At 43.2% G+C, this 72089-nt stretch overlaps 1 pseudogene; it reads right to left on the minus strand.

Moving 5' to 3' along the window:
- Positions 1-37731: 37731 nt before the first annotated feature.
- Positions 37732-39558, minus strand: LOC136148680 (dolichyl-diphosphooligosaccharide--protein glycosyltransferase subunit 1 pseudogene; annotated as a pseudogene).
- Between the last annotated feature and the right edge of the window lie 32531 nt (positions 39559-72089).

Consider the following 72089-nt stretch of genomic DNA (forward strand, 5'->3'; position numbering starts at 1 on the left):
TTATAATTAAACTGTGGTATTGGTATATAAATAGGCCAATAGGAGATAATGGAAAATCTAGAAATAGGCCCAATTTAAAAGAAAATGTATTGTGTGATAAAGCGAATAACAGAGAAAAGATTACCTGGGATAATGGGTAGCCAGAGGGAAAAAGTAAAAATCTGGTCATTCCTTACATTATATACCAGGATAAACTCTAATTGAATCAGAGTTGTAAATGGAGACAGAAAGAAGGGGGGGGGGGGTGGGAGACAGAAAGAGAGTGAGAGAGAAAGAAAGAAAGGGGAGAAAGAAGAGACAACCACAGAAGGCATGGATCAATTCTAAACCAGGAAAGGGAAAAATCTCAACCTGTGTTCAAAGTCTAGAGGCCACAGAAAATGACTGCTATACTTGTCTTCATAAAAGTTCAAAAAATGAAGTTTACACTGCAAAAATACATCAAAATATAGTAAAAGACAAATGACAAGGTGAAAAAACATGAACTTACAACAGGTTACTATTCCTCATATATAAAAAACTATAACAGAAATAAAAAGAGAAATGACCTATAGAAAAATGAGCAAGACTGGCATTGAAAAAATGCTAATGGCTCCTAATCATATGAAAGATGCTTAATAAAGCTTGAAATAAAGGAAACAAATGAAAAGGACATGAAACGCCATTCTAAAAGTTTGTCTATTGATAAGAGTTAGAAAACAGGCATTGTTATACGTTGCTGGCAGGAATGTAAAACGATATTATCTCCATTAAAGAGAATTTGTTAATATTTATAAAAATATGTGTTTATCTTTTGACATAAACATTCCAATTCTAGGGTGCTAACTCAAAGACACACTAGAAAAAAATAAAGGTACAAGGCTGCTTATTGCAATATGATTTATCTTACCCAATGATTAACTGAATAAGCTATGATATATTTACATAAATGAGACTCCAAAAAGAATGAATATACATGTATATCCCTAACAACATGTATGTACATCCCTAAGATGTACATACTCTTTGTCTTAGTCATTCTATTTCTAGGAATTTATCCTATGTGAAAAATTAAAAATATATGAAAACTTGACTACTTGGCTATTCATTCTAGTATTATTAATCATATTGAACAAGTACTTGTCTGACCTCTATCTCAGGGCTGTGACAAGAGTGCAGTAAAATTAAAAGGTCAAGATAAAAAAAATTCTTTAAAGAAATAAACTAAATGTTCAGCCAGGGGGTTGGTTAAGTATATGTACTGAGCACAGAATAACTGGAGAGATCCCTCCTCCAAGAAGTCTTCCCCAACATCCCACATTCACACAGATCACTATGAGGACTTCTCCACGTCACTCTCCACTTCAGGCCTTGCTTTTGGAGAATCTGTGTATGCTCCCTCCCTCAGCTCTAGGTTCCTGGACCGAGGGGACCATGCATTGCTCATCTCTATTTCTATTCCACCCGACTCTCACCTTTGCCTCTGAAGACTGACCTGTATCTTACATACATTAGGCCAAAAATGGCAAATAGGTTTTGTTTGCAGCATTAGCCCTAATCATTTAATAATAGCTTCCTGGAGCACCATGCTGAGAATGGTTCTGAGGCTGAGTGCAGGCTTAGTTAAAAATACTGCTACAATCAATTCTATCTTCCACACACATGGGAAAGAATACAGAACATATACCATGCCTTGCCTAGGAAACTACACATTGGTCACACTGGCCTTGAGTCATAATTTGTCTAACAAATGCATTGATTAATCATGTAATGCCTAGTATGTTTAAAAAAACAGAGACACTCACATATAACCATGGTATATAGCAGACTATGTTAAAGGCAATTAGTAAAAATAAATAAATAAAACATACTGCAGTTTTAGTACCAGAGGAAAAGACATTACAGCTGGCTGGGGAGACGAGTCTTCATGGGAGATGTCGACTGAGTCAAGCTGTGAACGATGGACAAAACACTAAAATCTGAACAAGAAGGATTAGCAAGAAGGGCAATCCAGTCAGGGGAACCCATGTGAACAAGTGCATGAGACGGAAAAGAACACGTCAGTTTGGTGGAGTGGCCATCCAGCATTCCCCTTCTTCCTAAATGAATCTCAAATTTCTTTCAGACATTCACCTTTCTATCACACAGCTCCATGCGTCAGGAAGACTGAGTCCTCTCCCAACTCTAATGGCCCTGACCGGTTGAAGAGTGATGCCACTCAAGATTGCCCACAATTAGCCTGAGAACAGCATGCATTCTGTCTCTGGCCAATGAGAGATGACGGGGAGTTTACTATCCCAAGGAAAAAACCGCAGGAAAGATGTTGTTCCTCTCTCTTCAAGATATCACCATGTGTGGCTATGATCCTAGGAGCTGCTGGAGCCAATTGCTTCTGGTCCGAGGCTGAATCCATTATCAAGAATGGCAGAGCAGAGGGGTGGGGTCCTGGACTGCATCACTGAACTGCTGAATCAGTCATCCCTGTAGCCCACGCAATCTCTGGACTCCCTGTTACATGAGAAAACACACTTCCTTCCTCTAGAAGTCAGGTCGGGTTTCTGATGGTGGCAGCTGAAAGGATTCTGAGCTCTTAGAAAATGGTGAGCAGTCCCGACTGGTTCGAGCAGAAGTTACCTGAAGGGGATGGGAGGGAGAGACAGCGGGGAAAGAAAGCTAGGGGGAGACCTCATAAGACCTTACGTGCCAGGCCAAAGCCTTCACAAATGATGGGGAGCTGATGAAAGTTTTGGTAAGTAGAGGGGAGCAGACTCTCAGAACAGATGGGATAAATATTGGTGCAAATACATGGTGCAGCTAGAGGAAAAAAAAACAATTTGATTCAGACTTTCTCTCCTTAGTGAAATACGCATCTTCTGAGCAGCATCTCAACCAGCCTGGGAACAATATGGGAAGGACGTGGGCGTGAGTGACGATCCGGCTCCCGGGCACTGGTCTCAGTGGTCACGCTCATGCACAAATGCCGCCCTTGGCTGCGTCTCGCCGACATCATGTGTGAAACCAAACAGTTGGTTTCTCCGCTTTCCTTGGCAAATGGCGAAGCCCCAGTTGGAGGCCCATGTTTGTGCTGAACTCCAGGCGGCACAATTCTGATTTATAACTTTTTAAATTATTATAAATGTGATTTCTTTTCATTGTAGGAAAATTGGAAAATACATACAACACAAAAAGGAAATTAAGACACTTTTCAACCTATCCCCAAACGATAAGTTACAGATAATATTTTGTTGTAGCCCTACCAGACTTTCTCTCTATATGCCTGTGCATTTAGTAAATGAAAATTATATCATAATGTATATGTTGTTTCATCTTTTTTTTCACTCAGCAATATATTGTGAATGACTACACATGTCAATAAATATTTTTCTACAAGGTTATTTTTCATGGCTCCATGAACTTCGTTCTAAGGAAATATCATGGTTTATTTGCTCAGTGCCCATTGTTGAATGTTTATATTATCTCCGATGTTTGTTATTATGTACACAGATGCCGCTGCAGTGAACACTATTATGCATGTACACAATTCACATACATTGTTCAGTGATCATCTTAGGATATACTACTGGAAGTAAAATTGCTAAGTAAATGTAGAATAATGTTAAAAAGTAAAAATATCATTTTGAATTCTCTCAACGAAGTATATAAACAAGTGAAAGTGTCCCCTCATATGAGTCCTCCATCCTACATTTTTTCCCAAGCTTTTAGTGTATCTCTTTAATATCTATTTAGACATATATCTAGGTAAACAAGTATCTATCTGTATAATTTATATATTTATGTAACTTACATAATTCAATAAATACATATATATACATAAAAATGTACATATGTATATGTCTGTGTTTGTGTATATGTATATTTAGATGAGGTGGTGGTGGCTTCCGTGGTGGCTCCGACGGTAAAGAATCTCCTTGCAAGGTGGGAGACCTAGGTTTGATCCCTGGGCTGAGAAGATCTCCTGGAGAAGGAAATGGCTACACGCTCCAGTATTCTTGCCTGGAGAATCCCACGGACAAAGGAGCCTGGTGGGCTACAGCACATGGGGTCACAAAGAGTCAGACGTGACTGAGCAACTAACGCTTTCACAAATGTACAGATATATAGGTATGTATGTGTGTGTGTATATATATACTTTGCTTTTCACAAGAACAATAAATCTGTTGTGCTGGTATGACGATTTCTGAGTACTGCATGTCACATTGTCCCAATAACAATATCACCTTTCTATTGAAACTGGACAGGATTATGCTTTCAAAACAGGGCAAGGGACCCAACTGCTGCCAGCAGGCATAGCACCGGGGCACAAAAGGTAATTAAGATTACTGCCAAAGTCAGGTGACTTCAGACTCTCATTTCACTGCAATTCAGTCGTGAACCACACTTTAAAATCTTCAGATTCCTTGTTCTTTCCATCTAAGAACGACTGGGGCTCCACCTCCTCCTTTCTCCTTGTGGCCGTGGTGCACGACATCTCACACAGGGTCTGAAGAGTGGACTGTGTCGTTGCCTTTCTCAGTGCGGTCACGTAACCTCTCTGACTTGACTGTGTGGCCTGTGAAGTGGGGTGGCGAGGTGTGATACGGTGTGGCTGAAGTGAGCACGCAGCACTCTAAGAGGTCAGATCCGAGCAGCAAAGTAACGCCAAAGGCATTTTCTGGAGTCAGGATGGACAGTGCTTGGGGTGGAGCCCCCAAGTACAAGAGTCAATGTCAGTGCAGGGATGGGACAGGGAATGGGTGCTGGAGGATCTGCACGGCGAACTGAACCGTCGCACTGGGCTGTGATTCCCTGGCACGAGGCGTCTTTGCGGGGCCAGGCACACACCTCCCTGACTATTCTGTGAACTGTCTTAAAGATGTCACCCGCCAAGGGCAGAACCAACCATCTGCGAGCCAAAACATGACATCACAATTATTTTGCACAATGGCTGAGACCTAGAAATCAAGGCAGATTCACTATATTTAACCATTCTTCCTGAGCATGGATCATATTGAAGTCCTGAGCCAGGCTCTGAGGATTCAGAGGTGAATAAGGCCTAGTCTCTGTCTTAGTGGGACTGAGACAAACATACACAAGACTATTTCAGTAAACCATGCTGGTCACAAAGACAGGGACCAGAAAAACTGTTCTGGAGTGTTTCTGAGTTGTACAAGGAAGATTACATGGAGGGAGTGGCATTCAGGCAAAGGACTCCAGATATGCAGAAGTGGATCAGATGGAGATACAGCAGCATAAGAGCATTCAGGCAGAAGCCGCAGCTCGTGCAAAAGTGAAAGCTTAATAGACTAGGTCAGGAACTGCTTGGAATTTGTAGTGACCAAAGCACAGAAGACAGGGGAGGTGATGACAGCTAAAACCAGGGCGGTAATCAAGGGCCACGCAGGATCCCCACACCCATGCTAAAGATAATGAGAGTCATTGAAATGGTTAAGCGCAATGATGACCAGATTGGCATTTTAGAAAGATCACTGTGGCAAACGGACTGGAGAAAGCAAGGTGAAGGCAGGGAGACCCTCACCTCTGAAAACTGATGTCAAAATAAATAATTTTCTTTTAAAAATTCTCCTCTGATCTTTATTCATTAACATTTGTGGAGTGTCTAGTAAGTGTCACACCTTGTATGAGGCACCGGAGGTAGAAAGAATAGGACATTCTACTTGTTAGAAAGGGGCTGGTTGCCCGGGGCAGCTATGTGCTTGGAAGATGGGTTTGTTCAAGGGTGCCTGTCATTAGAACTTACGCACACTGAATTCTCTACGAAATGCACCGCAAAACCTTCTGCTTAGCTTCGGCTTCCTTAAGAAGGCAGCCCTCCCATCCCCCTTAATCCAATTAAAGGAGCTCTCCGTCGCTGTGAATGCCAGCCTGGCCATGCAGAAAGCTCCTGGCCGTGGAGGATGTCCTGTCCCTGGAGCTTGGCCTGTGCTGTGTGTTGGGCCCTTGCTCCTCCCCTGAGCTGTTTCCATGGGCTGCTGGCCATACTTTGAAAAAATGCACAGTTTGCCAAACTGTCAGCAAAAGCTTTAATGAATGGTTCTAATTACACTCAAGTAGCAGAGCCCACTGCCATTTTAATCAAATCTGGGCCTGGCAAGCTCTTTGGCGGGAATACAAGAGAAAGCCTCATGAAAATTCTGCCAAAACACTAATCACCTTTTATCCGAAATTTGCCTGATGGAGGCCTGGATGTAAAATGCTTCGGGGGAAAGAAAGAAAAAAACCTAACAATAACAACGTTTGGATATTTTAAGGAGCTTATTTTGGGGCTTGCCATAAATTATTCTATGTGAGGAGGGGAGAAAATTCCAAGTCAGGAGTTGCCAGGTGACCTCCCTTCAGGAACAAATCCTCACGGAGGCAGAGGGGACGAGCCCTTCCAGGGCCCAAGACAGGAATGCTTGGCCAGGTCCAAGAGTAGCTTACATGCTAACAGAGGCAGGACCACGTGGCCTTGCTCGAGGCCTTGTCAGGATCCAGCTTTGGGAGGCAGAGGGGACGAGCCCTTCCAGGGCCCAAGGCAGGAACGCTTGGCCAGGTCCAAGTGTAGCTTACGTGCTAACAGAGGCAGGACCACGTGGCCTTGCTCGAGGCCTTGTCAGGATCCAGCTTCGGGGGCAGAGACCTCCAGCCCTGCTCCCTGTCCTGGAGTCACCTTGAACCTATACCCCGTCACTAACCGGAATTCTTCCACCCTGACGCGGGGTGATAGTAAATAACTTTTTTTTTTGTAAGGGTGGCTTTCATATTAATTACTTCAATTTTCAAAAGCTGAAGGGAGAGGGCTTCCTTTACTGAACTATTCAAGGCGAGGATGCAGAGGCAATAGGGGAACTAAAACCCAGACAACCCTGTTCCAGCCAGAGCGAAACAGAAAGGAAAGGCTTGAGACAAACCAGGTTCCTCTCCCCCGGGGCAGAACAAGAGGAGAAGGATTCAGATTGCAGCAAGAGGGAATTCATTTACAAATAAAAAAGAAGCTTCCTGACAATGAGGATAGACAGTGAATAGGGAACCGAGATAAGGGGTAAAATCTCCTTTACTCGCTGACTCTGCCCTTGGAATACACTGCGGGTGTTTTACACACTGTCCATCTCTAAAAGTTGCTGCCCTCAGGGAACAAAACGAAGGTCTCTACCGTTTAATTCTTATATCTTAAATATCTCAGCCAGTTGTTACCCTTAGCTTGTTGGTTAGATTCAAATTTCCACATATTTTGTATCTTTAGTCTCAGTATGAGGCTTCCAAGAACTCTGGGATATAGAGACTCTCGGGTGCCTGAAAGTGTTTCATGCATGAATTTGGAAGCTGTGTTTATATCTAATCCCTGCTTGCTAAATCGCTTAAGTTGTGTCAGACTCTTTGCGACCCTGCGGACTGTAGTCTGCCAGGCTACTCTCCTCTGTCCGTGGGATTCTCCAGGCAAGAATACTGCGGTGGGTTGCCATGCCGTCCTCCATGGGAACCTTCCGACCCAGGGCTCGAACCCCTGTCTCTGATGTCTCCTGCACTGGCAGGCGAGATTTTTACCGCTAGTGCCTCCTGGGAAAGCCTGAGCCTGAGTTTCTGTCACTCATAAAATGAGGATTAAAATACTTGCTCTGCCTATTCTACAGAACACTTGCAAGGATTAAATAAGATCCTTGCAAGTGTATAAAATATTCTGTATATTTTATATATAGTGTATATAAAATGCACTTTAAACATGACAGCACTTTACAAATATTTGCGCATTTCTTTTTTATATGAATGTAGCTATAAAAGAGCGAGGTTCTGAAGCTGAGTCTTGAATATCACGGTTCACTGACCGGGCAAACCTGCATTTTTGTTTCCTCATCTGTAAAGTGGGTATAGTACTGCCCATAGTGTTGTTGAGAGAACTTGGTAAGACACAATGAAGCTGAAAGCGCTATGAAAGATGAAGTAACAGAAAGGTATGATTACACTAAGGTGTGTTTCCTGTGGGACCTCAGTTACACTGGTTGGATCCTGGAGATGTGCCAGGAAGAGAAAGTTAGTCAAAGCTTGCCGTTTAATTTGGGGAGAACAAACATTTCAACAGACCTGGGGTTCCAACAAAACAAATGTCTATCCAAGCAATAGTTTCTGGGACTCCACTGAGGTGGAGGTGTCCAGCTCATGCTCCCACACAACTAGAAGTTCAAGTTGAGTGTCCACGCCTGCAGGATTAATCTTCCAGAAGATAAAACTCCAACCCCAAGTTGCAACTCCTCCAGAGCTCAGGTGAGGTCATTTGGTAGGTAAGTTGTCAATGGGTTGACAACATTTCTTACCCCTCATCTGAGTCATAGCTAAAATCATGGAATAAACCTTCCTTTTATCTTTGAAAAAACTTGGACTTAAAAGAAAATGTCCATGAGACAGAAGTAGGGTCACATAACCAAAGCTGAATACAACGGTGTGGTGAGGGGGGACACTTAAGGACAGTGTCCACAGGCCTGAGCCCAGGAGCTATAGAGTGCCCTCCAAGAAGGACTGCTAAGGAGGCGTGGGAAGGTAGATGGGGGGGCGGACTTGTAAGAACACAGGGATGCTGAGACCAAAGAAGGTGAGAGACAAAATTTAAAAGGGGAGGAGAGAGAAAAAAGGTTTCAACAAACTCAGAGAAAAAGGGGAAAAAAAAGGTGCAATCCAACGAGAGCAGCATTTCCCAACATGAGTTCCTGAACATTAATTTTGTGAAATGATATTATTAATATAGGATATAGAAAAGAAGAACTCTAGTCAAATAAGTTTCAGAATTGCTGGGTTGTGTAATCAATTAATGAAGTTTCTTTATCGAGGGACTTCCCAGAGAATTTAATGCTAATGTGCACTGAATGTCTCTAAGAAGATATAGCGAGTGTATTTCCCAAACTTATTTGACCACAGTATTTTTTACTTTTTTCCTATAAAGCATCTTGCAGAAATAGAACCCCATACAACAGATTGGCTTAAGAAACGTTGGTTTAGAAGATCCAAAAGAGAATATGATTCCAGACCAAAGGAACCTTTGGAATATTAGAGATTTTGCCATTCTATTAATTCATTTATGTATTCATTCCAGAAATATTTCTCACCATGTACTCTGCACTAGGCCCTACTCCAGGCCCTGGGAACACAGTGGTAAACAAGGCAGATGAGGTCCTTGCTCCCATGGAAGGTCTATTACTGAGGATGGAAAGGAGAGTTAAAAACATAAACAAGTAAATATACGAACAAGACTGTGGTAAACTGGATAGTGGACCCTAAGGAAACCCACATCTTAACGCCCGGAACCTGTGAATGTTACCTTATACGGCAAAAGAGGGGTTCGGGAATGACAGACAGGAGACAGTTGATGTGACAACAGAAGCAGGGAGAGAAAAGGCCAGGAGATGCAGAGACCCAAACCAAGGATGCAAGCAGCCTCTTGCAAAGGCAAGGAATGGATTCTCTGCCAGAGCCTCTACGATGAACCAGCCCTGCCAGCATTCCATAGACTCATTTAAGATTTCTGACCTCCAAAACTTTAAGAGAACAGATGCACTCACAGTCCCCAACTTACAATGGTTCCACTTAACAATTTTTGATTTTCTGATAGCACAAAAGTGGTATGGATTCAGCAGACACTTACTTTGCATCTTGAATTTTGATCTCCCGAGCTGGCGATATGGGGTATGACACTGTCTCATGATTCTGGACAGTGGCAGCCTCACCTCCCAGCCAGTCACGCGGTCGTGAGGGTAAACAACTAATAGACCACTCACAACCATTCTGTACCCAGACAGCAATCCTGCTTTCCACTGTCAGCACAGAATTTCATAAATTCCATAAGATACCAGGCACTTTAAAAAAAATACAACAGGCTTTGTGTTCACTGATTGTGCCCAGCCATAGGATAACTCTAAGTGTTCTGAGCATGTTTAAGAAGAGCTAGGTTAAGCAATGATGTTCTGTAGGTTAGGTGTATTAAATGCGTTTTGATTTGGGGTATTTTCAACTTAATGATGGATTTATCTGGACATAACCTCACTGGAAGTTGAGGAAGACCTGTAAGTGGTTTTAAGCCATTAAGTTTGTAGCAGTTTGTTATGGTAGCAATAGGAAGTTAGTACGAAGATCATATTATCTGACGGTAAGTTCAGTGAGGAAAACACGGGGGGCCTGACAGTGTGGCCAGCCGGGGTGAGGACAGCTTACTGTTTCTAGCTGGGCGGTCAGGGAAGGCTGCTCCGAAGGGTGCAGCTCAGCCCCTCTGCTGCTTGTCCCCTCCAGAAACCAAAAGGGGGTTCACTGGCATTGGACAGTTTGACATCCTTGGTCCAAAGAATAAAGACTCACTCAGGTCACCTTAAAGGATGAGCTATTTATTGAAAGGATAAATGTAGAAGCAAAGAAACCAAGCTTATCACCCTTGACCAAGTCCAAAGGTAATGGAGGGAAAACCTCCCAGCCAGATTCCCAGACAGAAGAGGAACTCCCTTATAGAGATACAATGAGAATTGTTCAGAAATGGACAGATAGTTGCTCAGGATCCAGAGCAGGACCAACACAGTCACCAGTGGAATGGAGGATCCTTAGCCCAAGCCTTCCCAGTTAACTTTTGTCTCTGCCTCTGATTTTCTCCACATGTCTTTTTGCCTTGGCTCCAAATACCAATGGCTATTATGCTAACATCTTCCATTAAGCTCCCCGAGAGAGAAAATCTGATTGGTCTAGTTCTTCACAGTCCTCCCTCTTTTTTCACTGGATAGCCTAAAGATTGGCTGCCTGTCTACAAGTCAAGTGCTCATCCCTGATCCAGTCAGCTATGGCTGGAGTAGCTGGGTTACTCGGCCACTGGTGCAGGAGGAAATGCCCAGGATCACAGCAGAGAGAAATGGGGGTCAGGCCTACCTGTTGCCTCCTGAAGAGGCTCTGGGTGGAGCTGGAACTTAGCACAAAAACTCATCTCAGTAAATCCAAATTCCTGGAGAGGAAAGCTGTTTGCCTGATATCTTTCCTCAAGAGTGTCTTAGTGCTGTTCTTAAACAAAGAAGTCTATATAAAAATAATGGTACTAACATGTGTACAAGTCTCTTTATCGTGTGAGTAATTCAAGGAGACACTCTCTCAAGATGATACAAAAGGATTTCTTCACCTTAGTGTCTGACCCGAAAGGTTTTCTTAGAAGGCACCTGCATCTCCTGAGCTCCCAGATACATGGAAGGATATAACCTGAGTGAGCAGAAAGTAGATGTAAGGGTGGCTGGTCCAGACTCTGGGTTGTAACCCTGGCTGAAAGGAACAGAAAGCAAGAAGGAGCCAGAGGTCAAGAAAAATTATAGAGTCCAGTTCCTCTTTCTTCACCAAATTCCAGACGTGAACTCAGGCGGGTGTGTCATGGGATCGGGGAGACCAGGCAGACGCTCCTTTCCACTCTCATCCCCTCACCAGATGGAGCCCATGCGGTCACTGTGGGGATAGGAGGGAAGTTCCCAGGGCTTCCTGAATACCATCCAAGATGAAAAGGTAGAAGGACTCAATCATTTTAGGGACCCCAAGTATGAGGCTCCTTTTACAGTTTATGTCTTTTAATGCTTACAGTAGACTGGAGTAGTAGGGAGATCTTTATCAGCCCATTTCACTGATGTGGAAACAGGGTTGCAGAGGTGAATATGCATGACGTTCGGAGATCTCCGACCTCTCTTTGAGGCATCATTCCCCCTGGGAATGCCAGCTCCTTTTTGCCAGCTCCCGTTTCTCCCACCATCCACACAGCTTTCCTTGAGCAGACCTTCTGGATCTAATAGTCACAGCAGAGAACAAGAGAAAACAGTATCCTAGAACACTGACAAGAGCTGGCTTGGGACACAGATGGCCACTGAGCACAGCCTGGGAAAGAGAAGGAAGAGGGAGACCAGGCTCCGTCACTTACAAGCAGAGAGCCCTCATGAAGGCCGCTTTGCCTTCAAACCTCTGTACTCTTGACTGCAAAATATTTCCACCCACTCTGTCATGTTACAGAGCTAAGGTAAGGAGTAATACCAAGACAGTCTGTGAACATGCACTGCAAACAATAAAGATTTACTGTAGCCAGAAGGAAGGCTGCTTGACCAGACTAGAGCATCTCCCCGGGAAGCTGACTTTTGCCGTCTTCTCAGTCACTGTCCCAGGAGACCCCGTGCTCTCTCACTTCCAACTCCGGATGTAATCAGCAGTACTGGACGGCAGGGGCCTCTGTCTGGGCTTCTTTATATCCTCATCAGCTCAGTGACTTCACTGAATGAATGTTTGTGCAGTGTTTTACAGTTTATGCATATTTTTATGTAGACCATATCACTTCTTTCTCACAGGAAAACCCAGGGTTGATCACAGCCCTTTCTCCTGAGCACTGACTTGGGCTAAGCACCGCCGTCGCACCTTTTTATGCATCTCATTTACTCGTCACAACAGCTCCACGGGGCGAGTGTGTTACTGTCACCTCTTTATTCTAGACGGGAGAGTTGGAGCACAGAGGTTGGGGAAATTGCTGAAGGTCACACAGTAAGTGAGAGAACTGGGATATACTCGCAGGGTGGCCGGCTCCAGAGTCCATGCCCTTTATAACATTTTAAACTTGCTAACATGTTGCAACATGCCAAACTTGTAGAATATATTTCATTTTCTATCTACATACGCCATCTCATTCAACTATCACAACAGTTGATAATCCCACTAGACTGGAAAGGTGCAGTAAAGTGATTTTTATGACTCCTCACAGTAGCAGAGCAGGACCCATATCAGGTCTTCTAACTTCAGTCTGGTTCTCCTCCCTCTCTCATAATAAAGGTAAAAACAAGTTCTTTTCAAGGTGCTCTGGAGATAATTGAGATAACAAAGGGCAAGTGGTTTGATTTTCTTTGGAAAGAAGGTTCTTGAGAAACTTAACATTTGATTATTGTTCTTGCATTTTCAGTGAGGAGCAGCAGTGTGGGGGTGATGCCAAATATCAATCAGGCAGCGAACAAATCAGTCATCTTCTGGGTAAGTGCGCACATCAAATTAGCATTTTAGGAATGAGGCAGAGAAGGAGATTTCTAATAAATCTCTCTCCAAAACATACACCAGCTCTCAGAGACAGTTCTAACTTCTAACATTCATAGGATTTTCACAAGAAAGTTAGTAATCCTAAAACTCTCCTAGGCAAATGGCGTTTTCTTTCAGAAATTGTAACAATAATAATTCTGAAGAAAGCAGTAAATTTTACTTCCTTATTTTCCAATTTCACACACCCCACAGTGGTCATATGTGGGATGCTGCTGATTTCTAAAGAAAAGGCTTGTTTTAACCAGTGGAATTTTACAAGGGTGGAAACTTACAAAAGATGATTACTCAGTGAAATCAATAAGCCATCACTCACCATCGACATAAGAAAGCAAGATATGACCTTTCACCTTGAGCAGTTTAAAATGACCTAGAAACAAGAAAGGACATGTGGTGGTAGTAATAGAAGCTTTTTTTTCCCTTGTCAATTCAACTTTTTCTGCTGAAATTAGGGTAAAATTTTAAAATTATTTTTATAGAGCTTGATATCTTCCACTAATTTTCCCCAGTTTTATTGAGATACAATTGACATGAAGTATTATATAGGTTTAGGTGCTGAATGTGATGGTTGGACTCACATATATATTGAGAAATGATGACCATAATAAGGACAGTTAACACATCCTTTCACCTCGCATAGTATAATTTTTATATGTGGAGTGAGAACATTTGTATACATAGTGCTGTTGACTATACGCACCCTGCTGAGCATTAGATCTCCAGCGCTTACTCATCTCGGAAGTGGACGCCTGCAGCCTTTGACTGACCTCTCCTGTTTCCCTCCGCCTTCCAGCCACCCACCATTCTGCTCTGTGTCTGTAAGATTGTTTGTCTTTAGATTTCACATATAAGTGAAATTATGTAGTGATTTGTTTTCTCTGACTTATTCCACGTGGCATAATGTTGACCGTTTTGGAGTATGCAGCTCTGACACTTAGTAACTCTGTAATCTTAGGCAAGGCCATTTCTTTAACCCTTAAGCCTCAGTTACCTTATCTGCAAAACAGGGACAGTAATAATACCAACTGGATCATAGCGATCACTATACATCAGATACTGGTAGAAAGCTGGAGATGCCATATATAAGAAGACAGTCAAGGCCCTTAATCCTATGGAGCTTATGTTACAGAAGTACTCAATAAATTGCTGTAATTATAATTTTTTAGAATTATAAGACTGAGATTATTAAGATTACTATTATTTACACTTTTTGTCGATTGGAATTTGGTCCTATTTTTCCATACCATTTTTTCCTTAAAAAAAGATTTTATTTCAATAGAAATCATTTTCTTGCTTAGACAGTAAATTTTTTTAAACTGTTGTTAAAAAGTGATGGTATGAGTAGCCTTACAGATCAAACAAACAAACAAACAAAAAAGGTGAAGCTTTCTATGTAGGCCAGGCCTGGAAATTTCCTGAGGTCAAAGAATCCTGGAGAAGTATAAGGTTCTTCTTAGAGCAATCTCTGAAGAAAGCATGCTTATTATCGAGTGCACAGGGAAGGCCTTGAGGAGAAAGGCTGCTATGACTGCAGCCTCTGGGGAGACCTGGGTGGGTGCACCCAGGAGGGCCAGGCCTAGAGGTGCCCTCGGAACATGCAGCTGGGGAGACCCACCGGGAGCACTGCATGCCCACGCGCTTGCAGTGGCCCTCTCCAGTTCTCTGCTCTGAGAGGGACCCTCAGAGAGGGAGACTGACCACTCGGCTGTGAAGCCTGGCGTAGACCCACCCACCTCACAGCTCCTCTCCCGGCAGACGTCTCTCCCAGGCGGACTTCTCTGCTTCTGAGGCCTCTGGCAGTTTCATCTGGATGCTCCTACACGGCTCCAGAACCTTCTTCCCTCAGCCCAGTCTTTACTGCTGGAATCACAGCTTTGAGACAGAGGACACAAGGATAAGATTTGACTCTCAATTCACCTCTGCATTTATTTATTAACAGATATTCCTAATTAATCTTTTTGATAAATGAGTAAACATTCTCACAGTTCTTAAAGTTTCTTAAAATGGATAAACATTCTTAGAACTTCAGAACAATAAAATTTTAGAGATTTAGGGATATTGGAGCCAATTAATCCAACCTCCTCTGTTCAGAACTGAGGGAAAGAGGGTTTGGAAGAGGGACAGGACACTTCCGAGGACCTATGGCTAATATCTGGTAAGTCTGGTACCATGACCAGGTCCTCTGACTCCCAATCTAGTGCTCCTTCTACCTCTTGATCAATTTACAACCTGAAGCAGGAAATCTGACTATCCTTCTAATCTCCTCCCAACTTGTGCAGCTACAAAAATAGATACAATCTGGAAGCCCAGCCATGCCAAATATTGTGGCAGACTTCCCAGCCTCACTCTCCTCCTCCCCCAGCTGATGAGAAGTGGAAGCTCCATAACACTCTTGCTAGAAAAGTGAAAATTATTTCTCTTTTATTCCTTCTTAAATCTAAATTCCATTGCCCCACCAGGTTCAAAGGCTACTTAGGATCCACTATTCAGAGAAGAGGGACCAGAGAGATCATCAGATAAACACAGTCCCCTGTTTTAGATTCTATAAATTTAAAATACAGGGAACAATTGTGAACATTTACATTTTAAAAAGACCCAGACTAATAATGAAGAAAACATGAGGTCTTCAAGGGAAACCTATGTGGCGACCTGAGGTCTTTCTCCAAAGATGAAAGGCTAAAAAGAAGCTGAACTTATTAAAAGATTAATTTCAAATGGTGGTTGGATCCTAAGAGAGAAGCAACTTGGATACAAAAGACAAGAGCATGTGAACCTAATGTAAGCTGAACTTGAGGAACTGCTTTCCTTCGTGTGACAATTGGCAGCATAATGGAAAAGAGTAGATGGGAGATACACGCACAAGGACACTCACTGCAGCATTATTTGTGAGAGAAAGAAACTGGAAATAATCTAAATCTTCTTCCACAGGAGACTGGCTGGAATAAATTATGGTGCATCCATACTGAGGAATATCATGCAGCTGTTTAAAAACAGAAGATTAAGCTACATGTTCTATCATAATATAGAATGGTGTCCAATGTACGTTAAGACACTGTGTAGCAAAAAAATATAATAAGTCATGGTATTATATAGTATGACCCCATTTGATTTAATAGGAAATGTATATATTTGTATATGTGCAGAAAATTTCTAGAAGAATATGCAAGAAAATTATTTGCTGGGAAATACTAATAGGAAGAGGAGAATGAGAGGCTTTTATTTGTCTTCTTTCATCCTTTGGATGTGAAAGTTTTACCACGACAACAGATTCCTGCTAGTATCTTTTCTATAAACCACAAAAATCTAGTATTTCTTTAAAAACCACAAAAATCATCTGGAATTGATTTTTTATCATAAATTTTAATTTATTAATAACTCTCACACAACATAAAAATTCATGAATATAAGAGAAATATCCAAGAGCTCTTTACTAATACCTCTTTTTCTTCCTTCCTGAAGATTTCAGCCCTTGGACAAAATCTATCCTCCTCACCCTTGCCATCTCACCCTGTGTAACTCTGAAAGCTAACACCACGTAAAAGTCTTCAATCACACGCTTTTTTAGCCTCTTCCACACACCCCAGATTCATTCCACATCAGCCACCAGCCTTGCTGTGATACCTAGAGCTCGGATGTGGAACTTCCTCTCTCTGGTCAGGGCCCAGAAAGCTGTGATCACACAGAATTGGCATGGGTGCTCTAGCAGGTCATAGTTATTCTCTTTTTTGGTGAAAATACAGATCAGGGAGTTTCCTTAGTGGACACCAGTGAGCTGCAGCAAGGCATTTGCCCAACTGTCTGCAACACACTTTCGGACCACTCTGAACAGAGTGGAATGAAGGGGACAGGTCTACAGATTTAACAAAATGCCTGCAACATAGAGGTTTCTAATGATGACACCCTTTCTGGAAGCACCTAAATGTCTACAAAGGGCCTACATTTGAACCTTTTCTTTTTTGTTGGCAAGGAAGAGTATTCTATTTACTTTTTTGGCCACGTCAGGCAGCACGTGGGATCTTAGTTCCCTGACCAGGGATCGAACCTGTGCCCCCTGCACTGGAAGCGCAGACTGTTAACCGCTGCACTGCCAGGGAGGCCCTGAGGAGGGATGTTTTTAAAAATTTTTTTTAAAAATAATTTGGGGGGGAGGTCATGCTTTTCTTGCTTAATCTGTTTATCAATGATTCAGAAAACTAGAAAGGCATGTTTTCAATATATACTAGTTTTTCATGTATCACACTAATTCTTCCTTCCCTCCCATTTTGTGAACGTATTCTAATGTCTGAACTGGAAAAGGTATGAATTGGATCATTTCTTTCCTGTGTTAACAACTTGCCTGTCTCTATATCTACATACTGTGTGATTCTATTTATTCTGGAAATACTCTGGAAAAGGTAAAACTATAGAGATAGAGAATAAGGGTTAAGGTGGTGGTGGATACTATGCATTTTAAAACCCTCAGAACTATACACAATAAAAGTACAGTTTTTACTGTCTGAAAATTTTAAAATAAATTTTAAAAACTTTGCTTTTTCATTTTGAGATACCAATGTCCATAGTAATATTAGTAAATAATAATAATAATAATAGTACATACAAAAATGAATACTAGCTTCTCACTTCAACAGCATGTCATTGAAAGGTAAAATTCCTCTGGCTTCTTCAGTGTTGGGAGTTGAAATATCTGATTGGAAATAAGCATAATGTCATGATCCCTACTTCCCAGTTTCATTCCAAACATTGTTTTTTCCTCTCACTTCACAGTCCCAGTCCTAAATATACCAAGTTGTTTCTTGCTCCCATCAGCCTTCAAAACCCAGCTCAGCCATCAGCTTCTTAGAAGCGTCTTCCCTAATTCCTGATACAAATCATGCTTATTTATCTATGACTGCCCCCATGATGCTGGGCTCTAAATGTGTATCAGTGTACCACTCACCCCCTTAGCACTCCATTAAACTGAGCTCCCAGAGGGTAGATATCACGTGTTATTTGCTTCTGAATCCCTGGAACTCAGCACAGTGCTGGGAACATAATCCAACGCTCAAAAAATATTTGAATATAATTAAATAATTTTAAACAACTCATTTTTTTCTGATTAGGCAAACTAAATTACTAATTATGTATTTGAAGAAGAGGGCGTTTCTCCAAAAAAAAAAAAAAATTCCCTAACAATATAATCATTTTCCCTTTTCCAACATTTTGTTACTACTTGGGAACAATCTGATGTATTAAGAGGATACAGTCAGCAGTAATCCATTTTATAGCATGTTTTGCAATATACAGTCCCATATTTCATTTAATCAATTTCCATCTCATCTGCAAGTACTGGTGTAAATAAGCTTGCTGCACCTTTAGGCAGTCATTCCTAATTATTGCAGTCCCTTTTACTTAAGAGGACAAGTGCTTTTGACTTCGGCTGGGGCTTATCCTGCACCCGAAAGCAAAGGGAGAGATATGGGTATGCCACACAGACTCTTGAAGGGACTGGGGTACATTCATTGTTGCAAGAATCTCAGATTAGTGTTTATGGTAAAACCCATGTGCCCTGCTCAAATACTAACGGATCTGGAGGGACTAGAGGGGGGGATTTCCCATCCCTGTATTCTGTATTCATCAGGCTGATCTCATTCCCTGGCTCCTGTAATAGGATAGGTCAAAGACATCTGGCTGTTCCAGGCTGGGATTTTGGCAACGGCTGGGATGAACCTTTGCCTCCAATGAGACTGCAGCAGGCTGGGTCTGCAAGGAGAGCTGCCAACCTTGCTGTCACACTTGCCCGAGTCAAGGCTAGACAAGAGTCTGCCTGGAGCTAGGGATGCAGGCAGATTGCTAGAAGTCTGGATAGGGTTTGAATAATGGCAAGGCCAAGGCTGAGGGCATGGGAACATGGCTTGGGGGCCCTGGCAACACCGCTCATGAACACACTATCTGAGAAGAAGAGTGGCTGCTCTTACCTCTCTCATCCTCCACTTCCCTGTCAAGGATGGAGGATCAGAACCAGGGATTTCTAAGGCTCCCTTCTTGACCCTTGGCACAGGCAAAATGGCTTGGTCGCAGAGAAGGTCAGGCAGGAGCAGAGGGCAAGGCGGCTCAGAATTCCTGGTGATCCAGACTTCGTGCTCAGTTAGAGGACACAAGGTAAGAACAGCCCCCAGGGATTGATTCCTGGACGGCTCCAGAAGCTCCCCGCCCCAGTAACCCCCGGGGAAGCTGGCTCCTGAACTGCAGGTTTCCCAGGCCAGCGAGCAAGCTATCTACTCAGAGGATACATACTTGCCCAAGGAAAGGCCTTCAGTCAGAGGCCCTTGGAGCTGCACGCGAGCAAGGCACTAAAGAATCCCAGGGGTGAGACACATACTTCTCAGGCTGGCTGCCGGCTCCATGCTGGCCACAGGCTTAGCCCTGTCCCTCCACCTCCTTTTAAACACCAGCCCCTCCTCCCCTACCTCCAGTGTATACTTTGTTAGGAAGCAGCATGCATGGGGGAAAGACAGCAACTTTAGAATCTGCAACCCTGGACTTGAATCTCAGTTCTGACTGTTGTGCATTTATGTGACCTTCAGTAGATTATTTTCCCTACCTATACCTCAATGTTCTTCATCTGTAAAATGGAAATTATGTCACCCATCTCCATAGATGTTTCCATGACTCAAATCAGATCACTAAATAGCTGTGGCTCTGTAGACAGAAATACCAGATAGACCTAAGCCATTAGCCATGTCAAATTATTTTGGGAAATCGTTGGGGTCTAAATGATGCATAAATAAAACCAGAGCTGGAGAGAAAGCCTCTCTAGGCTCTGTGCAGACTCGCTGTCTCCTATCAGTCATCTGGCCATTCCCCTCAGCCTCCCCTCCAGCCTGCAGGGCTTGGCTGTGGGGCCAGCCAGCCACGAACAGGACTGCTTGCTGCTCAGACCAGACAGTCCCCAGGGCTACAGGCTTGTGCCTGTCGGCCCATCAGCCGGCACACTGACAGAGAGGGAATCTGGCCAACAAGCTCTAATCGAGATGCACCAAGTCTTAGAGCTGCCGATTCAGTGCAGAGAGTCCAAAGGGGTCACAGGCAGCATTACTGACCAATGCCAGAGGCCTGGTGGGCCACAGAACCGGAAACTTCCAGGCCATGGGGAATTATGGAAGGTAGAGGATCGGGGGAAAGCGTGCCAGCATTCCTTGTGCAGAAGACAGTCCGCTGAAAATGCATGAACTTTGAGGCTGAAAACACTGGAAGACCAAGCCCTGCTCCGCTAATTATTGACTATATAGCCTTGGCCAGAGCACTTCTCTGAGGCTTGATTTTCTCACTGTACCACAGGTATTACAATAATAACACCATCCCAGTAGCTAGCATTTACTAAAGATATATTATGTGTCAGACTTCCCTGGTGACTCAGACGGTAAAGCGTCTGCCTGCAAAGCAGGAGACCTGAGTTCAGTCCCTGGGTCGGGAAGATCCCCTGGAGAAGGAAATGGCAACCCACTCCAGTACTCTTGTCTGGAAAATTCCATGGAGGAAGGAGACTGGTAGGCTACACTCCATGGGATGGCAAAGAGTCGGACAAGACTGAGCGACTTCACTGGTTATTACGTGTCAGACACTGTTGTTCCATGTGCTCCGTGGGTGTTACACATGCAACCTACTTCTCAGGATTCTTCTGAGGCAACTGGCTAAAGTACCCGATGAGCTAGTGGACACTTGACAAAGATGGGCTTCCTCTCTGCGCCCCTGATCCTTGCGTCTCACAAAACCTTACCGCTCGGGAATCCCCTGGTGGTCCAGTGGTTAGGACTCACTGCTTTCACTCCCAGCCCAGGTTTAACCCCTGGTCAGGGAACGAAGATCCCATGTGCCGCACAGCCTGAGCAAATTAAAGCAAAACCAAACCCCCCAACAAACAAACAAACAAAAGACCTACTGCTCTGGGGCAGCAGTTTCTTTATTCTTTGCAAATCTGGCTTCACCACTTAGCAGCTGCGTAGCCTATGCAGTTACTTTACTACTTTGAGCCTCACTTTCTTTTTTGGTAATAAGGTAAAACAATGAGTGATGACCTCACACAGTTGTGGGAGTGAAATGAGATGGAGGCACAGTGCTTACTGCAGCGGCAGCACAGAGTAAATCCTCAGTGAACGCTCGTTGCTTTAACGGTTATTTATCACCCCTCATACTGGTGTCATGTCTTTCACTTTATGAAGCACTTCCACATCTGTTAACTCTTTGGATTTATACTCTGTGAGGCAGACAGGGCAAGAATTATTATCCCTATTCAGCAAAGAAAGGGAGGCTCAGAATGGTGGAGTGACTTACTCGGGGTCACATGGTGAATAAGAAGCGCAGAACAAACTGAAACCCAGATCTTCCTCCTCTAAGCTCAGTGCTTTGTCCCCGCTAAGAAAAGGGCCAAAGCCAATCTCCAAGCTGGTCCTTTGGCCTGAAAAGGAATCCCATATGTGCAGCCAGAGGTGGTTGGTGGTGGGTGAACATCACAGCTCCGAGTGAGTCCAAAGTCTCCGTGGCTGCTCTGAACGGAGGCCCCCCCACAGGCACCAAGAAGCCCTTGGGGGATGATCCCTGGCAGGGACATGGCTCTCAGCAGAAACAATTCCTGCAGAGCTTGCAAGTCTTCTGACATTTCAGGGTCCCACAGAAATTGAATGCAAAGTTATATGCATAAGTACACTGGGTAATTTTCTGGGTAGGTGGTCCAATGCCTTTATCAGATTCTCAGAAGCATCCCTGACCCACAGAAAGGAAAGAACAGTTGTCACAAGCTGCAACTTTGACTTTCACACCTGAATAGCCCTCTTCCGAGTCCTGTTCCCTGGGGGTGGCTTCTGTGAACCATGGCTGTGACCAAAAGAAACAGCCATGAGCCTCTGCTTGCCTTGCCCGCTGTGGCCTTTATTTGCTTCTTGTCTAGATTTACCAAATTTACTTTAGTGAGTAGACAGTACCTTTATAGTCACTCTAAAACAACCAAATTTGCTTTTTTTTTTTTTTTTAATTTTAAGTCCATTATTTAACCCAAGAAACAAGAGTTAACATAAACAGGCTTTACCACTTTGTCTCAGCAAACACAATTTAGATGTGCTGTTTCTAATGAAAACCAAAACAGAGCAAATAATTAAGTTAAGAACAACAGCATCAATTTAGTGGTTTACCAATTAGCGATTCACTCCAACATGTTCTGAGTAAACGCTGAGCTCACAGAACACCACGCTTGGTGCTTCTGGCTTAACTGGCCTCTGCAGTGCTCCGCGTGACCGGCCTCTGCCATCAGCAGCACCGCCTTCCCCTGGTGCGGCGACGCACACTTCTCTGACTACCTGTGGGCTGCTCGCGCAGGTTCTTCTTCCTCTGCCCTCTCCTTGGACATCAGCTCTGCCCGGACACTTCTGTTTTCTGGCCGGCTGTCTCCCTGATGATTTCACTGGCTTCCACAGCTTTACCATTTCTATCCTGATGACCCCCAAATCTGTAATCTTGGTTATTCTATCAATACTAATTTTGCTCACTTGGATGAGGACCGCAGGCTTCTAATAGGTGTCTTGCCTCCATTCTTGCCTGCTTTGATCTACTCACGCACCAGTCAGAGTGATTTTTCCCAAAATGCAAACTAGATCATGGCATAGGCAGAGAGGTGGGGTGTCACAGACAGAGGAGCTTGTAAGACATTCTCAGATGTTTGAAACTTATCCTGAAGGCAATGGTGAGCCACTGAAGAACTGTGGACAGTGTAACTATGATCTAGTTTGCATTTTGGGAAAATCACTCTGGCCTTTGGCCAGATGTATTTCTTTTTTGACCTGATTGTGGAGGCCATTCTGTGGTGATTAAAAAATATATGCGTTTATTCTTCTTCCCACTTAGCTCTTTACCCATTGGTTATGCGGAAATGTAGAGGGTAGAGAGGGGCAAGACACTTTTTAAAAAGAGTTTAGAATCAAACAAATTCAAGGAGAACTGAAGGCTTCTCTTTTCATCTCTTCATTGTATGTTACGCTCTGGGTGCGTGCCTTCCTCAGCGTAAACACACCACCAGCACGCCTCGCTCGGCGTTCTCACTCGCAGGCCCCTCTGTCCCTGGATTCTCTCTCCCAGCCTCCATGCCCGGTGGTTCTCCAGGAAGCCTTCTCGGTCTTCCCGGCTCTCTCCGGATACATGCACCTCAGAACTCCTCGTTCATGGGCTATGCACATGCACCACCTCTTTTGCACTTCCCATACATACCTTAGGTTTTGATAACATTTTTCACGTAACTCAGTGCTAAAGAATCCGCCTGCTAATGCAGGAGACGTAAGTTTGGTCCTGGATCAGGAAGATCCCTTGGAGGAGGAAACGACAACCTACTCCAGTGTTCTTGTCTGGAAAATCCTATGGATAGAGGAGCCTGGCAGGCTACAGTCCAAGGGGTCGCAAAGAGTCAGACATGACTGAGCATACACGCTTACACATGATAAAATTTTTCTTATGAATCTGCTATGTTTCTCCAGACAATGCTTTCCTATGTCTCCAAATGAGGCAAGGACTATGTCTGATTCATCTCCATTTCTTTAGTGACTTTTGTTCACTAAGCACTCAGGAAATTTTGGCTGAATCAGTAAGATCATCCAAGATCCAACCCTTGAGGGCAGCTTTACTCTGGGATTTGAATCAAGGTTTCTTTTGCAGCTAACCCAGAGCTACCGGCTATTATCCACAGATCATCTAAACAAAGTCACCCTTCTAGACATTCACATTGGATGGCATCACCCATTCACTGGACATGAGTCTGAACAAACTCTGGGAGATGGTGAAGGACAGGGAAACCTGGCGTGCTGCAGTCCATGGGGTTGCAAAGAGTCGGACATGATTGAGCAGCTAAACGACAATAAGAGTGTGGAACTGATGGGGAGGAGTCCTGGGTGCAACTCTAATCTCATTCATTGCTGATTCAGTGAGTCTTGTCATCTCTTGCAAAAATAGTTTGGTTTTTTTCCCCAACTGCAAAATAGTTATTGTTGCACTTCACAGGTTGTAAGGATTGGAGAAAGTAGTATACCCAAAGGAGCTTTCAGTTCAATTCAGTTCAGTCGCTCAGTGGTGTCTGACTCTTTGCGACCCCATGGATGGCAGCACACCAGGTCTCCCTGTCCATCACCAACTCCCGGAGTTTACTCAAACTCATGCCCATTGAGTCGGTGATGCCATCCAGCCACTCATCCTCTGTCGTCCCCTTCTCCTCCTGCCCCCAACCCCTCCCAGCATCAGGGTCTTTTCCAATGAGTCAACTCTTCGCATGAGGTGGCCAAAGTACTGGTGTTTCAGCTTCAGCATGAATCCTTCCAATGAACACCCAGGACTGATCTCCTTTAGGATGGACTGGTTGGATCTTCTTGCAGTCCAAGGGACTCTCAAGAGTCTTCTCCAACACCATAGTTCAAAAGCATCAATTTTTTGGCACTCAGCTGTCTTCACAGTCCAACTCTCACATCCATACATGACCACTGGAAAAACCATAGCCTTGACCAGACGAACCTGTGTTGACAAAGTAATGTCTCTGCTTTTTAATATACTATCTAGGTTTGCAGACATGTTAAAAGAAAAAAGTGGTAACTTTGTGCTTGTGTGAATATTACCCTTTTCCTTCTCTATTTACAGGCATCACTATTTTTCTATTCACTTTCCATCCACGTCTGACCTTTCCAAAACAGTGCTATTCACCGTAGCCCAAGATGCTCTTGCCTACAGCAAACAGCTGTCTTTAAGTTCAGATTTTATAACTGTAAATGGAGTCATTCAAAAATACCAGGGTCAGAACCATGGCTGGCATCTACAACGAGAGTCCAGAAGGAGTGATACAAATCAAATGACCTCTCTTATTATAGAGAGTCAATATGCCCTGGAGGGGTTCATCTTATGGATGGAATTTGCTAAGGTGGTGACAATGAAAGGGGATGTGCAAATGGAGTTGGTGAAAACCACGCCGAGCATCCTGTGTGAAGACCTGGTGTTTATCTCCTTTTTTCACAATGCTGCCAGCACACCAGTATCCTGACTTTTCTTATCTACGGCCAGGTGAGTAAGGGCTGAGCATATACATACAGCATAGATCCGTCATCTTTCCACCATTTGATATGTAGAATTTATATGATGTGAGTATTTCTCTTATATCTTGATTCTAGATACGGGAGAGCTCATATGTGTCTGAGAGATATATCCTTGGTGCCAAGATGTCAGGAGAACCAGATCTATGTGGAACTTTCCTGGGGCTCTTGTATAATGCAATGTGCCCAGAGTCCGGAAGAAAATATTATTGGGTGAGAGCCTGAAATGGGGGCAAAGGTCACAGTGACAGCTTGTTATCCCCATCTCTCCTACAATGACCATGTGTCATGGGTGGAGTGACATTGAACCTAGAAGGAAACAGGAAATTTGGCTCTGGGCTATGACTTCTCTGCCCTCCTGCCATGCCTCCCTCTTAAGCACGGTCCCTCAAGGCCACCTTGAACAGCCAAGGACCTTCTACCTTAGAGTCCTTGCAACCCTTTCCTACATTTTAAGCCAGCAGTGCACTTACAGATGATCCTTTTCTGGTTGGTTCCTTTCAGACCGTTAACTTCTTAGGATTAGCTACCCCACGGACTGACTGTACAGTTCATGGAATTCTCCAGGCCAGAATCCTGGAGTGGGTAGCCTTTCCCTTCTTCAGGGGATCTTCCCAACTCAGGGATCGAAACCAGGTCTCCCACATTGCAGGTAGATTCCTTACCAGCTGAGCCACAAGGGAAGCCCGAATTAGCTACAGATGTTAGATTTGACTTCTCTACCAAATAATTCACTGCAGGCCTAAGGCAAGGGAGGCACCAGGTTCCTGGGACACTGCCCTTGTTAAGACTTCTGAGTATCCAGGTCCCTGATTTCTGAAAGGGAAAACTGGACACAATGGACACATATCCTCTGCAATATGCTGATAATCCTGTGAGATTCTCCCATCAGATGAGAGCTCAGTCTGATACTTTAGGATAACATACTTTCTTTGTCACTAAATCAGAAGCGCAGTTGCGAAGAGCCTGGAGCTGAGACTGGCTGTAGGCTCAGCATGGGTGAAGAGTGACACGGCTGCTTAGCAAGTCCACAGCAACATAGGCAGCGTTGGCAAATGAGAAGAGGTCAAATTAATGGGCTGGAAGTGGGCAGCCCCATTCTAGCCTGTGCTGGCCAGTCCACAGGTGGATTACCACACTCCCCACCACAAGTCCCTTCAGAGAAGACAAATAACCTGAGTCCACAATGGGAAGAGGAGCAGGGTGAATAAACGTTGGGGCATAGAAGAAACTGGGAATCTTAGCTTATAGGGAAGAAGGCATGTGAGACCCTTTAAGAGCCACCTCCAAATATCTGAAAGGTTGTCATTTAGAAATAAGATCAACCATGATCTATGTGAAAACTAAAACCAATGACTGAAGACAAGCTGATTTTGACTCAATGTTAAGTGCTCCTTTCCTACCAAACAGAACTGGCTACCAGTGGGAAAGACTGCCTCATGAAGGAAGGCAGCCTCTGCCAGTGGGTGTTCAAGCAGAGATTCAATAACAAGCCGTTAAAAGCATGATGGTCAGTGAGATTCCAACTTGTGCAACTCAAAGCTAATGGCATCCGATGGCCATCTCAATTCCACAAAGTTTTGGGGCCAAGAGAGAGTACAGAACCTAGTTCCCAGAAGCAGCCTTTCCTGCCACTTCCCTCTCTGTTCTCAGCACACTAATTTTCTCTCCTTCCGTGCTGGTGGGAAGCAGGGCTCCATGAGAGGTGGTAAGTGAGACAAGGCTCAGCCCAGCCCTCTCAGCATGATTGGCAATTAGCTGGACTCCAGCCTTCCAGGGCTCACAAGCTCACAGCAGGTCACGACACTCCACTGGTGCTTATTTAGAACCCAAGGAAGGAGGCAGCCACAGGTAGCAGGGGCTTAATTCTGAACCCATGCTAACCAAACATTAACATTTGCATTTAAAAACAGGAGCAGGAAAAAGAGCAATGAAAACTCTACTCAATTAAAGCTGTTTGCAAATGCAAATATGCCTGACACAGAAGAGAAAGGGACTCCTGAGTGGCCACCCCTCTCCGTTGACATTTGTGACCAGACAGAAGAGGGGAGTGTATACATACGCCCGAGGAAGAAGAAATTGGAGTGGGTGGAGGAGTGGAAGATGAGGAGGGACAGAAAGATAATTTTGTTCTATACCACGAAACCTATAATTTCATTCTGACATGAAAATTAGCTCTGTAGCTAATTAGTTTTCTAATATCATTTGCTGCCATAGAAAGGATAAAAGTTTATGAATTTCTGAACCTACCTGAAAAAGAAAAAAGGGCTGCAAGTTTGCAAGATTCAAATCACAGGGCCATTTTAGGGGATTAGGCCTATCATTGCCTTTGTGCCCTAAGAGCCTCTAGGAGCAGGACTCGTGTGTCTGCACACCATCACCCTCGTGGCTGACTGGCTTCTCTGAGGAGCCCTCCAGTATTTGGAAAACCTCCTTGGACAGTGGAAGACTCTACGCTCTGCAGCACCCCACCACTGGTCCTAACTGTGCCCTCCTGAGCCTCTGAGCACACTTGCCCTCCTGCTGCCCAGGACCAGCCTACTGTGACTTGAAGTAATTTATGAATCAGGCCATGAGTCCACCTGGCAGCTGGCCCGCTTATCCTATCAAACATCTTCCCTTCACCTCTTTGGATTGTTCTCGACCACTTGGCCTTCCCTACCAAGATCACTGTGATCCATTTAGACGTAGAGCCTTCTCCAACTTCCAGAACTCAACCCAGCCTTCAGAAATATCTCTCCTATTTTTATTTTCCTTAAAATATAATTATTGTGTGTCAGCACGATGGCAGACTGTGAAGTTCTAACTCTCACGACTCCCATAGAAACACTGATACTAACAACCAGTCATGGATGAGAGTACCTTTATTAGAGCCTAAGAGTATAGCAGAGGTTTCAGGACCTGGGTGGAGCATAAAATTCAAGAATAGTGCACTGACGTGTCAGAAGAGCCATTTTCCTTCACCTATGCCAACCCTTCCCCAAAGTGGCACAGCTCAGGGCCACGAGAGACCCCCACGGCCCACGTTCTTCCCACGAGGGAAAGTGAGAGTGAAGTGGGCACCCAGCCTCCGCAGGCTTCAGGGCACGGGCCAGGATGCCCACGCCTACCCCATCCCGCCCAGAACGCCGAGGGGACGGGCTCAGGTGACTCAGCTGGGGAAGCTAGAAGCAGAGGGAAGGGGCGGGGGCCCAGAGCAGCCAGCATGCATACCTCAACAACCACTCACAGATCCCACTAACTAGCGTGCAGTCTTCAGTAAGAGCCCTAGAATAGATCAACAAAACTAGTGCTGGTTTTGTGAAAAGATAAAATTGACAAACGTTTAGTTAGACTAAGAAAAAAGACTCAAAGAATTAAAATTATAAGCGAAAGATGAAACAGTAAACTGATTTCACAGAAATACAAAGAATCATGAGACTACTATGAACCATTATACATCAACAAATTGGGTAACCTAGAAGAAATAGGTAAACTCCTAGACACATGAAGAGAGTGTGATTAGTGATACCAACATGGAATCACAGAGAAAGAGAAAATCTAAACAAGCCAATAACAAGCAAGGAGGTTAAATCAGTAATCAAACCCTCCTGGCTAAGAAAAGTCCGAGAATAGACAACCTCACTGATGAAACATTTAAGGAATTAATGCCAATCTTTCTCAAAATCTTCCAAAAATTTGAAGAGAAGGGAACACTTCCAAACTCACTTTACAATGCCAGCATTATACCAAAGCCAGACGAAAAAGTTTACAAGAAAAGAAAATTACAGGCCAATATCCCTGGTAAACACTGATGAAAAATCCTCAAGGAGGTACCAGCCCACCCATTCCACAGCACATCACGTGGACCAAACACCTGATCAAGAAGGCGTTGTCCCTAAAGTGATTAGTTCAACACATGCAAATCAGTCTCTGGTGTTCAGCCTGTCTGCCCTCTGATGGAGAAGGATGAGGGGCTCGTGGAAGCTTCCCGACGGGCGGACTGACTGAGGGGGAGACTGGGTCTTGTTCTGATGGGCGGGGCCGTGCTCGTAAATCTTTGATCCAATCTTCTGTTGATGGGCGGGGCTGTGTTCCCTCCCTGTTATTTACCTAGGGCCAAACTATGGTGGCCTATTGAGTGCAGCAAATTTGGAAAACTCAGCACTGGTCACAGGACTGGAAAATGTGTTTTCATTCCAATCCCTAAGAAAGGCAATGCCAAAGAATGCTCAAACTACCACACAATTGCACTCATCTCACATCAACCTAGACAGCATATTAAAAAGCAGAGACATTATTTTTGCCAACAAAAGTCCATCTAGCCAAGGCTATGGTTTTTCCAGTGGTCATGTATGGATGTGAGAGTTGGACTATTAAGAAAGCTGAGCACCAAAGAATTGATGCTTTTGAACTGTGGTGTTGGAGAAGACTCTTGAGAATCCCTTGGACTGCAAGGAGATCCAACCAGTGCATCCTAAAGGAGATCAGCCCTGAATATTCATTGGAAGGGCTGATGTTGAAACTCTAATACTTTGGCCACCTGGTGCGAAGAGCTAACTCATCCAAAAAGACCCTGATGCTGGGAAAGATTGAAGGTGGGAGGAGAAGGGGATGACAGAGGATGAGATGGTTGGATGGCATCACCGACTCAATGGGCATGAGTTTGAGTAAGCTCCAGGAGTTGGTGAAGGACGGGGAGGCCTGGCGTGCTGCAGTCCACGGGGTTGCAAAGAGTCAGACACGACTGAACTGAACTGATGCAGATAAATAAATGTGATATACCATACTAACCAAATGAAAGATTAAAAACCATATACTCATCTCAATAGATGTAGAAAAAGCATTTGAGAAAATTCACTTTCTTTTCATAATAAAAACTCTCAATAAGTTAGGTACAGAAGGAATGTACTTCAACATAGTAAAGGCCGTATATGACAAGACCACAGCTAACATCAGACTCAATGGTGAAAAGCTGAAACCTTTTCTTCCAAGATCAGGAGCAAGATGAGGATGTGCATTCTTGCCACTTCTAGTCAACCTAGTCCTGGAAGTCCTAGACAGAGCAATTAGGAAAGAAAGAGACATAAAAGTCATCCAAATCAGAAAGGAAGAAGTAAAACTGTCTGTGTTTGCAGATGACATGATACCATAGATAGAAAATCCTAAAGAATTCACCAGAAAACTGTTAGGATTAATAAATGAATTCAGTAAAGTTGCAGGATTCAAAACCAATATACAAAAACCAGTTGTATTTCTTCTATATATTAACAACAAATTATCCAAAAAAGAAATTAAGAAAACAAACATATGTACAATAGCACCCAAAAAAATACTCAGGAATAAACTTAACCAAGGAGGTGAAAAATCTATACACTGGAAACTATAAAACAATGATGAAAGATCCAGCAACTCCACTTCTGCTTATATATCCAAAGGAAATGAAATAAATACCTTGAGACATCTGTACTCCCAAGTTCATTATTGCAAAATTCATAGTAGCCAAGATATGGAAACAACCCAAGTGTTCATTGACAAATGAATGGATAAAGAAAATGTGGTATATATATTGCATATATAATATATAATGTAATTACACACATACATATATATACATGATATATATATATGATATATATATGATATTATTCAGACATAGAAAAGACTGAAATCCTGCCACTTGCGACAACATGGATGAGTCTAGATGACATTATACTAACTGAAATAAAGCTGACACAGAAAGACAAATACTGTGTGACATCACATATATGTGGAACCTAAAATAGTCAGTCATAGAAGCAGAGTAGGATGGTGGTTGCCAGGAGCTGGGAAGAGAAGGAAATGAAGACATGACAGTTAGCGGGAGCAAAGCTCCAGTTATACAAGTAAATCTGGAGATTTACTATATAGCATTGTGACTTAGTTAACAATATTCTTCTGTAGACTGAAAATCTGCTAAGGAGGTGGATCTTATATCGGGCTTCCCTGGTAGCTCAGTCGATAAAGAATCCAACTGCAATGCAGGAGACCTGGGTTTGATCCTGGGGTTGGGAAGATCCCCTGGAGGGGGGCATGGCAACCCACTCCAGTATTCTTGCCTGGAGAGTCTCCATGGACAGAGGAGCCTGGAGGAGGGCTGCAGTCCATGGGGTCATGAAGAGTCAGACATGGCTGAGCGACTAAATGCAGCACGGCACAGCCCAGACCTCACATTAAGCATCTCACCATAAAATAACAACAGCAATGAAGACTGAGTGGGAGGGGACTCTAGGAGAGGACGGATATGCTCTCAGCCTTGATGGTTTCCTGGGCAGAGCTTTTTACATGTCAGTCAAACCTCAGTAAAGTGTTTTTTATAAGTAATCATTATAGTCACATTTACTGAGCACATATTCTGGGCCATTTAACTTTTGCAGGAACCCTAGGAGTTAGATGTTCAATTATTATTTCCACTTAACAGTTGAGAAAACTGAGTCTCAGAGATGCTAATTTACTTGCCAAAGGTTACAGACCTGGTAAATTCTATAGCCAGGATTTTGAATCCCAGACTGTTATTTATTACTAGTATCACTACCTTATACATGCAGGACCTTTCACAGCTTGCTGATTATGACTGTTGTTACTCTGTGAATTCTCTCAGTCCCCCAGTGTGTGTGAAGAATGTGAGCCTCATAGAGATAGAGTGCCTGCCCCCATCCACAGATGGCAATCAGTGGTTCTGGAGTCGGAACCCAGGCTTTCTGTTCCACGCCCTCTTTACCACAGCATGCTGACACACACCTGCTAAATATTTTGCCCTAAAATTGTTTATTATGACTTCTATAAACACAACCAAAAACATTAACAAGTGAGATTAACACAGAGAAATATTGAATGACTGACTGTATTTAAACATTTTTTAGACCGTTTTCCACGGGCCCCTAAACATGGTATAATTCGATTCCAAGGCTTTCTACACACAGATAGATATCAGCTCCTGGTCACATATAAACACCAAGCTCTGGGTCCAAATGATTTCAGTCTATGACTCCTGGGGATGAGAATCCTTCAAAGCAGGCCATGAAGCTATAGAACCCCGCCCAGCTCCCCACCTATACAAAGCATTTTCCTGCCCTCCCTCCTTCCTGTTCCTCTCGCATTTGGAGGCTGGTTTTGCCCCATGACTACAACTCCCAGTCTGACACCCAGCCTAAGTTCTCCTGGGCTGGGGCCCATTTACAGTTCCTTTTTGGCCTCCCAACCAGATCTGGACAGTGTGCAACATGCTCCCTATAATCTGACCCTACTCCTTCCCATATTTCTTGATACCTATAGTTTGTAGTGAACTCAATCCCATACAATACACTTTAAAAAATAATGTCATCCATTTATCTGATAAGAGTCCACAATACACAGAGCCCCCAGTGAGTAAAAGTGGACACTTAGTAAAACTGGTAAAAGTGGTAAAAGTGGACTCTTGGTAAAAGACATTAAAGCTGTTACAAAAAACATCATCAGAGAGCACCGGGCTGAGGGGCGGGGTCTTGGGGGTGCGTGGGAGGGAGGCTTGGGAGGGAGGGAACGCATGTGCACTCACGGCTGGTTCATGTTGTCGTACTGCGGGAAGCAGCACGACAGTGTGAAGCGACTATCCTCCGATTAAACATAAACGCAAAAAATAATAAAATGTCTGTATCAAATTACCACTCTCCTCCAAACTATCATTATGAATTAAAAGTTACTTAAATGATTACATTCACTAGTCGTAACAAATTTATTTGGGGAGGTCTTAAAGAACAAATGTGAAGATGAATCATGCAATGCTCCCTGATGCTGAAATTTCTAAACTTCTCACAGAATATGAAAAGCAAATTTAGTTTTAAAGCATTTTCTTGCAGTTGCTGGGTCTTTGGGGACTGACTGTGGGTGTCACGTGGCTACTTCTATTAAAAGGTTTGTGATATCCAGTCATAGTACTCTTAAAAAACAGTTAGCATCTTTAGAATAGTATTCAGGAATGTTACTCATCGCAGCTCATGGAATCCAAAGAAGGCGGAGTCAAGGAAACGACACCTGGTTGATATCCAAAAACAGCCAGAGCCAGCAGTGGTTTGCGGCCTCAGTAGTCCAAGCAAGGAGTAGAACAGGACACGAGGCATGGGAGTAAACGCTTCCCATCTGCGTGTCTCTGGGTGTGTGCATGACTCGTGTCCAAGTCTTCTGTGACGCCAGGGACTGTAGCCCGCCAGGCTCCTCTGTCTGTGGGATTTCCCAGGGAAGAATACTGGAGTGGGTTGACATTTTCTCCTCCAGAGATCTTCCTGACCCAGGGATCAAACTGCTGTCTCTTCCGTCTCCTGCACTGGCAGGTGGCTGCTTTCCCACTGCGCCACCTGGGAAGCGTAAGTACTTCCCACAGCATTCCAAAGATGTGACCCCTAAATTCAGTTCTTCATTCCCAATAATGTCCCTTAAAAACGCGTAGCTTAGTTATAATGAGTGCACACAGCTTTGATGCCTTTATGTCTCATCGAAGAATACTCCCCACTTTCTGTTTTATGTGGTGTCTATTACACAGCTGAGCTTCACTCTTTTTTGGTGTAATTTCAATCTTTCAAAACTTGTGGGGAGGCTCTGCTTTCCTCACAAATGAACAAGAGTCCCTGCTCTCCAGACAGCCTCTCCTTTTGCCTCCCTGCTCTGTTAAACCTGCCACTGCCTCCCTTGGTCCCTCCAAAGTGGGTTCCACCTGAAGCAGGTTTGCTATCCTATCCTTTACATGAGTCCTCCACTCCTTTCTCCACATATTTCCCTCCCACCTCTTCATTTCCTCTATGGACCATATTTGCAGCTGACCCATCTAAGCCCATTCAGGCACCCTGTCCTCAGGAGGAACTCCTTTGATCCTGCTGTTTCCTTACTGAATCTGGTATTTAGTCTTAATGATTTTGTTTGTTTCACCTCATTCTTTACACTTCACACAATTCCTTCTGACAAGCATCATCTTGGGTTCTCCCATCAATCACTTTATTTTTTTTTTTCAGCTGTGAAATGTATGTTTATTGTTACTTCTGACCCATTGTACAACTAATCCAGCACAAATTACCAGAAACATTTTACATTATTTATTCAGGACTGTGGTTTCTCAACAACTTTGAACTTGGGGTCTTCAAATGTGAAGTTAGGGAAAGTGTTCATGTCTGCTTTATCATATATTTGGTCAAGCTTAAAAAGCTCCCTGTCCAGTTCTTGCTGATACTCTGGGTCAGCATCAACAGGTCCTCCAGGTGTCTGTCACCTAGTTCTATATTCTCTGGTCTTGTCCATGAAGAATTACCGTACAGGATCAGGTTGCTTATCAGATGCCACTGCTGTCAACGCCCATGCTCCTCCTCAGAGACTGAGACTGCAGAATGAGTGACAGTGGGCCTTAAAGGCCTCTGAAGAACCTGCAGACCCTGTCGCCTGCATTCAATCCCAAGCTGCCAGAGCTGCCACCGCCGCCTCCCTGTTCCCACCAAGCACTTCAGAGATATAATGGAAAGGAGGGTGCAGTGGGAAGGATGGCTTTTGAAAACTTGAATGCAAATGGCATGCTAACAAGCTGTGCTACCTACGGAAAATTATGTAGCATCTCTGAGCCTCTACGGGCTTCTCTGGTGGCTCAGATGGTAAAGAGTCTGTCTGCAGTGTGGAAACCTGGATTCGATACCTGGGTCAGGAAGTTCCCCTGGAGAAGGGAATGGCAACCCACTCAAGAATTCTTGCCTGGAGAATTCTGTGGAGAGAAGAGCCTGGCGGGCTTCAGTCCATGGGGTTGCAAAGAGTCAGACACGGCTGGGTGACTAACACTGAGCCTCTATTTACTGCAGAGGTTTGTAGAAGAGAAACTATTACCCCATCAACCAGGGCTGGAATACAGTGATCATGAAATGGTGAAAGGGAAGGAGTTCCATGAACTATAAAGAACTGTCCAGAAGTACACTGCTACTCTCCTAGCAATATCTCTGCAGCTATTAGCAGCTGTATTCCTCTTCCACCCACAGAATCAATGTTCTCATCTCTTCTCTTGATAACTTTTACTCCTGAGAGACTTGGCCCACTGACCTGCTTTAGTTTCACAGAAGGAGAAGCTGGGCCTTGATTCACTGCAGCTGAAAGTTTTAGTGTGGTAGTGGTCCGCCACATAGATAATTTCTTAAAATTTCCCATGGCACATCTCATTCCTTCTCAGTCCCTGGAGAAAAGCACCTGGTAAGTGGTTAAGCCGCGCCATCCTCACCACCTTGCCAGTTTACACATGTCTAAGAGGCAAGAGAGTAGCGCAGGCTTTGAGATACGATGGGCCTGGGTTTAGATCCTACCAACAGCCCTCACTAGGTGTATGACCCTGGGCAAGTCTCTTAGCTCTTTGAGCCTCAGTTATCTCACCTATAAAATGCAGACAATAATATCTCACATAGGCACTCAATAGATAATAATCATTACAATGATGATTATACTATAGAAATGTGAAGAATCTGTTTAAGGAGCGTCTAGCTTTACTGCTACTTTTACTGGGATTGTTCGTATTTCCTAATAACTTGTTAACCAAGTCCTGAGGTTTCCAGGAGCCACTGTGCCATTCACAGGCCCAAGGAGAGAACCTTGCTGCATCCGCGTAGATGACCTGTTTTTCTCCTGGGATATCTACCAAGATAAATCCCATTTCTCGTACCATGCTCCATATTGCCAGAAAATGGAAATGATACAACTCCTGGATTAATTCCAAACTGAGCCACTGAGAGGTCTCCAAATAAGCCCCTTATTCTCCTGCCTAAATCCTACCCATCTTCCAAGTCTCACACTCTCTGCTTCCCCTAGTGTTCTCGGATAACACGTCTTATCTCCTCTGTCCCGATACCTCCTGAAGAGCAAAAACCCTGCTACCATCTCACTGGGCAAGTTCAGAGTGGGGCTTAAGGGGAAGATGAGGTAGAGAAAATGGTACCAAAGACCCGTAGAGGAGGTAGAAAGATAAATTACTGAAGTCAGGGAATGGGAACCCAAGAGTTACTCTATGTTCAGACAGGATTTTCAAGATGGGAAAATGCAATCTAGTGTAAGAAAACAAATGAGAGAAGAGCTATGGGGACTTTTCACCCTGGAAAGATGCAGAATATCCTCACAAGGCTTTCCATATACAATGTTCTATAAGTCTGTGATTAAAATCCATAATGAAAAGCTAGATGTGAACAAAGAATAAACATTATTGTTCAATCAGTGCAGAAATTATCGTCAATTAAGCTAACTGGAGAGTCTCAAAAGAGCAGAGATGTTCAAACTGTGCTAGAGGGCTCCTCCTCTGAGCACTCTGAGTGAGTTTAATGCTCCTGCCTGCAGTACACCAGGTACTGTAGCTGCTCCCTGCTGGGGCCTCAGGGACAGAGCTGAGTTTGCTTCCTGCCTGCCTTCTCGGTGCCCAGCACAGTGACACAGTCCTTCCTCTTTAACTGGGGGCTGGACCACATTTCCTCACGCCTGAGCGAGCCGCAGGGTCAGGTCTTGAGTTGCAAAATTTTGACTCTAAGTCCAGAACCTTTCTAAGACAATGCAACCCCCAAGCTAACTGAGAAAACTCCATGAATATCTGCTGACAGAGACGTGACCACCAGCGGGCCCCTTCTTCCTTTACCTGTCTAACCCTGGCAGGAATGCCTCCTCAACCCTACCTGTGGGCTCAGCCTGGCCCCTAGTTCTGGACACTATCCTGGCCTGAGGTAAAGAGAAGCATGAGGCCTCAGTATAAGCATAACCAACATGGTGACTGAGACAACTCAGATCTAATCTCTTGGAGGGGAGACAAGACCTCCAATTCTTTTACCATCTAGTCAATGCTGTAACAACAATGGATTTGGAGTGCCAGCACCTTAAGAAATCACCTGTTTTCACTGCTCCTTGTACTAGTATAGACATAACTTTTCATAGCAAAAACCATATAAAAATTATAAGTTTTATTGTGCTTTTTGAACTTCACATTGTAAAATTTTATTTCTGCCTTGTTATCTAGTCTTTAGTGGTCAAGTGGCTGCATAGTATTCTATCAGGTTGTTATACCACAATTTACTTAATCAGCTATTCTGGGACACTTAGTTACTTTCAAATTGATGCTAAACAATACTATTATGAATACCTTTTCTGGGAACTTAGAATTACTTTCAAGGTTAGATGTTCAGAAATGGAATCAATGAATCAAAGAATAAGAGCTTTCAAAGACTCAATACAGAGTATCTTTTTTTACAGCCTTGGCTTTATTTTCATTTAGTCATATGTGCTTTAAAAAATGTACACATGCTTGTAAAATACCCAAATCTCAGGAATTAGAAGGGTGTAAAACAAGGGGCTTGAGGTGAAAAGAATATCCTAGGCTTCAAAACAAACAAAGCCAACTCAAAAACTTCTTTGTTCAAAATTCAAAGATATTTTGTTTTAAATGACACCTAGGTGTTTTTTTGTTTTTTTTAAAGAACATCTTAGGGACAAAACTAAGCTTCTGTGTTGCCTGAGGCAAGACCTAGCTTCTCTTCCTTGGAGACCTTTGGCAAACATAGAAGCCATAACCTGCTGGCCTCCATGTTCACCCCTCACCCTGCCCTCTGGAGGGCTACAGGGTATGCAGGATGTGGTCAATCTTGCTGACCAGCTCCTGTCGCTTTCCTGAAATGAGCTGCTTATTCTCGACGTACATGTCTTTCTTGAGCTTGCCGGCCACCAGCCACTCAGCCTCCACTGCTGACTTCAGGACCAGCTCCTTGACCTGCGCGTCCAGCTTCTGCATTTCGCTCACTTTGTCGCAGAGGTTGGAGCCCTCGGCCTTCAGCCTGGACTGCAGCAGTGCCACCTCACTGGTCAAAGCCTTGTGCTCCGTCTCCAGGCTCTTCTTGCTACTGCTGAGGGTGGACACATCCCGGGACTGTTTGTATCTACTGACCGTCTTGTCAAAGTGGTGGTAGAGACCTAGTCTCTTGCTGACCAGGGTCAAGACCTGCTCTATTAGGCAAGCCACCTTCATCCTGGCTTCTGCAGCTGGATCCTTTGTGATGGACACGTCCAGCCTGACACAGATGACGACAGTGAAGAGTAGGATGAAGAAGGCGGCCACCAGCAGCAGGGGCTCCTGGAGCATGCGCACCCTGCTGAAGGTGTAGTGCACCACGATGTCCCGAATGTGCTGTTCCACCAGGTTTTCCTTGCGGGCCACGATCACAGGGCGGCCACAAGTGTCCAGGTAGGTATAGTGCAGTTCGTCAGGGGCTCGGCTGATCGCATAGGGACTGTCCACCTGGATGTTCCTGGCCCCTTCAGGGAGGATGATCTTCACCGTCAGAGAGTCTATCACTTGCTCATCAAACACGTGGTCCACCAGCCTCATCTTCAACATATACTGGTCTCCCAAATTATAGAGGTACTCATAGCTTGGGAGGTTGTAGCCAATGATGTAATGAGTCTTCCACCCGCCAAAGAGAGGGAAACGAGGCTTCACTTCCATCTCCACCGAGTCATCCAAAGTAAGGAGGTGTCTGGTGTAAATGCTGCCAATCTCATCCCGGTAATACACATCCTGGGCAGAGGCAGGAAGGATGGTCTTAAAAGAACGGATGGAGGAGCTGCCACTATGTGTCCATCTGTCATACTCATAACGAGAAAAAGACCCCTTCAGCGCAGCCCCCGTGTGCTTCAGGTTCACGTTTTCTTCCACAGCAATATTACCCCAGTGGGAGACCTCGACGACTCGGGTCATGCCGCTGACGGTCAGGAAAGGGCTGTTGTTCTCGGAATGTACTCTAAAACTATCCTGACTGTAGGCAGGGGTGTCGTGGAAAGGGCCGTAATCCAGGAGGTTCTCGTGGCGCATGGGGTTGCCCAATTTGGTATAGTTCTCCACGTTTGGGGAGGCGAGCTTCACACGCATGGTTTGCGTCTTGGTCGGGTAGGGAGAGTAGAAATAATGATTCCCCTCAAACACCACAAACTGTTTCTCAGACTGGGTGATCTGGGTTGGATATGGCTGAATCGCGTGGGTATAAACGGCTTCCACAACGACTGAAACCTCGGCCCCAGGATCAAGAGCAGCTGGGAGTTGGACTGTGAAGAATCTCCCGCTTTTACCCTTAATTTGGGTCTCCCGTACGTCCAGACTGTTGGTTTCCTCATCCACTCCCGTCACCTGCACGCCGAGGTGTGCCAGCCGGGCCTCCAACTCGGGCTCCAGCGCTACCAGGAAGGAGGCGGCGCGGGCCGAGGAGTCGCCGCCCGCGTGCGCCAGGACCACCTCGGCCGTCACCTTGGCCAGGTGGCTGCTCAGGTCCAGCGTGCGCCTCACCTCCTCGTTGACCAGAGGCGGAGCCTCCGCGGAGGCGCTGCCCGGCTCCGGGGCCCAGGCCGCCAACAGCAGCAGCAACGGCAGCAGCGGGACTGCGGGCGCCTCCATCGCCGCGACCCCGCGGAGCCCCGCCTGCGCGTGCGCGTGCGCGCCCTGCGTTCCCCACAGGGCGGCGGCCCATTGGGCCACTCGGCTCCCCAAGATGGCGGCGCCCAGCCCACAGTTGGTATTTAAGGAGGTACGTCCCCCACCATAATAGTGCTGCTTTTTTTTAAATTTATTTTTTAATTGAAGGATAATTGCTCCACAGAATCTTGTGGTTTTCTGTCATACATCAATATTGATTCTTGTTGAGGTATCTTTAATGACTTTACATGACTATAAGCAACGTGTAAGTAACTATTCCAGTTTTAGCACATCACCTCTAACAGACATGATTATCTAACATTTTTGCAGTTTAGAATGTATAGTCAGTTCAGTTGCTCAGTCGTGTCCGACTCTCTGTGACCCCATGAATCGCAGCACGCCAGGCCTCCCTGTCCATCACCACCTCCCGGAGTTTACTCAAACTCATGTCCATGGAGGCGATGATGCCATCCAGCCATCTCATCCTCTGTCGTCCCCTTCTCCTCCTGCCCCCAATCCCTCCCAGCATCAGGGTCTTTTCCAATGAGTCAGTTCTTAGTATCTCATTAAATTTTCTTGTACTTCTTTACTCACTGGTGAGTTGGAAGGTTTCCTTTATGCTTGTTACTAACCACATGGCCTCTTGTACATTTTGAAAGAACAAGAGCGTTTGCTCTAGTGGCCCAAATGTTTGGGCTCCTGCATTTATAAACGGTTCTCCCCTGCTTTGGCTTTATAACCTATTTGCTAATCTCCCTGACACCACTTGATCCATTATTTGTGCACTGTTTAACCAAAGTCTACAAACGTGGAAAGGGATTAAGACAATGTCACTTGCAGTTTGGGTTCCAGTATAAATTCCTTTTTTTTTTTTAAAGCTATGTGGCATTAATTGATTCACTTTTTCTCTCAAAGCCTCTTTTCTCACTTATCTGCTTACCCCACAGTGTTATACGAGAACTATAAGCCTTGTAAAAGCAGGGTCAGACAGTTTTTTCTGTAAAGGGCCCTACAGTAACTATTTTAGGCTTACAGATCATATGGTCTCTATTACAACTACTTAACTCTATTGTACCATGAAAATAGTGTAGACAATGATAGTCCATTAATAAGCATGACTGTGTAGTCTAGCAAAACTTTTTTAGAATATAAAAATTTAATTTTATATTTATGTATAAACATTTGTATATAAATATATGTAGATATGTAAATAAATTTACATTTAAATTATATAATAAACATGTTACAATATGACATATATAACATTTACATATTATAATATATAATTACATTTACAAATATTATATAATTACATATAATTAAATATGCATATTATTTAATTTTATAAAATTTTCATGTATCACAAAATATTTTTTTTCTGCTACTTCCTTTTTTATTTGCTTAAAAATAGTATCAGGTTGGTAACAATTTTACTACTCTCCCTGTTTTTTTTTAATTTTTATTTATTTTATTTATTTATTTTAATTGGAGGCTAATTACTTTACAATATTGTAGTGGTTTTTGCCATACATTGACATGAATCAGCCATGGGTGTACATGTGGCCCCCATCCTGAACCCCCTCCCATCTCTCTCCCCATCCCGTCCCTCAGGGTTGCCCAGCGCACCGGCCTGTCTCATGCATCAAACTTGGACTGGTCATCTGTTTCACATATGGTCATATACATGTTTCAATGCTATTCTCTCAAATCATTCCACCCTTGCCTTCTCCCACAGAGTCCAAAAGTCTGTTCTTTACATCTGTGTCTCTTTTGCTGTCTCGCATATAGGGTCATCGTTACCATCTTTCTAAATTCCATATATATGCATTAATATACTGTATTGGTGTTTTTCTTTCTGACTTACTTCACTCTGTATAACAGGCTCCAGTTTCATCCACCTCATTAGAACTGATTGAAATGTGTTCTTTTTAATAGCTGAGTAATATTCCATCGTGTATATGTACCACAGCTTTCTTATCCATTCATTTGCTGATGGACATCTAAGTTGCTTCCATGTCCTAGCTATTGTAAACAGTGTGGTGATGAACATCGGGGTACATGTGTCTCTTCCAATTCTGGTTTCTTCTGTGTGTATGATATTTTTGCAGCTACTTAAAAATGTAAAATGTAACACCATTCTTTGCTCATGCTCTATTACAAAAACAGGCATTAGGCTAGATTTAGCCCACAGCCTATAGTTTGCCAACCTCTGCCCTAAAGCCCTATCCAACAGCATGAGATCCCATGGGACGGTAAAAAAACAAATAGGTACCCAGAATAGGCAACAGTCTGTCATTGATTTTTCATTGTGAAAACAAGGAACAGGGAAGGTGTTGTGATTTGCCCAAAGCCACATGGCCCTCCAGAGGTAGAACTGGGATTTCCCTCAGATCTGCCTTTTTCCAAAGCCCCAAGCACTGGCTGCTGTAGCAGCTGCCTCTCCAGTCAGTGGTCTCAGCCCTGGGCCTGCTCCTGCCTATTCCTGACCTTCCATCCTTCCTCAGCTTGTTCCACACTGCCCCACCCAAAACCAGGGATGCCATAGTAGCATCAGCATTTAGGCAAGAAAGAGCAAACCCAGTTCTTTCGGCTCCTACAAAGAGGCCCTTGATTCTCCACAAAGTCATGTACTTGCAGGAATCAGGCACCCATCTTCCACATTCACAGAGATGTTCAGTGGTATACAGACTACTGTGTGCCTGCCACAGTGTTCACTCACTCACTTGTCAGGCATCTCAGATTATAGATCATCTCCCTCATGATGTGTGATCAGAATCATATTTTTCTTTTTGTCTGCTTTTGAGGAGCTTTTACTCTTGGAGGACAAGGCCAGCAATAGTAACAAAATCACCACTGTGGGAAATAGGAAGTAGTATTGACAGGTACAGGAGTATCCAGTGGAAAGAGGATACAATTTGGAAGACTTTCACCAAAGTTCAAGTTGATTCTGCCATGAATTATCTGATCCCCCGAGGCTTAGTTTCTTAGCTGAAAATGAGGATAATGAACTTCAAATGAGAACATATACAGTGTGTGCTTTGAAAACTTTAAAGTGCTATACAAACTCTAGTTAACAGTATTATTACCCATCTTGTACAACTCCAAACACTAACTTGAACCCTGACCGTCTCGGCCTGATTTGAAATGTGATATTTGTTGTCTTCTTTAGAAGCTCCAAAGCCGTGTTTTCAGATTTCTTTCCCCCAAGCCTTACTTGATTTCCTGAGTGAATGGAGACTGAATTCATTGTGAATTCTCCTGGCACCAGCACAGATCCGAAGTATATGGGTTTGAAGTGACAAAGGATAGGATGTCACTGCAGGGGCTTGTGGGGCTGGCAGCACGATTAGCAGAATGAGCCCCATCTTCCCTGGCAGTGGTATCGGCCGCCTCTGCAAGGCTGCCTCTCCAAGGCTGCCACCCGCGCTGAGCACGTCACAAGGCTTCCTGCAGCCTCAGCTCTCAGCCTCGCCAGGCCCTGAAACCCCAGGGATGGCAGATACACACCTCACCCTGGCTCTCTGGAGACGTAAGACATCTGGACAAGCATTCTTTCCTTAGGTTCTGATCAATGCCTGTTAACCCTGTATCACTTGGTTCATTTTATTCATTTTACTTATGGGGAAATTGAGGCTCATAGAGTAAAGATGGCTCACACTGTCTAAAGATAGCTAAGCCCTGTTCTTAGCTACTACTAGGAGACTTTGGTGCAAGTTCCTATTCTGCAACAGACTAGCTATGTTACCTTGATTGACTTATCATTGGTGAAAGGTGATTAATTCTATCATCTATTAAAATTAGCATTTCAGTAGCACTTTAGAGTTGATCCACTGTATTCATAATCTAATCCCTACAATAAACATTAAGACAAGGGGCATTGCGGTAATCTGCATTTTGTCTAAAAGGAAAGACAAGCTCAGAGACATTAAGTGATCTGCAAAATTACGCAGCTAAAAAATGGCATCTTCTGATTCCAAATAAAATACTTTCTTCACCAATGCATATGACTCAAATTCCTCAATAATGAAAAGGAATTAAAACTCGTCTTGAAAAGCTTACAGGATATATGTGAAAGTATGCTGAAGTAAAAACTACTCAACCATCAGTTCCTAGCATCTTGAAAATGAAGGCTTCTATTAGTTATCTATTGCTGGGGAGTAAACCACCTCTAAGCATAGCAGTTTGTAACAGTGAACATTTAAGTTCTCATCCAGTTTCAGAGGGTCAGGAATATGGGAGCAGCTTAACTGGGAAGCTTTGGCAAAGCTGCATCTCAAGACTTGACCGGCGCTGGAATCCTCTTCCAGGCTGTCTCCTGTGGTTGGCGGCTGGAGGCCTCTATTCCCCCATAGTGGGGATGGGCGGTGATCTCCATGGGCTGCCTGAGTGTCTTTCTGATGTGGCAGCTGGCTTTCCTTGGACTGAGTGATCCAAGAGAGACAGAGTATACCCAATACAGAAGCTGCAGTCTCTTTTTAACCTAATTAAGAGTGACATACCACCACTTTTGCCGTATTCTATTCTCTAAGTCCAACCCACACTCAGGGAGAGAGCATTACACCCATGCATGAATATCATGAAGATCATTTTGGAGACTGGCTACTATAGGATCCCTTTATAATTCTAAAGTTTTTGTTGACTCCCATGAGATGAATATCATAATTTTTATGTCATCTGTTTTACTGATAAGATATTAAACTACATGAAATTGCCCCAATTTGACTATTTGTGACCCACAAAAAAATGGTCATTTCATATGGTTCAGCCTAATTTATAATGTTTGAAAGCAGTTGATGCCAACAGTTCAGTCACGGAGCTGCTATTCTACATAGTTACTGAAAAACTTTTATGGGCAGAAACTGATCTAGCTCCTGGAGGTACCATGGTGAATGAGACGGGGCAGATCTTTCCTTTCGTGGACTCACTAAGTCAGGAACTGTGGGCTTGAGGCCAAGGACTCGCACCTCCTCATGCCCACAGGTGCCTCTGGTGCCGCTGAGCCCGTGGCCCAGCGCTTGGGAACCTCTGGTGCGCATCCCTTCTCGCCTTCTCCACCTCCCGTTTACCCCACAGCCCACAGCACGGGTTTCCACTTCGCCACTTCACAGAAATTGTTCTTGCTTATATCATCACCATGAACTCTTGAGAGCCAAGTCCATTAGCCCTTCTAGACTTCTCTTCCTTTCTCCCTGTGGCATGAATACTGGCCGCCTCTTGCTTCTTAAACCACCCCTCTGGCTTTAACAGCACTCCCCTTCTGTTCTCCTCCTGCCTCCGCTCTGGTTGCTCCCTTTCACTGTCCTACTGCTGATCCTCCTCCCCTCCCCCGGGGCGAGCGGTGCCACTGCTCAGCGTTCTGGCTGCAGTCTACCCTCTCACTCTCCACAGTGTTCTGGGGGACTTCCTCCACACCCCTGGCCTAAGCAGTCTATGTCAATGACTTGAAACCCTGTACACCAGACTTCACTCCCCAGGGCTCGTCAGCACACAATACTCAATAGACCTCATGATGTACCCCATTTATTCATGAAGGATATTAATAAATATATCCTTAGTTAGGGCCCAGTGGTCCAGAGCTATTTATTAAGCTATTTATTATTGGATTATAACTACACAAACAATATAATTGAACTCAAACTACATCGTGAACTTCTTGAGGGCAAGAGCTAAGTCCCGTTTATCTCTGTGTCCTCACATTGTTCAGCACTCTGAGAGCAGAACAGAGGACTCGGCTGAAACTGACTTGTGTCTTGTTTCTCAATGCCTCCCTCATCAGCAAAGAGACAGAAAAAGTCTGTGTTCCTGCCCCAGCACGGTAACCAGTCTTGTTTCAGAGGAGTCACCAGGTGAGAGTGAGCTTCTCTAAAGACAAGCGCGGAATGATATTTTTGTGTTTTAAATTCTGAGATCGAAAGGGACAAGGGGATGGAAACAATTTATTGAGTGCTTAAGGGAAGAGGAGGACAGGGAAGAAGAAAGGGTGGTACAAACATGACTTTCTTTGCACATGTGTATATGTGTGTGCATATGCATATTATCTCTGCATGTGAAGGTTATATACATAGTATATGTATATGTGTGTACATACATTATTCTACAGCACATATATGAAGATCATGTTGTTGTTGTTCAGTCCCTAAGTTGTGTCTGACTCTTTGTGACCCCACAGACTGCAGCACGCCAGGCTTCCTTGTCCTTCACTATCTCCCAGACTTTGCTCAAATTCAGGTCCATTGAGTCGGTAATGTTATCTAACCATCTCATCCTCTGTTGTCCCTTTCTCTTCCTGCCTTCAATCTTTCCCAGAGTCAAGGTCTTCTCCAATGAGTCGGCTCTTCGCATCAGGTGGCCAAAGTATTAGAGCTTCAGCTTTAGTATTAGCCCATCCAATGAATATTCAGTATTGATTTCCTTTAGGGTTGACTGGTTTGATCTTGCAGTCCAAGTGACTCTCAAGAGTTTTCTCCAGCACCACAATTTGAAACCATCAGTTCTTCAGTGCTCAGCCTTCTTTATGGTCCAACTCTCACATCCATACAGGACTACTGGAAAAACCACATCTCTGACTATGTGGACCTTTGTCAGCAAAGTGATGTCTTTGTTTTTTAATACTCTGTCTAGATTTGTCATAGCTTTCCTTCCAAGGACCAAATGTCTTTTAATTTCATGGCTGCAGTCACTGTCTACAATGATTTTAGAGCCCAAGAAAATAAAATCTGTCACTGCTTTCACTTTTTCCCCTTCTATTTGCCATGAGTGATGGGACTGGATGCCATGATCTTATTTTTTTGAATGTTGAATTTCAAGCCAGCTTTTTCACTCTCCTCTTTTACCTTCAAAAGGCTTATTAGTTCCTCTTCACTTTCTGCCACTAGAGTGGTTTCATCTGCATATCTGAGGTTGTTGATTTTTCTCCCAGAAATCTTAATTCAAAATTCAGGCTTAAACTGAAGAAAGTAAGGAAAACCACTAGGTCATTCACGTATGACCTAAACCAAATCCCTTATCATTATATGGTAGAGGTAATGAATAGATTCAAGGGATTAGATCTGGTAGACAGAGTGCCTGAAGAACTATGGATAGAGCTTCATAACACTACAGGAGGCAGTGACCAAAACCATCCCAAAGAAAAATAAATGCAAGAAGGCAAAGCAGTTGTCTGAGGAGGCTTTACAAACAGCTGAGGAAAGAAGAGAAGCAGAAAGCAAGGGAGAAAGGGAAAGATATGCCCAACTGAATGCAGAGTTCCAGAGAAGAGCAAGGAGAGATAAGAAGGCCCTCTTAATTGAACAGTGTAAAAAGTAGAGGAAAACAATAGCATAGGAAAGACTAGAGATCTCTTCAAGAAAACTGGAGATATCAAGGGAACATTTCATGCAAGGATGGGCACAATAAAGAACAAAAATGGTAAGGACCTAACAGAAGCAGAAGAGAATAAGAGGAGTGGCAGGAATACACAGAACTGTAGAAAAAAAGCCTTGTTGTTGTTCACAGTGGCCACAGGACTGGAAAAGGTCACTTTTCATTTCAATCCCAAAGAAGGGCAATGCCAAAGAATGTTCAAACTACCACACAGTTGCACTCATTTTACATGCCAGCAAAGTGATGGCCAAAATCCTTCAAGCTAGGCTTCAATAGTATGTGAACCAAGAACTTCCAGAATGCACAAGCTGGGTGTCAAAGAGGCAGAGAAACCAGAGATCAAATAGCCAACATTCATTGGTTCATAGAGAAAGCAAGGGAGTTTCAGAAAAACATCTACTTCTGCTTCATTGACTACACTAAAATCTTTGACTGTGTGGGTCACAACAAACTGTGGAAGATTCTTAAAGAGATGGGAGTATCAGAGAAACCTGAGAGACTGGTATGCAGGTCAAGAAGCAACAGTTAGAACCTGACGTGGGACGACTGACTGGTTCAAAATTGGGAAAGGAGTACATCAAGGCTGTATATTGTCACCCTGTTTATTTAACCTATATGCAGAGTACATCATGTGAAGATCATATATAAATATATAACACAGTGCTTCACATGATTATTATGTAAAGTAAATGAACTAATGTAAATAAAACACTGAGCATGTATCTGGTACATAGTAATGAAGCATTCTGCTCTCTCCAAAATCCTACTTGCTTAAGCAAAGACAAAATTACAAAGCATTTCCATTTGAGTCAGACCTAATTGTTAAGCCTAACATTAGGCCAGAGAGAGAATAACTGCACTCTTGAAATTGTATACCTAATTTGTACAAAGATGCATATGCTTTTCTGAGGATAAAAGCCATAATTTTCATGAGATACACAAAGGAGTCCTTGTCTCTAAAAATTTCCAGAATGCCTAGGAATCAAGTGCAGGTCAACATTTCAACAATTGTTACCATTCTTACTTATTCTTAAACATACTACTTTCCCAATCAAGATGTGCATCAGTGACTCAGAGATCCTCCTTTTAAGGAGACTAGTGGAATCTTCATTCATTCATGCCTGTACTCAAGCATTCATTTATGCAATAAGCAATCATTTGTACTGACTCTATGTTTGACATTGCTAAGCCCAGGGTACAGAGACACACAGACTGTAAGATCATTCAAAAGACAACTACCTGAACTGTGATGAAGGCTTAAAGTAACCAAAAATTTGAAAAAGGAACAATCCTAGCAGCTTAGCAGCAATAGCTTCAAAATCTGCTACTGTCAACAGCAAGAAAAGCTGTTCTAAGGAAGGGAGATCACTCAGCAGTAGGGAGCAGAAGTGTAACAGAGAGTGTTTTCTCTCTAACTGGGCAGAAGCTAAGGAAAGATAGTCTCCCAACCCCAGCCTCCCAGCCCTGCCTCTTTATTTTTAGCTTTAATGAACTGAAAACTTTCCTTTATGTTTTTTTTTTTTTCCTTTAACTTAGTGTGAATTGTGGGCTCTTGAAATCTTTGAAGTGGGAAAGTCCCTAATCTACAGACACAGCATACAAATTAGGTCTCATCTTGAAAATATCCAATGTCAGGGGTCTTACTAACTTGAGAGGTCCATTCTATATTAAATGGGCCTAATTGTTAGTTGTTTCTTCCTTGTTTTGAGCTAAAATTTGCTCTAATTTTCACCTCAAAGTCCTAATTCCATCTTCTGGGATAATACATGTCTTCCATAGCAACATTTTTAATTAATGGGTTATAAAATAAATTTTGGAATTATATCCAGTATCATAATCAATGCAATTGAATAGGATAGGATGGGCTAATATTAGAAAATAATAGAATTATAGCATGTGAGAGAGACAGGTTTTGTTTTTCAAGGTATTTCAATTGTTTATAGATTTATGTAAATGTGTACCAGGTTTGATACTAAATGTCTTTCTTACTATGGGTTGCCACTGAAAAGTTCAGGAAGTATCAGTTCCTTCAGGTTAGGACAGCTGTGTCATGGACCCCTATGTCTTCTGTTCTTCAGATTCACTGCCCAGTCTTCTGTAACACTTCTCATTTGTCTTCGTTTCTAGTCTCTTCCCTACCATGGTCTAGCTTCTCTGACAAGACTCTTTCTTAGATGTTCCACTTGAGATGGAAGGCACAGAACCTCTCAGATAGGACAAGACTGGGGGTCGCGCAGACGATGCACACCTTGGGGCAGGAAGACAGGCAGGAGTTCTGCCCACTACAGTGTTTGCTAAGTTCTCAGATGCCCTCAGCAGTGGAGCACCAAGGCCATTGCTCCCATCACCAGAAAGCTTCCAAAAGGGCGTTTGTGGGAGACTTGAATTCAAAACTGTATAATGCACAGCTGCTCTACCTGATTTCAGAGCAGTGCCAAGAGAGAAAGCAGACCACCATCCTGTGCGCTCCAGGCCCACTCACACTTATTAACTTGCTGAATCTGTGGGCTATGCAGTATCATTTCACCTCACTTTACAATAAGAAAACTGAGGCTCAGAGATACAAATAAAAAAACTTGATGTATTTTAGGACTGTCATAAAACTTGCAGTAAATGGTCATCAGACAACCTACAGTGTGCTATACATCAAAATGGTGGTAGCTCTCACTTAAATAGCATTTCATTGTTTTCAAAACACTCTCATATCCCTAGTCCAATCATCCAGGGGTATGTACAGGGCTCATGATAGAACTTCTATCTTCCAGATGAGAACACGGGTCCAGGGAGATTATGTTAGTTGTACAAGACCACACAGCTAGAAGGTGGTACAACTACCTATAACTTGAGAGCCAACTCTAAATCCAATGCTATTTTCATGGGCCTCTCTGCCTAATGCTGACAGATTTACTCAGACCTACTGAAGCAAATGTTCTTTATTTTCTCGGGTCTGGAAATTTACAAAGAGATTCGAGGATGCTAATGCTTTATCTGGCTATCCTGTTATGGCCAAGACAGCAGGAGTGTTTGTGATTCTAGAATAAGATGGATTCTTCCCATAAATGGCCAACAAGTTTCGGCCAAGTTGTAAACATTGTTTACATCAATCTCAGACAGTAGGTGAATCTGGTCAGGGTGCCAAGGGAATATATGAGAAAATCAGGCAGCATTAATCTCTGTAGCACGTGTGAGGAAATAAAGACCCCCTTGACTGATGGTTGGCTTGATACGTCTGAAGAGGATTAAGTTTGGCTGTGACAGAAATGGCTGGGGAGCCAAAGTGAAGAGAACTCGATGAGGTATGGCCTTCAAAGTTTAAACTTCTAATCTCCATGGACCAGAGTGACTTCGTAAGGAATTCAAGAAGAACGCAACTCACTCAACATATAATAGGATCCTGATATCCTAAGAGTGTTTGCCTGAGGCCAGAAAAAGGAAAGAAGTGTGCTGGTGCCCACTGTGGGGTGAAGTCTCAGACAGACTGGCAGTTCTGCTTTGATAACTCAGGGCTATGGCGGTATTACGGGCTTGATGACATTTGCAGGGGTTGACACCCACCCAAACTTATCTTCTAAAACGAAGAGCTTAATAGATAGAAGCAGCAGCTAAACATATCCATGCATTCACCCAAACTAGCAGACTGGCAAAGTCAAGCCCAGCAATAAATGGAATTTAATCTCTGGAGTTTAACCCTAAATACCATCAATGGATTTCTGAGGTGATTCTCTGACCGTGTCCCCCCAATCCCTGCTCACAGGTTTTTCTTCCTTTAGGGGTTTGTTTTTTGATAATAAGCTCTCCTTGCATTTGCAAAATATAAAAAAGTGAACTTCCAGATGGACTTCTTAAAGTGCAATCCAAACATGAGGGAAACAAGAAACCCAAAAGTCAAAGGAGAGTGGGAGGTTTTCTTCTCCCCCAAATCTCTGGGGAGTCCGATTCATTCAACATGTTCACATTCTAGTTTCATTTCCATTTTCTATAATAAGAGATGAAGATGTAATATGTCAATGTTGATGTATCAGAGAGATGATGAATTCCAGGCTAAAACACAGAGACATCTGCTTGGAAACGAGATGGAAGAAATTAAGATGCTTACCATGATTATTTTCCTCCCGAGCAAATTTATAGTATCTTTGGTCTCAAGGGCAGAAATTCCAGACAGATTAGCTTTTCATCTCCTAGGTAACTCTCTGAACTGCATAGCTATAGAAATTCATTGCTTTAACACTGGGTGTCCTTATTAGGGAAATATCTTAAATTCTGTGCCAACAAAGAAACTCATTGACTACTAAGCAATAGTCCTGAAAATATTTATGACATGGATTACAAACAGGTGCTCCAAACAGAACAAAAGCTGGGGTTATTCACCACTTGGACTAACTGGGAAAATTATTTACACCTAGCACAGTACATTTTATGCTTTTAGTGCATATTTTTTCTGGGCTATATGTCCTCATATTCTAGGGATGGTAAATTTGCTTAAGTACCAGAGGGAACCGGTGAATGTAAATAGAGCTATATAAATAATAGGTGCTAGAGCACTAGAATTGCCTGTACTATCTATACTCATTCATAAATTATTCAGCTAAAATGTATCCAGTCTCTACTACATGCCTGTGTTCAGCACTGGAGATGCAAAGATAAATACAATATGATCACTGCCTAGTTCAAAATTTGTTTTATTTATTCCTTTCAAACATCTTAGGAAGCTGTGCAGGCATAAGCATGTCCATTTCATAGATGAGGAAGCTGAGGCTGGGGGAGGTCACATACCAGTAATTACAAAAGTCAAGACTGGTACGCCAACCTTTTTTATTTAAGTTCAGCACTCCGCCCACTCCCTTACACACTGGCATGATTAAGATGAGCCCCAAAGGGGGTTTGGATGACCCAAGGGCAACCATTCACAGTGTCTGAGGACATCAAAGCTGGCTTTTGACCCAGTGTTAACATCCCAGTACATTCCATTTGCACTTTTTTATCCAGATGTTTAGCGCCAGGTAGATACACCTGTGGCCTCAATCAAGACTAAGCAATACCCTGCAGGAAATACCGAAATGCTCATTGAAAAGCTGTTCTCTTCTAATTGCATTTTGAAATGATCCAGTAGGGTAAAGGGTCTGGACATTTTTGAAGCAGCTTCTCTCCGAATTTAAGCAACAAGAGTTGTAAAATGTTCCCCAAAATGTTGCTTGGCATGAAAACCTCTTTCAATGCAAATGAGCCATTGATAAAAGGAATCTGTTAAGAGAGACAGGAGTTGGGGTGAAGCTCATTAGCCACTTGGTTGCCAGGGAAGCGAAGCTGCCAGAGGAGACTGGATTGGAGATGAACATGGGGTGGGGTGGGATGTGGGTGTGTGTGGGCTGAATACATGGGTCATTTGCAGTCAATAAGGGGCAAAGAGGACATTTTTACACCCTTACTAGGTACAACTTATTTGTTTTTTTTTAAATACTGGCAGAATCAAGATGTGGCTACTCTAAAATAACCGTGGTGAAATGGAATCAGCACAACAAAATGGAAATGATTTGGGGGTCAGAAAAACCTAGATTTGAGGATTCCCTCACCTATTAGTTGTGTGACTCTGGGCAATATTTGAATTTCTCTGAGTTTGCATTTCCTCATCTCCAAAATGAAGACAATCAATCATACCTCACAGGATAAATATGATGAAGGATTTGAAAGCGCTTATTAAATTATTAAACAGTATATAAATCCAAGTTTTCCTTTTCTGTTTCAAATTCAGACCCAGTGAATGTCTGTCTATGCGCAAATGTCACTCTTCACTGACACCCCCGTCTCCCAGCCGCCCTGGCCTTGGTCACACTTGCTCCGGATGTCTCCTATGACTGTACATTCAGAGTGCCTTCTGGGGATACCTCCTAAGGCTTCAGTTCTGTGGTCACAGGCCTGAAAATGTTACATCGCTGATTTGGGAAAGCAAGGCCTGTGATTAGTCTTCTAAGCACAATGATACCAGAGGCCACACACAGACTACGTTCAGATGTCTGATGGCTGTCTTGAGTTTGACTCTTGATTTCTAAGCTCTCCAGCTTTTGTTCCCTCACCACTTCCTGTCATCTCAGTAAATAGCAACTCCATTCACTCAGTTGTTCTGCTCAACTCTTCTGTCTACTCCCCATTAATGTCCAATCCATCCCTTAGAAGTACTGTCACTTCTATCTTGAAATACATCATGAATACAACCTCTTGTTGCCTCCCCACCAGCACCACCCTACTCCAATCCACAAATTTCCCTTGTCTGGAATACTGTCAGTCTTCACTGGTCTTTCCACCCTTACCTCTTTACAGTCTATTATTATTATAGCAACCAGAACAATGCTTAAAAGATATAACTTAGGCCAATCAAGAGACCTTCAATAGTTTCCTATCTCATTCAGAATATGGATGAAACCTTAACCATGGCCTATAAGACCCCTGCTGAGCTGATCTGTCTTCCCACTGCCTCTCAACCTCATTTCATTCCGTCTACTCACTCAATCCTGCCACTCTGGTGCTCTAGGCCACCAATTACCGTCTTGCTTCAGGAAAAATTGTGCTTGTCATTCCCCTTGCATGGATCACTTTTATACCAGATATTAACATTTCATTTCTCTACTTTACCCAAAATTCTGCAACAAACATCATTTCTTCAGAGAAATGATCTCCTGGTCTCTTGACTACTTCTGATGTTTGTTATTCTTGGCACTGACATATCATGTTATGTTATACCATATTATATTATGCAACACCATTTTATATTATATTATTGTTTACTGTTTGTCTCTCTACTGGTATATAAGCCCCACAGGGGCAGGCACTTGATCTTTTTCATTTGTTGCTGTATCTCCAGCATTTAAATACTCTCTTGTAGATGTTTTCAGTGGCTTTATGACACATCCTTGAACCTACCAGGAGACCAGAACTGCCTTACAGCTGGGGAAACACTTAATCAGCTTGGTTGACGGGATAATCAAGGGTTTAGAGAGAACCATGTATCAACCAAAAGGTATTCTGCCTGGAGCTGAGGAATAAGGAGGAGCGATAAAAGAGCACAGAAGTCCCAGCTAACAGGAGTTAAATTACTTGCCCAAAGTTACAGGCAGAATATATTCAATAAAAAAACTGAGATCTGAACCAAAGGGATTCAGAACATGCCACCCCAAAATATGCATTTTGGCATACCGATTATTTTGAGCTAAAGGCACATGCCAGAAGGGTTCTCTGACCTCCCCTCTGTGACATGAAAACGGGTTATAAAACTTCCCATAAGCAAGTTGACCTCCCTGCAGCAGGAAGAGAACATTCTTATCACCAGCTAAGTTGACACCAAAATGGATCTGTACAAACAAATCTACTAAAATAATCCCTATATTCCATTAGTTTCCCCAATATATTTCCTAGTCACTTTTCCATGATTCTCTGCCCCTAGAAACTTAAATGCCTTTTCCTTTGTCTTATCACTTTTCTACAAATTTATCATTCTTTGTTTAAAAGGGTATGAGTTCTCAGTCCTAAGAGACTGAGCACCTCCAGAGGTCCAACTCAGCTACATCTGGGGGCTACTGCAGAAAGGTTCATTCAGTTTAAATGCATTAGGGAGGCAGCACTGCTCCCCTCGTAGCTCAGTCAGTAAAGAATCTGTCTGAAATGCAGGAGACCTGGGTTCGATTCCTGGTTTGGGAATATCCCCTGGAGAAGAAAATGGGGAAGGCTCCCATACATGTAAAAGTATTTTTTCTTATGAAAGCTCCCATATGCATGTAAAAATATTAAATACAATTTGTATGCTTTTCTCCAGTCACAGAACCTAAGAGGATAAAGGAGAAATGCATCTCCTATGGAACAAGACTGTAAACAAACCATGGTGGTAGTTCAGTTGCTAAGTCATGTCCGACTCTTACAACCCCACGGACTGTCAGTGGGATTTGCCAGGTAAGAATACTGGAGTGGGTTGCCATTTCCTTCTCCAGGGGATGTTCCTAACCTAGGAATCGAACCTGGGTCTCCTGCATTGCAGACAGATTCTTTACTGACTGAGCTATGAGGGAAGCAGTGCTGCCTCCCTAATGCATTGAAACTGAATGAACCCTTCTGCAGTAGCCCCCAGATGCAGCTGAGTTGGACCTCTGAGTTACTTCCTGGAGTGTGAAAGGCATCACAGAATTTCTAGAGCTGATAATCAAGGACATCGAGCCAGGACCTCAGTGACCACTCCAGGAACCTCTGGTGGCTGGTAATTCTGACACTCAGGAAGCTGTGAGAGGCAGAGCCTCCTCTCAGACCCTAGGAGGGTCTCCCAAATGAAGACTTCAGCCTATTGGTCCAGCCTGAACTGGTATCATGGAATTCACCCAGAGAAAAGGTGAACTTGAGCTTGATTAATGATTGTGAAACTCATTGGGTTTCGGTTCCTAGGGACTGGTTCTTTCCTCTAATTCTCTTGAAATCTCTCAGCTATGGAAGCTGGTCACCAGGAAAATGTTTGTAAACATCCCTCTAGGGGGCTGTCCTCTGTGCTGGAGACAGTGCCCTGACTCTAGAGTCTTACCAGATCTTCTGAAGTCTGCAGAGGAGATGGGCCAATGTTTGTCCACATATCTGAGGAAGGAGACATTTTCAAGCAGGTACCACTCAGCCTTGATAAAGGCACTTCTGCCCTGTCTCGTGAGAGGCTGGTCCAGTCCCTTCTGTATCTCCCAAATCCTAGTGCACTCTGAAGTGAACTGTCTTCACCAGCAACAGAACAAGTGAAAATCCTTATCATGACATTTTGATCCCATACAAGTATCAGTTCTTACAATCTCCAAAATTCTCTCACCATGCTCTGCACAGGCATTACCGATAACCAAAGTTATTCTTCTCTCCAGAGCCTGCTGAGAGAGAAAGCTATTTTGCTGAAGATTGTTTCTTTGACATTCACGCTCCAACAAGGATAGTCTCTTCTGGGCCTAATTTGACTTCTTTATGTGCCAAGAGGAAACTTTCCATCTGAAGGGCAGGCATTCAGATAACTGAAGAGCCTTTAGGAGGTACTTTATAATTTCCTTGAATTTCCTAGAATGTTTGGAGAATAATGTGTATTGATTAGGTGTCTCTTTCAAAATGTTTAACATTCTCCTATCTTTTTTTTTTAAAGGGAATTAACAGTGAAGAGATAAAATAAAAAGAATATATTGACTCACTCATCCATGTTTTCTGACTAAAAGGGGTGTGAATTAAAATTCCATGAAATATAACGGAGTCCATGCAAGGACACTGGAAGCCAAGCGGTTATTCCTGATAAATTTGGAATTGAGGTTGTGAAAATAAGAGAGATGGCAGTGACTCCTGGACACCATGTCACAATCTGAATCTGACACCAGGATGGCCAGCATGACTAAGTGACGACTTCGGGAGTTGAGGGTGAGATGGGGGACGTGCAGCCTTCAGCTGCTCGGCACAAAGGGAAGTGGAGATCTGATCATGCCACAGACCTTGTGCACGTCATTCACCATACAAGTGTATGACGCTCCTAGGGCAATGTTCTCACAGAGAATTCTGCTTCCATCCAATGAGCTGGCACACACACACAATTACAGCTATGACCACTGATGTCACATAACAGCAAAACAAGCATATTGGAGGGATTTTTTGTTTGTTTTTTAAACTATAGTACCCTATTTTCAGGGCTTCTGAATTTTTTTCTTTCAGCCTAGGCCTTACCTTGTCACCCCAGGGGATTGACATTTTAGCAGAGCAAAGACCACCCACTCAGGACACATCAATGAGCCATGGCTGAAGAACATCAGATTTAGAGACAGGAGACCTGGGCTATCTTCCTGATTGTTGCAGCTAGCTGCATAACTTTGCACAAATCACCTAATTTTCTTAGGACTGTTGCTATATCTATAGAATGCAAAACCTGGAAAATTTAAAGGACTAATCTTATGAAGGAGGTATTATCATCTCCTTGTTACAGGTTGAGGAAACTGTGGCCATGCAATTAATAAGGAAAAGAACCAAGGCAATGTAACATTTTTCAGATTATGTTTTCAAAATCTGTCTACACAATGATTTCCTGAGCTGCTCTTGATCATGAAGGAAGAGGAGTGACCAGGAAGGGATGTTAGCAGAGAGGGGAAAGAATGGCAGTGAAGCTATCCTTAAATACCAACTCAAGTTCACCCATGCTCTTGTCCCACAGAGATACACTCTGGCTTCTAATGTGAGGAAAAGACCAGTCCCTAAGTCTCTGAGTACCAACACAAGTGGACATGTTGCACAGTAGAAACAAAGGCCTGGAGTCTTACTTTAAATTCATTTTACATTTAATGCAGTTAATGCACAGTACGGTAAAAGTTTCACGTTAAACTTCTTCCACTGAGCCCAGTTTTAAGTGTGAGGTGGCACAAAATAACAGCTCCTGAAACCATTGTCTTTTTTTTTCAAGGTGTCCTTTAGGGAAGCTGGAGTTACAGCAAAGGAAGTAAAACAGAACCTTTGCTTTGGTCTTCTTTCCAGCTTTCCTGTAACCCTCAGGCCCACTCTCCGTGCCAGCCATAGCCCCACCTCCTTTCCTCGGACAAGTTTTAGCTGCAGCCGCATCTCCTCAGGGAAGCCTTCCCTGGCTGTCTCCAGAGTCAAGGCACCTCTTCAACCTCCCCCCTCAAAGCACTAGGAACCTCTCCTCCTCAGCATATCACATGCTTGTCCTTGGTCCATTAAGTTGGGGTAATTACTGGTTAAGCGTCTGTCTCCCTGAGAGACTCTGAGCTTCCTGAAGACAGTGACTGTGCCAGCTTTGTTCACCCCCAAGCCCACGGAGCCAAGGGCAGTGCCGGCACAAGGCGGTAGGTGTTGGCCGAGCCACACCCTCGTTCGTTTCCCCTTCCTCCCCAGCGTCTGAGTCACTTACCACCAAGAGCTATTTGCAGAGCACACACGGCGTGTGGCATGGTGTGGAGTGATGTGGAACCCGGGGACTCATCACTCCCAAGTGAGCTGGCGCCGAGCCGAGAGGCAGCCACCGCCGTGGCACCTCAGAAACAATACGGCATCTTGGAGTCGAGACAGCCTGCTTCGAACTGCATTTCCCCCATCTGTAAAACAGGAATATAAACACCTCAGATGCTGACCTCACAGAGTTGTTCTGAGATCACATGAACAAACACTGAAAGAGGTCTCCATGTCGTGCCGCATCTCGCTGTGAACGTCCGGTTTTCATAAGCAGCATGAGGAGTGGGTGGCTTTTCTTAACCCCTAGAGCAGAGCTCTCTCGTGGCTCCTGTTAGCACACCCTCCTCTCCAAGTTCCCCCCAGCTGTGTGGGCCCAGCACTCTCATTTCACAGATGGGGAGACTGCAGCCCAGACTGGGGAGGGACCTGCCCCAAATCTCACATGGAGTCAGAGGCAGGGCCAGGACTAGAACCTGGGCATCTGGTGTCCTCTCCACCCATTCACCCGGGGCTGTCTCCCTTCCATGTCTCCTTGAGTCAGTTTCCATGCCCCGAGATGGCTCTGGCTGCCCCTCTGAAGCCATTCCTACCCTCGCTACATGGGCTGCAGACACAGAAAGGTGCTGGCTCAGCTGTTTGTTAAATATGAGTTTTGTTGGATGAATAGTTGTCAGAGGTCCTAAAATATTTTGGTATGGGCCTGCTTGGCCCTTAACACCCCTCCCATTTTCAATTCATTATTTTAAGGATGCACCTTCCCAGCATCCCCTCTTACTCTCTCCCTGTAAAAATGAACACAGTTTTCCTCTATAGAAGAAAATTTGAGATTCATTCCGTGCTGGGGGAGAGAAGAGTCTAGCAGGTCAAAGCCCACACCTGTGGAGCTGAGGTCGGAACGGGAGAGGGGACCATGAATGAGGAAGGGTAAACAGTGTGACAGCTATGGCAATAGTGGAGACAGCGCCCATCACTGCTCTTTCTATAGCAGCGCTGTGCGGAGCCCTTAGCCTGTTATCTTAGTCCTAACAACAGGCAATAAAAGGGTACACTGTGTTGAATAGTATCCTCCAAAATTCAGGTCCACTTGGAATCTCAGAATGTGATCTTATTGGGAAATAGGGCCCTTAGAGACGTAATTAGCTAGGATGAGGTCATTCTGTAAAAGAAGAGAAGATGGAGACCCAGACACACAGGAAGAACCATATGTGCCCACGGAGGCAGAGCTTGGAGTGATCCATCTACAAGCCAAGGAATGCCAAAGATTTCTGGCACCTACCAGAAGCTGGGAAGAGGCAAGGGAAAATGCTTCCTGAGGGCCGCTGGAGACAGAGTCAGGGCTGCTAACACCTTGATTTTGTATTGCTAGCCTCCAGAACTGACAGAGAATACATTGTTGTTGTTTTAAGCCATCTAATTTGTGGTAGTTTGTTATAGAAGCCATAGAAAAGGAACAGAGGAAGTATTAAACTCCCATAACCTAGATAAAGTTAGAAAGTGTTTCAAATCCAGCACATCTTTGAACTTGATACTAACAACAGAAGGAAGCTCGGGGATTCCTGTGATTAGTCTCCATCTTATGGACTAGACATCCGAGGCCGGAGATGTAAGATAAAATAGTCATGTAAGAGTGAACATTACAGTTGAGACATCCATTTCAAGTTAGGCCCAGAGAGATACTCCCCTCAAAATACAAATTCCCCTCCTATTGCCCATCGTCTTCTCCCTCCTCCAAATAGAGGGGGAAGATCCTGTCCCTTCCCCAGCATCATCTTGGGCAGGGCAGATCTCAAAAACCATGAGCTCTCAGGCTCCTCCAGCCCCTCAGCCAGGCCTGTTTCTAGGTGTCAGGCCAACTCTTCTTAGATCTAACTTCCTAATTCTGATGTGCAGGGAATATAATCCAAAAATTCACAGATATTTGGTAAACTAGGAACATAGTCTTGATCTAATAAGACAAAATTGGACTATATTTGAAAAAGTAGAGTGCAGTCAGCTTGTTATTTGGCCTTGAATGTAAAAACACTTCAACTAAAGTGGTTTCTCCTTGTCATTAATTCTCCTAAAGAGAAATTTACCTAAAAGTCATCTCCCTTAAAGTGTTTTGAAAATTAGATGAGAGTAAAATGAGGATGTTAGAATGAAATTAAGCAATTGTTTTAGGGGGCAAGATTTTAGTTAACAGACCTGGAACCTTGAATGTCAAGTTCTAACTATTCTAGAAGTTTTGGGAGAGATCATCACAGAGTTTGGAGTCAGGAGTGATGTGTGCTCTGGAAAGGTTAACTGAGCAGCCATGAGCAGGATGGGCTGGAGAAAAGCCTGCAAGGCCGTTTTATGGAGGTTGTGGTAAAGGTCCAAAGAGAGCGCTGAGCCCAGGGCTAGGGCAGGAGAGGCCAGGTGAAAGGGCAGATCAAGGGCAGATGGCAGGTGGAGAGTGGCATTTACTGATGGCTGGTTATGGGGGATCAGGTGGGATAAAGCCTGGACTTTAACAGTCAATGGAAGTGAAAGGAGGAGGAGCAAAGGCAGGCGGTAAGGTGAGGCGGGTTTTGTCAGCAGAGATGTGGATGTGACCATCAGAACCCTGGTCAGTTATCTGAATCCTGGTCTGCTCATTTCTGGACTTTGAGCAACAGAAATATAAACTTCCATCTTCTTTAAGTCACTGATATTTTGGAATTTCTGTTTCTTGCAATCAAACATAAGCCTAATACCAATATTGGAGCTTTTTCCTCACAACAACAATCCCCTTTGAAAAGATAACTACTTTATCCCAGAATGTTTATAACTTTAAAAGAAGCTTCTTCCCACTCTCAGAATTCCCATATTCAACCTATTTTCAAAGCTTACAGTTTCCCCTTTAGAGGTAACTTTTATGCTTGCCTTTCCAGCCTAGCACTCTTGATGGTGCGTCTGTCTCCATGGCCGCTCACCTGGCCTAGCGTCCCTCCTCTCCATCCCGCAGTGCAGACGCTGCTGGGGGCAGGCCACACACCGCCCTCACTCACAGCCCTACGGCCTGCCCCAGCGGGGTCAGATGCCCCACCTAACTTCCAAGAGCTTTCCAGACCTGGCTTTGACCTATCTGACATTATTTTCTACCTTTAACCAACATGAATTTTAGTTCTAATCAAGCCAATCTTCTTTCTGAAATACTATAGCCATTCCTGGCTCCACAACTCACTCCACTTACTCTTTCTACATGAAGGATCTTCTCACTCTTCACCTGACTACCACTGATACTTTTGTGTGTATTTGGCTATCAACATCATTCAGGGACTTGAGCAAATTAGTCACCAGATATGAGCAGGTATGACTTGAACCAGGATGAAAATCCAGTAAGGCTACAGCCAAACTCCCAGCCAGAGATGATAAGCAACTTGAAAGCAGAGATCCCTTCCAACACCTCCTCAACATCAACCCCTTCCCCACAGTTCTGAGAAGAGTGATCAATACTGAATCTAGAGAGATTCTCCAAGTGTGGGAAGAAAAATAATGCAAAATGAAAGTGACATCATTTAAAGATTTACAGACAAATAACTAAAACTAAAACTATGTGATAGACTTCCCCACATAAATATAATTGGAGTTAAAAACTAGAATCTAAAACCTCATACCCTTTAGGATGGTTACCATCAAAAAATAGAAAAAGTACAAGTGTTGATGAGGATGTGGAGAAATTGGAGCCCTTGTGCTCTGCTGGGAATGTAAAATGGTGCTGCCACTGTGGAAAAGTGTGGCAGTTCCTCAAAAAAATTAAAAATAGAATTACCATATGATCCAGCAACTCCACTTCTAGGGATGTAGTCATAAGAATTAAAATCAGGGTTTTGAACAGATATTTATACACCCATGTTCATAGCAGCATTTATTCACAATAGCCAAAAGTTGGAAGTGTCCACTGGTGGATGAGTAGTTAAACAAAATGTGGAATATACATAAAATGGAGTATTATTCAGTCTTAAAAAGGAAGGAAATTCTGGCACATGCTACAACATGGATGAACCTGGGACCATTAAATAAATAGTGTATGATTCCACTTGTATCAGTTACCTAGAATAGGCAAACTCACTGAGACAGAAAATAGAACAGTGGTTGCTAGGGGTTAGGCAGGGAAATGAGGAATTATCGTTTAGTGGGTTCAGAGCTTCTGTTTGGGAAGATTTTCTGGAGATTAGTTAGTATAATAAGGCAAATGTACTTAACACTACTAAACTGTACACTTAAAAATGATTAAGATGGTCAATTTTGTCACGTACTCTATATCAATTAGAAATATATGTGCTTTTTCAAAAAACAGAATGTACAGTACTTGGTATTCAATTCTGGAAACACATTTGAACCTGGGCAATTATTAAAGCAAGACATTGATTTCCCCTTCCCCCTCCCCTTCTCCTCTCCTAGAGATAGTCATCTAATGGACTTGAAGTAGTGTCTTGGATGATTCTACTGTGCAACCACAAGACTCACTGGCACAGGAATTAAGGAAAAACGTCAGTGATCTCACATCTACTTTACAGATATGGAGTCTTATAAGAAATATGTGAGAGGAACAAGAAAGAGACTGGACTTCAGTTTAATATACCTGAGGTTGACTCCCACCCTACTACTTGCGAGCTTTGTGACATAGGGCAGCTTAAGCTTCAGTGCCTGGCAAAGTACTCAGTGTCTAGTCTGATGCCTGGCACATAGGAAGCTATCAATAGATATTAGATTTAAAAAAATAACACATCTCTCTGGGAGCATAATGACTATATGCTTACATTATTCTGGAAAATTAAGTATTAGAAACAATAAAGGTAAAGTCCCAAAATAGTGCATAACACACAGTAGGCATGCAATAAATAAGAGATATTATTACAAATACTATGGAAAGACCCTCAGAGATCATTCAATTCAACCTTCTCATTTTAAAGATGAAAACCGAGGTACCAATACACACCAGTCAGAATGGCTGCTATCCAAAAGTCTACAAACAATAAATGCTGGAGAGGGTGTGGAGAAAAGGGAACCCTCTTACACTGTTGGTGGGAATGCAAACTAGTACAACCTCTATAGAGAACAGTGTGGAGATTCCTTAAAAAACTGGAAATAGAACTGCCATATGACCCAGCAATCCCACTTCTGGGCATACACATCGAGGAAACCAGATCTGAAAGAGACACGTGCACCCCAATGTTCATCGCAGCACTGTTTATAATAGCCAGGACATGGAAGCAACCTAGATGCCCATCAGCAGACGAACGGATAAGGAAGCTGTGGTACATATGCACCATAGAATATTACTCAGCCATTAAAAAGAATTCATTTGAATCAGTTCTAATGAGATGGATGAAACTGGAGCCCATTATACAGAGTGAAGTAAGCCAGAAAGATAAAGACCGTTACAGTATACTAACACATATATATGGAATTTAGAAAGATGGTAACGATAACCCTATATGCAAGACAGAAAAAGAGACATAGATGTACAGAACAGACTTTTGAACTCTGTGGGAGAAGACATGGGTGGGCTGATCTGAGAGAACAGCATCGAAACATGTATATTATCTAGGGTGAAACAGATCACCAGCCCAGGTTGGATGCATGAGACAAGTGCTCGGGGCTGGTGCACTGGGAAGACCCAGAGGGATGGGATGGAGAGGGAGGCAGGAGGGGGGATCAGGATGGGGAACACATGTAAATCCATGACTGATTCATGTCAATGTATGGCAAAAACCACTACAATACTGTAAAGTAATTAGCCTCCAACTAGTAAAAATAAATGGAAAAATAAATAAATAAATAAAGATGAAAACCCTGGGGACCAGTTAAGAGAAAGAATTCTTAGTGTTCATTTTATTATATAATAGCCTTTCACTGTTTAAATTTCTATCCTCTGAAATTGCCTACACTAAGACTTCCAAAAATCAATGCTGCTGTTCAAACCATCACTTATGACAAATACTGGGATGTGTTCCGATAAGCCTGTAGGTGCCTTTCTCAGCAATGTTAGATGGCAGAATGTATCTCTTTATGACAATCTGAAGAACATCAAATCTAAGACTTGAGACTCTACAGGCCTGAGTCACTATGTATCAAAGCCAATTTACCTAAGTTCCCTGGGGAGTACATCACTCCTTACTGGTTTTCAAGAGTTTTCTCTAAAATGAGGCTTCAAATCTTCCACCCTAGCAAGACCTCAGTGACCTGCTAGTCACCCATGGTGCCCCGCGGCTCTCAGTTATTCCCTGACAGCCCCTATAGAGTGTGACCAGAGGGAGGTATGCAGACCATTTCTGGGGCCCATTAAAAATGAAGATTCCAAGACCTGAGGGTACAATCTTGCAGCCTCCATTTCCAGACTCCCAGGTGACCCTTAAGCATCATAAAGTTGAGAATCACTGTCATTCCAAAAACCATCTGGCAGTTCATTCATTCCAGTGTTCAGTATCTCACTGAGCAGGTACTCCATGCAGGCCCTGACTTTGGCACTAAGTCAAAGGAGACATTGTTCTCATCCTCAAGGAGCTCAGACTTCGCTAGAGGACAGACAGACTGCAGGTGACAGAACGCAGTGTGATCACGTACTCATGTCATCACTCACTAAGTAACTATCCAGAGCCCACTGTATCCCAGGCACAGACGCACGTGTAGAAAGGCTGCATGGCATCGTGGTCACACCACGGACATGGCACCTGCACTGGAGCTCGCACACTCACTTCAGCGTGACCTTGGGCAAGTGACCTGACGTTTGTACACCTCAGTTTCCTCAGCTGTAAAATGCATATAATAAGGACACTTCTTTCACAGGATGAATGTGATGATCCTATGAGTTAATATATTTAAAGCCTCGAATAGTCTCCTGGCACATAGTAGGTGCTCAATAGATTTCTACAGGAATCTAAGCTTCATGAAGGCCAGGAGATGTGTCTCTTATCCCTAACACCTAGAGTGATACTTGTCACTTAGTAGGCAATTACTAAATATTAGTTGAATAGATATGAATTTTGCTCTCAACATGGCAAAGTGAACTGGAATTAACTGATTCTTCTCCCCACTTTCAACACATATATGTTGGGCAATATAAATAAACATTTAAAAATACATATGTGCTCTTAAAGATAAATTCCCAGCTACTGAAGAGTCAAAGAAAGAAATCACAAGCAGAAATATAAGCAGAAGCTGGCGTATTAGAAGTCTCAGAAATGGCCAATTCTAGTGACGGTAGTGGTGGTGATGGCAAGGGAACAGATGAAGATGACGGGTGGAAGAAGACGGGTCTCAAGAAGAATTACAAGGCACAGTCTTCCTAGACTAACTACATGGGAAGCCATTCTTTCCCCTGCTTTTACCTGTGATAAATATGACCCACATATTTGCCAAATAGATTTCGACTTCCATGAGTGTGGAGCTACCTGGCTCATCTCTACCTTACCTGTTCATGTTCATCACATGATTACTGGATTTCATACACTGAACTAGTCTTAGAAATTTCCCTGAAGCACTTTTTCCTGGTACTGGGTTGTGCTAAGTCGCTTCAGTTGTGCCCAACTCTTCGCAACCCCATGGGCTGTAGCCTGTCGGGTTCCTCTGTCCATGGGATTCTCCAGGCAAGAATACTGGAGTGGGTTGCCCTGAACTCCTGCAGGGGATCTTCACAACTCAGGTTACAAACACTCATCTCTTATGTCTCCTGCATTGGCAGGCAAGTTCTTTACCACCAGTGCCACCTGGGTCATCCATACACAAAGCTGTAAACTCATAGACTCTAATGTTGAGAAGAGACGTAACATGTCAAAAAGTTCAGGCTTCCACCCAGTGCTTCACTTCATTGCTCACCATAGTGAAGAGGTGGCTCAGTCTACCGATCGTTTACAAGGAAAGGATTCAAGCTTTCATCAGTTTGTTAGAAGAGATTAACATTGAGACTTCTTACAGCCTATTACAACCTATCCTAACTCTAGTTGCTTGGGATACCAATCCATAAAGGATGCTGAAACATCAGAAAAATAGTAATATGGCACCTGCAAACTCAGGTTTCCACATGAATCCTTTACATAATTGGCAAAATATAAATTGGACCTCATAAAAGCAACATGAGACATTGGAATAGAATTTTTAAGTGTTCTCAGCTGGTGCTAACCAATCCAAAGTAAGTATTTTGTTTCTGCATGTGCAAAGTATATAGTCCAACTACTGGCTGTACCACTAACTCTTGAGACTAGCCAGTTAAAGCCAAATAGTATATAGTGCAATGCTGTTCACTGGGATGAGTGATTCATTTTATTATTTAAAATGTAAACACTATAATATGCTTCCTCCAAAGCTATCTGATTTTGAACAATCAACAATTCCTAGACAATTCTAAATAAATGAAAGTATTATGATACATGAGTAGTCTTTTATTTTTTAACATAAAGAGGCACACCATTTTATTATTAGAAAATCAGTTTCTCTCTGAACCTTCTAAGATATTAAATATTCACAGATTCTCCTTCTCAAAGACCCCCACATGTCTCAGTCCAGCCAAGGTTCTATCAGTGCAAACATCCTCCCGTTACTTGTCTCTGCTTCCCCAAACATTCATACCTATGCTTGGTCAGCCTCTGAACACCAATTGTGCTTCTAGACAAACAGGGATTCCTGGAGGAAAAGTAACTCTTCAGTTTAGTCGCTCAGTCATGTCCAACTCTTTGCAACCCCATGGACTGCAGCACACCAGGCTTCCCTGCCCATCACCAACTCCTGGAGTTTACCCAAACTCATGTCCATTGAGTCGGTGATGCCATCCAACCATCTCATCCTCTGTCATCCCCTTCTCCTCCCACCTTCAATCTTTCCCAGCATCAGGGTCTTTTCCAAGGAATCAGTTCTTCGCATTAGGTGGCCAAAGTATTGGAGTTTCAGCTTCAGCATCAGTCCTTCCAATGAGTATTCAGGACTGATTTCGTTTAGGATGGACTGGCTGGATCTCCTTGGAGTCCAAGGGACTCTCAAGAGTCTTCTCCAACACTACAGTTCAAAAGCATCAATTCTTCGGCACTCAGCTTTCTTTATATTCCAACTCTCATATCCATACATGAACTACTGGAAAAAACACAGCTTTAACAAGATGGACCTTTGTTGGCAAAGTAATGTCTCTGCTTTTTAATATGCTGTCTAGGTTGGTCATGGCTTTTCTTCCAAAGAGCAAGCATCTTTTAATTTCATGGCTGCAGTCACCATCTGCAGTGATTTTGGAGCCCCCCCAAAATAAAGTTTCTCACTGTTTCCATTGTTTTCTGATTTATTTGCCATGAAGTGATGGGACTGAATGCCATGATCTTAGTTTTCCAAACGCTGAGTTTTAAGCCAACTTTTTCACTCTCCTCTTTTAATAAGAGGCTCTTCGCTTTCTGCCATAAGGATGGTGTCATCTGCGTCTCTAAGGTTGTTGATATTTCTCTCGGCAATCTTGATTCCAGCTTGTGCTTCCTCCAGTCCAGCATTTCTCATGATGTACTCGGCATATAAGTTAAATAAGCAGGGTGACAATATACAGCCTTGCCGTCCTCCTTTCCCAATTTGGAACCAGTCTGTTGTTCCATGTCCAGTTCTAACTGTTGCTTCTTGACTTGCATACAGATTTCTCAGGAGGCAGGTCAGGTGGCCTGGTATTCCCATCTCTTTCAGAATTTTCCACAGTTTATTGTGATCCACACAGTTGAAGGCTTTGGCGTAGGCAATAAAGCAGAAGTAGATGTTCTTCTGGAATTCTCTCGCTTTTTTGATGATCCAACGGATATTGGCAATTTGAACTCTGCTTCCTCTGCCTTTTCTAAACCCAGTTTGAACATCTGGAAATTCGCATACTATTGAAGCCTGGCTTGAAGAATTTTGAGCATTACTTTGCAAGAGAGTGAGATGAGTGCAATTGTGCAGTAGTTTGAGCATTATTTGGCATTGCCTTTCTTTGGGAATGGAATGAAAACTGACCTTTTCCAGTCCTGTGGCCACTGCTGAGTTTTCCAAATTTGCTGGCAGATTGCGTGCAGCACTTTCACAGCATCATCTTTTAGAATTTGAAATAGCTCAGCTGGAATTCCGTCACCTCCACTAGTTCTGTTTGTTTCCTAAGGCCCACTTGACTTTGCATTTCAGGATATCTGGCTCTAGGTGGGTGATCACATCATCATGGTTATCTGGGTAATGAAGATCTTTTTTGTATAGTTCTTCTGTGTATTCTTTCCACCTCTTCTTAATGTCTTCTGCTTCTGTTAGGTCCATACCACTTCTGTCCCCAAAAAGATGTCCTTTTCATTATAGAGGACTGGAATGCAAAAGTATGAAGTCAAGAGATATCTGGAGTAACAGGCAAATTTGGCCTTGGAATACAAAATGAAGCAGGGCAAAGGCTAACAAGAGTTTTGCCAAGAGAACACACTGGTCATAGCAAACATCCTATTCCAACAACACAAGAGAAGACTCTACACATGGACATTACCAGATGGTCAATACTGAAATTAGATTGATTCTTTGCAGCCAAAGATGGAGCTATACAACTCTATATAGTCAGCAAAAACAAGACTGTGAACTCAGTATTGCAAAATTCAGACTTAACTTGAAGAAAGTAAAGAAAACCATTAGACCATTCAGGTATGACCTAAATCAAATCCCTTACAATTATACAGTGGAAGTGAGAAATAGATTCAAGGGATTAGATCTGATAGACAGAATCCTTGAAGAACTATAGACAGAGGTTTGTGACATTATACAGGAGGCAGTGATCAAGACCACCCCCAAGAAAAAGAAATGTAAAAAGGCAAAATTTTGTCTGAGGAGGCCTTACAAATAGTTGAGCGAAGAAGAGAAGCTAAAGGCAAAGGAGAAAAGGGAAGATAAACCTATTTGAATGCAGAGTTCCATAGAATAGCAAGGAGAGATAAGAAAGCCTGCCTCAGTGATCAAAGTAACTACTGAAAGAAAATGAAAGTGAAGTCGTTCAGTCATGTCTGACTCTTTGTGACCCCATGGACTGTAGCCTACCAGGCTCCTCCCTCCATGGGATTCTCCAGGCAAGAATACTGGAGTGGGTTGACATTTCCTTCTCCAGGGAATCTTCCCTACCCAGGGATCGAACCCAGGTCTCCCACATTGCAGGCAGACGCTTCAACCTCTGACCCACTAGGGAAGCCCAAAGTAACTATTGGTATAGATGAGGTAAAAGACTCAGAGATGTTGAGTGACTTGCCCACGGTCAGGTGGTTATTGAGTGGTCATATGCATTCTATAACCAGAAAGCAAACTCAGGTGACCACTCAATAACCACTTGACCATGGGCAAGTCACATCAACAAAAGGGCTGACAGTCATAATACCTTATTCATCATGCTGGTGTGACCTAAAATGAGTGAACATGTGGAAAGCATGTAGAACAGTGCTCAGTTCAGTTCAGTTCAGTTGCTCAGTTGTGTCTGACTCTTTGCAACCCCATGGACTGCAGCACACCAGGCTTCCCTTTCCATAACCAACTCCTGGAGCTTACTCACATTCATGTTCATCGAGTCGGTGGTGCCATCCAACCATCTCATCCTCTGTTATCCCCTTCTCCTCCCACCTTCAATCTTTCCCAGCATCAATGAGTCAGTTTTTGCATCAGGTGGCCAAAGTATTGGAGTTTCAGTTTCAGCATCAGTCCTTCCAATGAATATTCAGGACTGATTTCCTTGGGGATGGACTGGTTGGATCTCCTTGCAGTACAAGGGACTCTCAAGAGTCTTCTCCAACACCACAGTTCAAAAACATCAATTCTTCAGCGCTCAGCTTTCTTTATAGTCCAACTCTCACATCTGTACATGAACTACTGGAAAAACCATAGCTTTGACTAGACAGACCTTTGTTGGCAAAGTAATGTCTCCATTTTTTAATATGCTGTCTAGGTTGGTCATAACTTTTCTTCCAAGGAGCAAGCTTCTTTTAATTTCATGGCTGCAGTCACCATCTGCAGAAAAGTGCTCAGCACATAGTAAATGCCCAATACATTCTAGTTCTTCTTTTTTTTCAGTTGTCACTGTGCCCTCTTTGATCCTAGAGGACTCTTTCCTCTCCATTCTGTCTCAGATTTGTGTCATCTTATAACCAAATTTCTGCCATGACTTGGGACTGACACTATGGAAATACAGTGGACTTTATGGATGATTTCAAGATTTCAAGGCAATGGCATTAAAGTTGGACAATTATAAATTTCTTCCTCTCTTATTCCTTACCAGAAAATAGAAAAGGAAGAAATTAAAGAATTGCATAATTCCCTTAAAATTCTTTCCAGACCAATCAGGGTCCCTTCAACTTCCTTCTATATAGTCTCAGATGGGTATAATAAGCTCTCTCTTTCTCACTCCCTCTCCGCAGCTCCAGTCCACCCCACACATCACACTTCCCCACCTTGTGTCTATCAGAGCGTTCTAACCTCCCGGGCACAGAGGCATGCCCTGTGCCCGCTGCAGTGACGCCAGGCCTCAGCAGAGTGGGTCGCACCCGAGTCTCCCTGAGCTCCCTCTTTCCAGGAAAACAGATAAATGTGAAGAAACCACACACAAGACTCTAGTGAGGCAAAAATGAAGTAGCTTATGGACCCAAGCTGCTTTTCACTTGTACTGCTTCTGTCAGTGTCACACAGGAATCTTTATACTAAAGAAGAATGAAGGGACAACTGTCAGGAGGACAGACTGAAATTGACGGGGCTGCTGGAGGTTATGACTGTTGTTCACTTCACAGAAGTGGTCAGCTGAGGGGTTGGTGGGGCCCCAAATCCAGCTTCTCACTTAAAAATGCCATGCATCCTGGGACAGGTGGAATTTACTCAGAAGGGACATCCTTTTCTATTTATATAAAGACATCATATGGGCTAGGAGTGGTTATTTACAGGATTATTAAGTAAATAAGCAAATATAATGAAGATAATGTGACCAGACTTCTTACTATCAGAGAAGAAGAGTTTCAAATACAGAAAGGGTATTGGGTTGGTGGATGTATCAATGTGAATTAATGATTTTTAACACAGGTCGATAAAATTTATATGGGTATGTGAACATGTCTACATGGATACATTTCCTAATTTTTTCCACCAAGGGGGCCTAGAATCCATGAAAATATGAGCATCAAAATATGTAGTGACAATCATAGATTATAACTCATTAAATAAAAAGTATAATCTATGAATTTATATGGACACAATAAATAAAAAATGGGAGAGAAGGAAAAGCTGTACCTTAAAATAGAATACAAACTAATAAATATAGAATGAATAACAAAAGTTAGAAAGTTGTCATTTGGTAACTATCAGTAATAATTCAGGGAAAATGATCAGTGGATGTTAAAATTAATGGGTGATAATTTAATGGGAAACAGAATATTTGCATCGTAAGATATCCCATAAACTATCTATCAATTACTGAATATAAAAGACTTACTCATTGCTAAGTATAAAATCATTATTAATTAATCTTAGAGTAGATAACCTTACAGACACCATCTTAACCAAGTGACAAAACTAAACATCACCAGTAATGGGTCAAATCGTCACATGCACCACCTGATACAATGCATGGAGAACACTGTCATGGCTTTCATGGTTTCCTGACAAGCATACATAACCTGAATCTAATTATTAGCAAACATTAGAGCAATCCAAATTGAGAAACATTCTAAAAAATTATGGGACTAAACTCTTCAAAAATGTCAATGTCATGAAAGATGAGTGAAGAGTAAAGAACTATTCCAGACTAAAGTGGCTGCTTCCTTGAAAAGACTGATGAAATTGATAAACTCCCAGCAAGTTTCATCAAGTAAAAACAAATATGGACAAATTTGCTGTATCAGGAATGAATAAAGAGTGCATCACTACAGAACCTAGAGAAATTAAAAAGATAAGAATAAGATATTATGAACTTTCGTGCCCATAAATCTGACAACTGAGATGAAACAGACAAATTCTGAGAGTACAGCTTTCTAAAACAGACACAGACAAAAAAAATTCTTAAATGTGAAAATTCTCTATTAAATAAATTGAATATCTATTAAAAAAAATCCCACAAAGAAAACTCCACACCCAGGTGTAAATTACCCTAAACATTTAAGAAAGAAATGACACCAACTTTATATAATTTCTTCCAGAGTGTAACAAAAGATATAACACTTGCTAAATCATTTTGATAAGGGCAGTACGTACATGCTTGATACCTTCTTACTAAA

This window comes from Muntiacus reevesi, chromosome 17, assembly GCF_963930625.1.
Source record: "Muntiacus reevesi chromosome 17, mMunRee1.1, whole genome shotgun sequence".
Taxonomy (NCBI): domain Eukaryota; kingdom Metazoa; phylum Chordata; class Mammalia; order Artiodactyla; family Cervidae; genus Muntiacus; species Muntiacus reevesi.